This window comes from Magnolia sinica, chromosome 17, assembly GCF_029962835.1.
Source record: "Magnolia sinica isolate HGM2019 chromosome 17, MsV1, whole genome shotgun sequence".
In the NCBI taxonomy this organism is placed as follows: domain Eukaryota; kingdom Viridiplantae; phylum Streptophyta; class Magnoliopsida; order Magnoliales; family Magnoliaceae; genus Magnolia; species Magnolia sinica.
This window is the reverse complement of record NC_080589.1, coordinates 61,834,210-61,906,298: the sequence shown is the minus strand read 5'-3', so window position 1 is coordinate 61,906,298 and position 72,089 is coordinate 61,834,210. Positions and strand designations below refer to the sequence as shown.

Genomic DNA, 72,089 nt, shown 5'->3' with positions numbered 1-72,089 from the left:
GCTATATCAAGTTATCACTCATTTTGTTACAACATTTTAACACTATAAATATTACATTTAAGGAAAATTAAACTTAGAAGCTTTGTAGTGTAAGCCAATTGGACCAATGGGCATTGGTTAAGGCTTGAAGGGAACTTAGTCCAATATATCATCATTTAGTATTTTTATTTACACAAATGCTAAAGGCATTAAAAGTATTTGAACCCTTAGTAACTGTGTTAAAATTGATGGATGGAGATGAGAAGTCATCAATGTATTACATCTATTATGTGATGGAGATAGTTTAAAATAAAATGGTGGACCTTTTTAATTATAAAGAGCATGTTTACAGGCCCATTTTAGATATTATAAATAAAAGATATAACAACTAAAAGTCATTTCTATTATATTCGGTTGCTTACATCCTTAATTCGACAATATTCTTTACTTCCACCTATCGAATAAAGGCAAAAACGATGCATATGATTAACTTTCTTTATGTATTTAAAAGAATGATTTTAACTAAAGAATAATAAAACACAATTTTAGCTCTAGTGGACTTTTATGCGAAGAACTCAGGTACATTCTCTAAAGATATAGCCATCATGTATAAGATTACAAAGTTGTCAAATAAGTATGAACGTCTCAGTATGTATAAATAATTTAGAAGCAGTTTCTTATATTCTACAAAATCTAACTTATCTAAACTATTCTTTTAGTTGACTAGTGGGTTGCTTGTGGAGTAGACTGGAGCAAAAAGGATTTAACACTGATAAAGCTGACTATTAAAATTATTGGACTCATATATTATGTCAGTGGTTGCAAGTACCAGTAGAGGACGTTCTGGGTGGTAAGTTTGATAATTCACTTCTTAATGTTGAATTTAGTCTTAAATCTTAAAGAGTTAAAAGTAACGTCCAAGGTCATCGCTAATACACTTTTTTTTAAAAAATATAAATTTACATAAAAATCGTCTTGAATAAAAAAAACTTAATAACTTGGTCTTTGTCCAATACAACAACAAGTTGCGAGAGTGATTCCAGGTTAGGCGAGAAAAACTTACTTTATATGATTTTATATGCCTAAATGATTTAGATGTAGATAGTGATTGCTCATATAAACAGGAGACCCTGTCTTTGTAGGCGAGGACTTAACATGGGTCAAAGTCGAAGATGCTGCATTCAAATCGACACCTGGACAGAGTACTTTCACTCAAAGGCGGAGAAGAAGAGAGACACGCAATAATAGTCAGGTGGTGGACGAGATTGGGGAGTAGGAGGAGATGATCAAGATCAACTATTAGATGTTGATGAAGTACTAGTGTGTAGTATTGTTATGTGTGATCGCACATTTGAATATATGATCGCATATCGTACATCCAGCTAGAAATCACATGTGCGATAGTGGTATATGCGATTTTCGCAAATATGCGATCTCATATTCACACTATGCGAGAATATGTGATCGCATATGCGATTTATGCGATCGCATACATCATACAACATATGTGATCGCATATTCGCCAACAGTCAAAAATTTGATCGTTGAGATTTTATTTTTTAATTTGTATTTTTTGTCTATAAAATGGGATTATAAACACTCTTACATGCACTCAAAGTTCAAACTCTCTCTGTATCTCTATTTTATACTCTCTTACACTCTTTCTTACATAATTCCAAGCCTCAAGCTCCACTCCATCCATATTTCTTTTAAGTTTGACATTTCAATCAAGTGACAACTACAACTACAAGGATTCAAGAATCAGGAGACAACTAAGCTCCATCCATTGAACTCTCTTTCTAATTTTTTAAAGTTATAGGGATCATAATCATATTTAAACCACTCTCTCTTTCTATTTCTTTTTTAAAATTTCTTTACATTTAAGAGACTCGAGAGACTTAACTTACATTACAATTTGCAAGTTTAATTTATTATAGTTTGAGTTTCTTCCAAGTTCTAAGTTATAACAATTTTTTTAGTTTATTACTTTATTACTTATAAGTTACAAGTTACAACACAACTTACAAGTTACAACAAGTCTACAATATTCTAGACTTAAGACTCTCAAGTCTCTACTACAAGACTTAAACTTGTGTTGTGTTTGTGTACTTGTGTAATTTGTTTAATTGATTTGTGTAACTCTCTCTTTCTTTCTCTCTATCTCTCTCTCCCCTAAGTGCAACTCCCTCTCTTTTTTCCTTCTTTTTATTTCTCCTATAAGTGTGCAAGTCTCTCTCTCTCTCTCTCTCTCTCTCTCTCTCTCTCTCTCTCTTTTAATCCCCCTCTCGTTCTATTTTTCTTTTCTCCCTTTCGTCTCTTCTATGAGAGTCCAAGACTACAACAAGTCTACGAGTACTAGTGTAAGTGTGTAAGTGTTACTCTCTCTCTCTCTCTCTCTCTCTCTCTCTCTCTGTCTCTCTCTCCCATCTCTTTAGTCTCTTTACTCTTTAGTCTTTACTTTACTTTAGTTTTTAGTTTACTTTTTAATTACTTTATAGTACTAACAAGTAACAACTTACAATCAATATACACACCACTAACATAATGCCTTCTTCCCAATCTTCATCTTTGAAACCTAAGTTGAGTGACCCAGGTTAGAAGTATGGTTACCATCATAATGTTTCGGATAAGACTCACATAGTATATGAGTTATGTGGGTATGTGGGTTCCAGTGTCATTGCGCGACACAAGCAATACCTTGCACATTTACTATGGTCAAATGCAAAAGTATGCAACAAAATTACTCCATAAATCCGAATGGAGATCATGAAGTATATAAATAAACATTCGAGAAAGAGATGTGATAGTGTCCTACATCACGAGCAATATATGGAACAAGACGTGTAATGCCCACCTAAGGACATAATATTGTCCGCTTTACCCAAAGGGCTCACGGCTTTGTTATTGGGGTTGCCTCCAAAACGCGTTATATCCTTAAGGTGAGAACTCCACATATAGACAGGACTTCGAACGACTACCCAAGCGACGTGGGACAAGTTTCGCCCACAGCATCAGCTATAGTAGCTCGCCCAGGCACCCAACCCCGCCCACATCATGCCCGCCCACATTGTAACGGTGATCGAGGGGTCACAAGACGCATATGAAGATATAAATGTAGTTAATGTAGATGAAGCTAGTTCCACTCCCCCTACTTCGACAGGCCGATCTAGACCATAACTATAACCAACAGTCTCGAAAAGAGCCTGAGGATATGAGCCCATGGATAGATGGTGTAGACCACACCCTGATGATGTGGTTGACCAATGGGGTCGAAGCAAAGGGTCGGCTCAAACAACTTTAGAAAATCGGTATAAATAAAAAGATATGAAAACCACTATTCAATATAATGTGAAGTAGTTTTACCAAACAAATATTGCTTTCACATCGTTAAATCGAGAAACTTCAAAGTAATTGTTGAGGGTATAGGTCAATTTGGACCTGGGCTTAAACCTCTTTTATATCATGAAATGAGGGAGATATCCCTGAAAACCGAAATTGATTATACATGATCCTTTATAATTGAATATACGTGACCGGACTCAATGATAACTGCAAATACAATCCAAAGGTCGCGGGTCACCGGAATTTGACCGGTAGGACCGCGGGACCAAAATAAATGAAATGCATACTCACACACACATGCACATATGTGAACTTGGGTCGAATCTCACAAGAAATAAGTGAGAAATTCGTTATATAAGTAATTATAGACAACGCAGCCTCGTATGTAATAGTCGGTTGTCTTCTTATGGAGAAGATGCATCGTTTATTTTGGACCCCATGTGCACCTCCTTGTGTTGATCTTATGTTAGAAGATATGTGTGTGTGTATGTGATTACAAGGGGCAAGGGCTAGAAGAATCACTATCTTTATGTATAAACATGTCTTTCTTCTCAATTGAATGAGAAAACACGCTGGAGGTAACTTGCTACGTCTAATAGTCACCATTTCACTACAACCTTTTTAACACTACAAAGATTATATGCAAAAAAATTAGAACTTAAAAGCTTTGTGGTGTCGGCCAATTTTACAAGTGGGCCTTGGTCAAAGAATGATGAAGGGAAACATGTTCAACAAATAATTATGTTGTAAAGTTTTTGGACACAAGTGGTAAAGGCGTTAAAAGCATCCGAGAGTTGGACTCGTGCTCGACCCCGGATTTTCAGGGCGTTACACTGCAATGAGTTACATATATGATGGATAAAGATGATGAAAAATAAGATCATGAACCATTTTAACTATAGAGGCCGATATTACAAGCCAATCATAGATATTATAGATAGAAGATGGGGGCAGTCAAATGTCATCTCCATTATATTCGACTGCTTACATCTTTAATCATCTACGCCCTTAGTTAGACCTAGATTAGCCGTTCATAGTACACACCCAACTGACCAGGACCTCAAGACCTTGAAACCTATATCATATCGACCGCCCCATCGCTGCAATCGGGGAGGTACCACCCGTTCGTCGGTATGATAATCTATTAGTGAGATACACCGTGAAGAATAATAAGTGTATCATGTGCGCATGGTACCATGTATTTCATTCCACACATGTGCACAACACATGTCATGCACACATGTACATGCCACACATGGGTGAGAGAATCTCTACCCATGTGTGTGATGTCACATACCCATACCTCTTCTCTCTCATGTGCATGAAAAGTCAACCTTTCTCCATGCCATACACTATGCATGACATCACCACACCATGCCATCCCATGCTCCTTTAATCCACCATTAATTACAAAGCATGAATTAAGTACCATAATCCTAGCCTAAGCTAATATTAATCACATTAGCTTAACTTAACCAAAATTTTATCCATTTCTTTATAAATACCCCTCTATCCCTTAGCATTTCACCATTTTTTTTCTATAAGAGAAAGAGAGAGGAGTGATCTTGGTGGGCCATCAACTCCATCAATTCCATACCTTTCATCCATCTCAACCATCAATTCCATCACTTCCATTCATCTCAACCATCAATTCCATCCCTTCCATCCATCTCAACCATCCATCTAATTCATCAAGGTGAGTATACCCACCCTATTCATTCTTATTTTGTTTTTGTTGTGTTTTTGTTTGGTGGAGATGATGTTGATGATGATGTGATTAATGGTGTGGATGATGAAGAAAGTCTGATTGATGGTGAAGATAATTGCAATAATGATGATGATGCTATTAATGGTGGGGATGCATAGGAGAAAACATATAAAATTAATTTATTATAGAGTTCATGTGGGACCCATTGATAGTGGGCCCCACCAAAATGTTTGTATGGCATCCAAATCATCCATCCATTGGCCCATTGGGCTGGCCAAACTCACACACACCTACACGTATAAAAAAAGAAGAAGAGAGAGACGCTGCCAGCAATTTGATTTAAAGAGGTAGGGGTTGTGGGTCCCCAACGGGCCCCACACATGATGTATGTATTTAATCCACGTTGTCCATTTAATTTCTCAGCTCATTTTAGCCATGGAGCTGAAAAATGAAGACAATCCAAATCTTAGGTGGCCCACACCATCTAAACTAATGTGCAGACATGGCTAAAGCATATAAAAGCACTTGCTGGGCCCCACCTGAAATTTGGATGCATCTGAAACTTGGATTGAACGCTCCACCACGTGGGACACACACAACATATGGACTGGATCGTCCTGTTGTGGGCCCCATATATGAGAAACAAAAAAAAACAAACAACAAAAAAAAAGCACTCTGACGCTGCTGCAGCGTCTCTGTTTACGCTGGAAAGAGGTGGGCCCCACCACAGGCCCTACCTTGATGTATGTCAAACATCAGCACCGTGCATTTGATGGGTCCCCTCTTAAAAATGGGTCAAGCCAAAAACCAACCGTACAAAGAACTTAAGTGGCCCACACCATCTAAAATAATGTGCAGTCATGGCTAAAACATATAAAAGCACTTGCTGGGCTCCACCCGAAATTTTGATGTATCTGAAACTTGGAATGACCTGTTAAATTAGTGGGACATACGCAATAGACGGACTGGATCGTCCTGTTATGGGCCCCAAATATGAAAACCAAAAAAAAAGATAATAAAATAAAATAAAATAAATTGCAAAATAGCCTGACGCTGTTGTTAGCAAGCAGCGTCTTGCTGACTGGAAGAAAATGGGCCCCACCACAGGCCCTACCTTGATGTATGACGAACATCGGATCATGCATTTGATGGGTCCCCTTTAAAAATGGGTCACCCTCAAAATTCAGCCGTACACGGAACTCATGTGGCCCACACCATCAAAAAAAATGAAAATAAAAATAAATTCATGAAGCTGAATAAATCAGCAATTTTCATGGGTCTGATCATGTGGTATATGTTATATCTAAACCATTCATCCATTTGGTGAGCTTGTCTTAAGGTTTGAGAAGAAAAATAAGATAGATCTAACTATCAAGTGGGCCACACTACAAAAGCAACAAGGATTAAATATCTACCAATGGAACCCTTTTGGGTAAGAAGTTTTGGACCAATATGAAATTTGTATTTCCCCTTAATTCAGGTCTTGGTGACCTTATGAACATATCGAATGGAAAATAAACATTATGGAGGGCCCTATGAATGATTTAACGGTGAAATCATTATCCTCACTGCTAATTGAGGTGAGGTCCAGATAATCTTTGGTTATGATTCATTTTTAGATAATTTTCTAAAATGATCTCTAAAAGTAAATGAAAGGTGTAGGTATAATAAATACATCACTTTAGGACCCATGTAACTTTGATCTCCTTGAACCATTCGTACAATTCGAAACTCGAGCATGTAAAATCACTTGTTAGGTCCACTTGAAATATGGATATATCTAAAACTTGGTCTGACCCCTCAACCAAGTGGGACACACATAATGGATGGGCCGGATTTATGAACCACATCTCTGTAGACCCGATTATGAATATTTAATGGAGGGTAAACCTCTCAACTTGTGTGTGGTATGGCCCACTTTGATGCAGGTGTTATGCCACTTAATCTACCATGGCTATGACATGATATATATTTAAGATCCTCATCGTTTATCTATTTTATTAACCCTTTTGACGGTATGTTACCATGAAGTGGGCCCATCCAATGATTAGACAGCCGGACATTATGAAATAATATAAATTGAACTCTCATCGCTAAAAAATTTATTATGGGTCATCCTGATGATGTATTACATATTCAACCCATCTAGCCCATGTACCGGGTCCCCTTTAGAGCATTGTCCCAAAGATCAGTCAATCCAACCTGAATTGGACCATATAATACAAGGTTGCGAGAATAAGGACCTAACTATTGAATCCAACCTAAGGCCACCATGGGGTATCTATTTAATCCATGCGGACCATCCACTTCCTCATATCATTTTAGAATTTGTGCTAAAATCAAAGTAGACCTAAGTCTTAAGTGAGTCACATATGACTTAACCTCATGGGAAAGCCTCATGAGCTCCACCATATAGAACTCATTGTAAATTCTATTTATTTGTGGGTCCAAGAATGTTAAGGCCCATTTTAAGTGAATGCTATATGGGCCCATCAGTGGTAGCCTTGTTTGGGCCAACCATTGGGCCTCTTCGACAAGGGTTGGTAATCTCCATGTGTTGAACATATGACGAACTAGTATTATAATTTTTAAAGTAATGATGAATAATCCCTTTAATGGGCTGGTTGTGGACAGCCCTTGATCACTTGGCACTTTGGTTAGAGTATGGTCCTAAGTAATAGGATCATGTGACTTGTGTCTAAACCCTTAAACATGTTTAATTATAATAAATATGTAGACTCTAGTGGTGTGAGGGTGTGATATACCTGTTTGGTCCATTAATCATGTAGGTATTTGATGTATATATAGCCGCCTAATCATAGGCAATAGTGGAGTATATGTAGTATACGTAGTCATCTAATTGTATGAATGTGAAATACGTACAAGGCCACCTAACCGTATGAAATCAAGTGGCATTGATGGCCATTCAATGACGTAGGTTTGTGCTTATCGATATAGATACCGCCACTTGAATCACATATAACTAAGTTGTACACTAACTGAATGTGATGTAGAGTTATATTACCCAAGCTAATGCTATTAAGGTCCTGGATTCTATACGCTGTGATCGCTAAACCGTAAATGGTACGATGAAACGTGGCTCTTGGCCCTTAACTATGCAGCACCAAATATGAGTCATTAACTATGTAACGTGTGAAGTGGTTGTAGTATAAGACTTATCATAATTGGTGTAGCCATGTATTCATGGCCTACGAGCAAGGCCCATTGAGATATATTTTTGGCCCATATGATGAGGCTCATTGTGATGTATTTGAGGCCCATGTGTAGGGCCCACCTATTGTGTATTTGAAGCCCATGGGTTGTGAAGCCTGATGTGGTGTATTCTTGGCCCATGTGTCGAGGCCCATAGCGATGTGTAAGGCCCATATGATACGGCCCAATGTGATGTATATGCGGCCCACGAGTGAGGCCCAATGCGATGAATGTGCGGCCCTTGCGAGAGACCCAAAGCGATGTATATGAGGACCAATGTGATGTGTGATTTCGTCATGATGTATGTATTGATGTTTATGTGGGTCACTCCTTGGGAGTAATGTTGGTTAAATGTCCACATTGACGGGCAATGATGGTTGAATGTCCATATTGTGACCTTCCTTTAGGCCTTGTTAGGCCCATTCTCACCGATTCCAATTGACGATGCCGATTACGAGTACATGATAGCATAACATCATGATACATGCCCATACGCATCATCTGCATGTTCGTTATGAGATGTGGTTGATCATTGCATATGTCATTGGGCAGATTATTATGAGACTCCCTGATAGGCGGAGGTTATCTCACATGAGTGCACGGTATGCGCAGGATTGATGCATGACTGGATTGTATGACTCATGCATCTTGCATTGTGTGCCCTAGCGACATCAGGGCTGTAGCCTCCACAGGCATATCGTGGATGGCTAGATGGGATACCGAAAATATTTGGTTCTAGCATACGGGCGCCATAGATGTCCCTGGGTGAAAATCCCTAAACCTCCGAGGCCAGGAGACGCCCCAACGTCGAGACCGAGTGGATACATGAGCGCCCGAGTGCCGAATACCAGGAGGCCGCGTCTCCCACTGTGTCGTGGTCGGTTGGGAGGGGGTGTGGCCTTACCCGCCCGAGGGTAGGGGGCATTACTAGGCTGAGTTTGACCAGCTCGTAAATGTGTCCGCTATCGACGTGCCGGATAGGTATTGGCAGACTATTGGTCAGGCGGATAGTGAGGTTTCTTACGCTCACTTGGACTGTGCTGCTGGGAGAGAGACAGTGCCATTTGAAGTGTACTAAACCCCGGTGATGATCCCAGAGATGAACTGTACTGATATGTGGACTTATTGAGCAGGAGTTGCATACTCATTCATTCATTCATTCACTATTCACACGGGCGGGTGGTGCACAACTATTTATTGTGTGTACCTTCGCAATGGCCAAGATTTCAGTTGGGGCGCGCGACTAACCTGAGATCAGGAGTTTACCACATTGAGTCTGACTATCCAAATTAGGTATGAGACTATTTTGGATAGAAGTCCCTTGTGATAGACCCCATAGTCTGCGATACTACGTACTACCATCCCGACCTCACTCCAGCATAGTCATTTCATTCGCACCACATATTGCATTGCATCCTCGACATCTGATATTTGGCTCTTTATAACTCCTCATTTACATGCTGATTTATATTGCGTACTCTGATATTGTATGACTCATGGACTTGTCAGTATTTCCGATATTGTATAATTATGGCATGACAATATGATGATGATGATGTGATTACGGATGCATGTAATATGGTTATGGCTGTGGTATGATTTCCTTATAGCATATTTATCTTGCCTGCATGTAGGACACACTGCACACACGTGTGTACTCACTAGGCTTTTTGCCTAAGCCTCCTATTTCCCATTTTTTTCAGGGTTGGAGTAGCTTGGAAGACTTAGCTTTCTTGATGCATTGCATCTATTCTTCGATTTGGGCAATGTTGACGTTACGTATCTTTTGTAAAGCATTATACTTATAACCATCGGGACTTATGATGGAGAGTGTTGCTTGGTAGTTTGATCATGGATCTTCATGCTCAGGTATTACTATGTATATAAAAAAAAATTCAGTCAAAAATCTTCCTTGTGGTGCGCCGAACTCGGGACTTGGTGTATGGAAGTCGAGTGCCGAATTCAGGGCATCACGGAAGCTGTCCGTCCTCGGATTTGGGGCGTGACAACGCAGTCAAATGTCATCTTCATTATATTCGACTGCTTACATCCTTAATCCAACCCGTTTATTTACTTCTAATGATCCAGTTGAAGCACTTATTATGCATATGGTTGGATTTATTAATGTGTTGCAAATAATGATTCCATATATAGAAGATCAGGACATGATCTCAACTTTATTGGACTTCTATAAAGAGAGTGATGTGATATTCTCAAGGGATATCATCAAGCGTTAGATAATGAAATTACCCAGTGAGTACTATGAATGTCAGTCTTACAAATAGATTTTTTAACAATGTAATCTACAAAGTAACTCTAACTTAAACTGTTTTTCTCAGCTAACTGGTGGGCTGCCTATGGAGTGGACCTGAATAGGAAGGATCCAGCTATAAAGAAGCTGGTTATGAGGATTCTTGGACTCATATGTTTTGCCAGTGGTTGTGAGCGCAATTGGAGCATGTTCAAGGTGGTAAGTTTAATAATTGTAAGCTTTAATTTTTTAGTATAAGGCGTAAGCTAAATTAATTACCTAAATAGCTAATGCCAAATGCGTTTTCTTTCATACAGATTCATACCAAGAAAAGGAATCGCTTTGAGTAAAAAAGCTCAATGACTTGATTTTCGTCCAATACAATAAAAAATTGTGAGAATTATTCCAAACTAGGAAAGAAAAGCCTGGTTTCTTTGACCATATCTGCTTAGATGAGTTGGATGCCGATAACGAGTGACTCGTAGAGACGGAGGACCCGGTATTTGCTGGAGAGGACCTGGCATAGACATAAGTTGAAGATGTCACCGACATCTGGATAAGGTACCACTCGAAGGCGAAGGATAGGGGAGCCAGGGGGCGAGTAATAGCCGTCAACTCGTTGAAGAGATTGAAGAGAGGAAGGAGGAGATAATAATGATCAAGCTGAAGATATACAATTGGATATTAATGAGGTATTAGTACATACAGATGATAAAGAAACAAAAGAAGAAGAAGTATATGTGGAAGAAGGAGATGACTCGGATGATGATGGTGATGATGATGATGGTAGTGGTGATCAAATGGCACAATGGAAAATAGATAAATGTATATAGTATATGATTAGATTAATAATAAACAAATAACTTCTTCATTTTGTTTACTTACTAAGTGTGTTGATGTTGATTGTTGACTGTATTGTCAAATGTTGAATGTTGATATTTGTTAGTTATATTATAGAATGCTGATGAATGATGACTTAATATTTAATTCATTGTTTAATTGGTTTTATTTTACTTAAATATATTGCAAGGGTATATAAAAATATTTATCTATTAACTTAGGAAGTTCTCCCTATTTATTTTTATATTTTATTCATTTTTTTCTTAATTTCTCCATATTTTTCTGATTTTTATTTTTTATTTTTCAAAAAATTTATTAAAAAAATATGCGATCGCGTATGCGATTGTGCGATCGCATATGCGCATAGGCATATGTAATCGCACACGATCGCATATGCGATTCGACAACATTGCTAGTACACATAAATAATGAAGAAACGAAATAAGATGAAGTATATGTTGAAGAATGAGACAACTTTGATGACGACGATGGTGGTGATCAAACGCGAAAATGATAACTGGATAAATTTGTATAATATTAAAATTAGTATATTTATTTTTTATATTTAATTATTTTATAAGTTGTGTTTTTTTTTTTTTTTTTAAAGTTGTATTTATAGATTAAGTTCTAAGTTATAACTTGAAATATAAAAGTTTTATTTATCAATACAAATTTTATATTTGAAATTCTTAATTAAATAGTTTATAACTTGTATTTGCATATTAAGTAACTTATTGATTATTTTATTAAATAGATTGTTAATATATATGTAACATTCTTTCCAACCAGAACAGTGTCCTGAGGCATCTACATAGGATTTGCCGCAGGACTGTTCGCTTAAATCGCTCTTGTGTGGGGTACCACCAACAAATTAACCTTGGTTAGCCCATTAGGGTGGACCAGTCTGGTTGTGATCGGACTGATTGCGGGTCGTCAAGCCAGATAACCTGTTTGTGCTTGGCGACAGCCTGTGCGGGCCGTGCAACGACCAAGGAAGGTCAGAAAAATATAAAATCTGGGAAAGCCACAAACTCACTGGGCTTGGGGTCCATCGCAGACCACGGATTCAGTAGACGCTTAGAAACTAATTACCGCGCCATCCTAATGGCACTTGCCGAGCGCAACTCGCCCTAGCCTTGACCCAAAGGCTAGAAGTTAAATCTAGCACTTTTAAATGGAATTGAGATATTAGGCTTTACATTCGCCGGATCTTTTCTACATTTACGGTAAAGGCTTAAAATATTTTTCTACGCCCGTCCACAAAATCTAGAACCCGATTATGAAATGGTAACCATTGATCATGAATTGGACCTTTGCAGTAAAATCCCGTATTCGTTTGCCTTTAAACTTTGCACGACCCTTCATCGAGCCATGAGGCTCCTATCCTATAAATTTGGTGGCTAGGGGGCATCAGAACCGCCCCAACAACCTCAATGGACCCCACAAGGCCATTTAAAGATTAGAACTGTACGATAAAACCCCGCATCCGTTTGTCTTTAAATTTTGCACAGCCCCTCATCGGGCCATGAGACACCTATACACCAAATTTGGTAGTCAAGGGGGTGACAGGGCTACCCCAAAGCTAAAAGGGGCCCCCACAGGGCCATTTGAGGGAAATTGTTGGAACATAAGGCCATTTGGCCTAAACCTAGGAAATAAAGCCCTAAAGCCCTCTCTCTCTCTCTCACTCACTTCCACAAAAATCTCAACAACAAAAGAGAGAGGAGAGAGTAAGGAGAGAAGAGAGAGAGAAAGGTGTGAGAGAAGGAGGGAGAGAATGTGGGTCATACTGAAGTTGTGGCCCTAGGAAGTTCGAGTTTTGCAACTCCTTACCTCTTCCTCAAGGAATCCTTTAACCACAACCGGAAGAACCACTCACCACCGATTGGGTAGATAAATTCCTCATCTTTTTGGAAACCCCTTATGATGAGAGAGGATTTGCATGAAATCTTAACATGCAAATGCATTACCTCAGGATTCCAGCCAATCAACCCCGAGTTCGACAATTCCAGGTCGTTTCCCAAGATCTCAATGATCCATAGGTGCGAACTATTATTCTTAGGTGTCCTAACACCAATTTTAGTATAAATTTCATGATTACGAATGTTTGGGTGAAGTATTTGAATAACCTGGAGAGAACCTAGCCAAAACCTTACATGATAGATCCTCTAAATGACATGAAATGCTTCCTTGTAGCATGTATGGTATATTAACCTTTGTTATATTTTTATGCTATGAGATATATAATTCTTAATCTCTTCGCTAACCCCACACAACATACACACACATTCATTTCGTAATATTGTTAGTATTTGCATTTATAGGAAAAAAATCTGAATTTTTATGTTTGATGTATGAGTGCATGACATTACTCGTGTTTAGATGATAAATCTTAAATCGTTGAAGTGTTATTGAATGCCATTAAATCCCTAGGTTGGTCAGGAAACTGAGGAGAGTGAAGGTGGTCCCGTTGGTAGGACTATCCTGAGGCTAAACCTGTGAATTTGGGCGAGTGCAAATGGGCGACAGTAGTTAGACTACATACATCGCTTGTACTTGATGTCGTCCGTCACGTACTCGCCTAGACTCTCACGGTTTAGTTCACTTATTGACCAACCATGTTTATTAACCATGTCTGCTCACACCTGAATGGAACCTGGAACACCCTTCGCCCACTGAAGTCCATTGATAACCACTTGAAACTGATCCACCATCTCGAGAGCCGGGCATGGTGGAATGGGACATTGTGTCCGAGCTGTCTGCCTATGCTGGGGTGACGAGCCTCCCCGTAGTGATCGTGAGCGATCCCACTTCTCAGTACTCCCTATGTGCTTGAAATCAGGGATGGAGAACCCGATGAGATTAAGGATCGCAGGGTCTTGGCCTCGTAATCAGATGAGGGGCCTTGGCCTTGCAATCAGTTAAGGGCATTGATATCGTGGGGTGTATTAGTTTCCTCAATCTGCTAGTTGAACAAAATTAATTAAAAACTCGGCTAACACGATCACGATTGCATCGCACTAGTTAGGTTGACGACTCGGCAGTTGAGGTCGCAATGAGGGAGTGTTGGTCATACGCGATCGTTAGACGGAGTCGCTCGAGGGAGTGTTGTTATGAGGTCATGCATCATATCATTTATCATGCACATGCACTGACAAGATTAGTTAGGTGTTTATGAATATTTGCCTTTCATCAAATTCATCATAAAATTGATACTTGTTGTAACTTAAGACTAATAGTATTCACTGAGTTGATCACTCACTCCCACTCTGGGACGGTGTTTTAAAAAACCAACCAGACTCTTCAGTAATTGCAGTTGACACTGAGTATGAGGAGCCTTGCGGCGCGAGCCTTAATGAGGAGGACGAAATATCCTATTTCCAGTTGATGGGCGGTTCGCCATAAATTTCGCGGGCAGACTTAAATCGCTGAGTAGGGGACTCAGCGCATCATTCTTTTGGACATATCATTTTTTATTTTTGTGGGGCAACGCCTTGTGCTACCCCTTGTTATATTTTTTGGACTTGTATAGCTATTTCCATTTCAGTAGACTAATTGTGATTGTGCTTGTGATTCATGTTTCAAGTAATTCTATACTACTCCTTAAACCGGATTAAACTAAAACAGTAAAATTGGTTATAAGTGATACCCAGGAACTTGAGAGTCAAGTGTATGCATGACCCTCAATTTTTAGGGTGTTATAATATCTGATTGTTTTTATCTCAAATGAATCTGCAATATATAAAATATGTTATCTAATCACTTAATTTTTTTTCCTAATTTTTAAAAAACTCTCTTATTTTTCATTTTCCTAAGTAAATATACAGTCGCATATGCATTTGTATGATTGCATATATGCACAACCATATGTGATCTAACAGCATTGATAATCACCATACTTTTTTTAATGACATTATGGTAAACATTTCAAATATAAACAATGACATCATTATATTTCTACGATGATTTGATATTGATATAAAATTATCATCATTATGATTATACATTAAAAAACCCAACACAAGAATCACTGCTCAAATGCGGATGTCGCCAAAATACACATGAAATTACTTGTAATCATTGCACAGCTCATTTACATTTACTGTTATAATTTGTGAAACAAACAGGTCATTACGTCTATCGCGGACATGCTCTGACATTTCCCTCTCATACATAGCACTAACACACACACACACACACATATATATTCCATATCATTGCTTATGTATATTTTTCATATTTTCTTTAGTGATAAATCCTATGTGGCACTAGCTCCATATTCAGTCATATAATCATATCCTAGTATATAAAAAATCAAAGAATGATCTTGTTTTACTCCTTTCTTTTTAAAGAATAATTCTTTTAACAAATATCATAATTGTAGTCGAGCAATAACTGTCCTCTCAATCATGATAGCAAATGATTAATAAATCTCATCAATTTTGAATCTCATCCATAACCACATTAAGCCTTACCAACACCTTAGTTGTGATTACGGTCGAGCAATAATCCTCTAATAGCTGAGCAATATCCTCCTAAGGCTTGGATATTTTTCACCGCTTTGTTTTGTAGCAAGTATCAATTTAGTACATTAACACCAGCCGGAGCAATCGTAGAAGAGTGTGGCCGCTCCCTTGCGCTTATATCCACATACGTAATTAAAACAAGCCATGCAATTTCAAATCATGATCAAGACCTCTGAAATCGGTGTTGCTGACGCCATTATTTTCGAATAACTCAGAGATAGACTGGATGGCCAGAAGGTTTTAATGGAGGGCGTACCCGTTCCACCTGTTCCACGTGAATTTTTTTTTTTGTTAAGAGTCAAACTGGGGCGAATTGCCTGTATATTACGTGGGGCCCACTCAGAGATTCTTGCGAGAAATCCACTCAGTTCATCAGTTTCACCTGCTCATTTCAATCAAGAGTCCAAAAATAAAAGCAGATCCGAAAATCAAGTGGGGCATACCACACGAAAGTTTTTTATTAGACTATCATTTGTCTTTTCAGTTCATCCCAAGGGAAATAACCTTATGAACGGTTTGGATGGCATATAAACATCACGGTGGAACCTAGGAGGTTCCAACGGTGGTCGTTTTCAGTCCCACAATTTCGGTCGTGTGGTTATTTAAGCTTTGGATCTGTTATTTTTGAGTTCACGTACTAACGTTAGCCGGAGAAACTGATAGACAGAGTGGATTTCTCAGCGACATCTCAGTAGACCCCACCTAGCTTACTCCAACCGGAACTTCCGGTTTTCCTGTCGGCGGGTGCTAGAGACAATTCGCTTCCATCTTGAGCCGTATAAATCAAGAAGAAGAATGGTAATTGCGCACGGCTTCCTTTTCACACGTCTCTGCTGTAGGTGCCCACGTGGACACGACACAGATGAGTACAAGATACCAGCCGCTCATCTGGTGGGCCACAGCCCGAAGAATCAGGAAGATAGGAATAATCCTCACCCCTGGATCCAAACTAGCCACGTTCAGCCCAGTCCGATTTCTGGCCCAGCATCCAATCTCACACGCCTTTCACGTGCTCCAAAAAAAAGGTACAAAGTTACACGTGATTGGCTGATTCCACACCGTTCAGGCATACTGGTACACGTGCGCATGATCAGGTCTTTCATCAAGTGGGCCACGCTGTTCGCATATTTTAATTAAAATCAGGCCATTTCCTCGTCGGGTGGGCAATAGCACAAGGGAAGCGGATTTTCTGCCAAAGCCTTCGGCGAAGTTCCTGAGCTTGGGCCCGTCGTGATGTTTATACAAAATCCACACCGTCCATCTGTTTTGTGGGATCATTTTAGAACTCAAGACCAAATGTTAGCAGGATCCAAGAATTAAGCGAGTCGCACTAAGGAAAAGGTGGGTAGAGAAAATCCTACCGTTGATGTTTACATGCCATTCATCCGTTTATAACGTCATTCCTAATGGGATGAACTGAATACACAAATATTAGCCTTATTCAAAGCTTCGTGGCCCCACAAATATTTCAACCTTGGACATTCAATCTTTAAGTTTGTGGCCCACTTGAGTGTAAGATCTGGCTCATTTTTAGCCTCATGTCCTAAAATGATCTCACATAACGGATGAACAGGGTGGATTTCTCATAAATATCAAGGTGGCCCCTACTTATATTCCCAGCGTAGGAACTTCATGCTAAAGGCATCAGCAGGAAATCCGCATCCGATTGCGTCCTGCTCCCCTGGACGTATTCGGTCCAGGCAAGGAATATGTGGGCCCACTGTGATAGATGGGTTTTATCCAAGCTATTTGTCTTTTTCATTCAGATTATTTTAGATTTTAGGAGTAGGAGCCCCAAATGAGGCAGATCCAAGGCTCAGGTGGATCTCACATTAGGGATTGAACGCCCACCAATAGAATCTTCTTGGGGCAACGAAGTTGTGTTTTCCCTTCATCCATGTCCATGTGACCTCATGAACAGATTGAATGTCAAATAAAGATAACGGTGGGCCCTAATAAGGTTTCAACGGTGGCTGTTATTATAATCACTGCTGCTTTTTGTGGTGTGGTCTACTTAATTTGGATCCGTTTCATTTTTGGGGTTATCCCTTATCTTGATCTGAAAAAAATGGATGGACGGAGGGGATAAATCCCATACATAATGGTGGGCCCCATGGATCCATGTCTGGACCGATTTCTGTCAAGGCTAGGTAGGACGCAATCCGCTTCCTAAAAACAGATGGAGATGGACGGCGTGTTTCAGCCAGTCGGTTTGCTTCCTACAGTGATGTGTCCCGGATAACACCATGGTGCGTCTTTTCCTGACCATGGCCCACTTCTATGTATTTTTTTTTATTTTTTATTATGTATCCGCGCCGTTCATCAGTTTTTTCAGCTCATTTTAGAACATGGATCAAAAAATGAAGCAAATCAAAATCTCAAGTGGACCACACAATAGGGATTGAATGTGACCCATTAAAAACTTATTGGATGACACAAAAGTTTTGGATAAAGAGGATATTTGCATTTACCCTTCATCCAGGTCTGTGTGACCTTATCAACGGGTTGGATGGCAAATAAACGTTACGGTGGGGCTTAGGACGCTTTTAATGGTAGGCATTTAATGACCGTTGTTTCCTGTGGGGTGGTCCAATTGAGATTTGGATCTTCTTCATTCTTGTGACCGTCGACTAAAATGGTCTGAGAAAACTAATGAACGGCATGAATATACAACGCATATATATAAAGGTGGGCCCCACGGACAGGGAAACACCCACTACGGTGGTACCGAGCAACACCTAATCCGTTCTCCAATTTTCTCGAACCAAGCATGGCTTCCAACCGGACGGAAACCTCAGATTTCCATACGTGTTCACTTGCACGCGCGACTCGTACTGGGCTCGATACACGCGGCAATTATATGATAGGAGTTATTTGATACTCCGGCGAGCGAGATGCTTGATACGCAGGCGCTCAGAAATCGTACACGTGGTATACATAAACTTTAACTCAATCTCTTAGTTATGTGACCCACTGTAGTCTGTAAGCGAGCATCGTCTCCAAATCAGAATGTTTGAATATATATGTGTGCTGAATCTGGTCCGCTGGATTGTTTTCATCTCAACCGTCTAATGAATATCCCCTAATCGAGTATTTGCATGTTCAGGTAGTTGTAAATTTTATTATAAAATCCATCTAAAGGAAGACTCACAATTTGTACGGTCTATTTTGATTCATTCATAAACAGCATGTAATAGACCTTAGTGCCTGCGTATCAACCTCACCGTCTCGCAGAGTATCAAAGGTCTTAAAAGTTCCTAAATCCCACAGCAAGAGGAACTAAAAACCCAAACCCAAACGCTTTTTTTTTTTGTTTTTTTAAAATAAAAAAAGGAGACGAGACGAGACGAGACGAGAAGAGAAGCAACACAAGGATAGCTCCACGCAATCGAATCCCCTTCGTTTTTTCTCTTCAATCCCCCAAAACCCGAGTTCTGCATCAAAACCCCATTCTTCACCTTTCTTCATACGACCCATCCCTTTTTTTTCTTTCCGCCTTTTTACAACGAAATTTCAGTTGGGTACCTGTAAAAATCCTCTCCTCGATGGTTTTCGACCGTCTGGTGGCTTAATTTCACCCCAGATTTTGCGGATTCCTGGTAATTTGGTCTTTTTAAGAGAATTCAGTCGATTTTGTTTCAGATACTTTCGTTTCATAGAGATTTCCAGCTGTTCTTAGCTGGGTGATTTTATTTTATTTTTTCTCTTTTAGTTGAGATGGTTTTTTATTTTTTATATTTTAAATTTTCTGTTCTGGGCATTGGTTGATGGGTTTTGGTTGAGGGGAATGATTAGGAGCTGGGGCGGCAACTTCACTACTGCACATGTGTTGTTTGTCTGAAATCTCAACCCCACCGATGGTGGGACCCTCTCTGGGTTGGTTGTATCCCGGCGTTGGATTTCTTAGACTGTTTGAATAACAGTTAGTGGATATTTATTTGTTGGATTTTGAATTTTTTTTCCTACTTTTCTGCGTTTACCGTCCATTCTATGTCTGCCAAATGGCTATGGGACTTGCAGTGGATGAATTGGTCATGACCCTTGAATTGGATTGGTTGGACAATCCTGACATCTGATTGGTGATGAATTGTTTGTTGAATTTGGGACGTATACTACTTCTATCTACTGCTTGTTAGATGTCCACCAATTTGCCAGTTAGGATCATATGCTTAAGTGTAGCTTTTGGGTTGTAATCCATCTGCAGTGGGTCCCACTATTTGGGCCGTTTGGATTTGAGGTACATGTTGTGTGTACAACAGGGGAGGAGCCCTTGCCCTCCAGTTATGGTGTAATGACCAGCACCATATCAGCTCCTTATGGTTGATGTTGTATCTGGTCCTTTGCATTATTCATAAATTAGAGACCGAAGTGTCCTTCTCTCAGTCTATGTACTGTTCTAAAATCATAGCAAAGAGTTTTTCAGGACATACATAGGTGTACAAAAATACTTATTGCATGCATACACATTCATACATACACCATTTGTGTGCATATGTATGCTTGAATTGTGCATAGGTGGATATATTTGATTGATTTTAGCCACTCAAACTATAAGTGAATATAGCTTGCTGTGCCAACTCATTGACTATAATGCACCTATGTAATGGACTATTAGATAGTACTTGATTGTAATCAACCTATGTAATAGTCTATTACATAGCGTCTATGGGAGTTTTGTGCTTTCATTGCCAGTCAAGCCTGGATAAAGGAAGATGGCTGTGTCAGGTCGGCAGCCGACGTCAAAACTTTTGCCATAATTTTCAATGCAACGGTGACCAAGAACTGCACCAGTTAGGAGTGAGTCGGTACAAGTTGAAGGCTCTAAAAGGGCAAGGGGAAGGCCCAAAAGGTTGTAGGTGAAGGTAGTAAGAAAAGACTGGATGACCTATGGTCTAACTGAATTTTGGCCCTTGATAGAGTGGAATGGTGGAAAAGGATTCATGTGGCTGACTCTAGTTGGTTGGGTTAAGGATTAGATGATGTGATGATGAGTTTGTAGTGCCACCTTTCAATATGTCGTGGTTCCTTAATACTCCATGCGGATATAGAGAATGGAAATGCAATATCGTAAGTGTAAGAAAACCACCGCACTTGCACTCTGATTTGTTGACTTGACATGGGTAGCAGGACTGACACACCCATGCATGACTTATAGTTCATGCAAAATATATAGAATGGAGATACAATGTTGTGAGTCTAAGAAAAAGGTGCCCACTTGTACTTTGATTTGGTGACATGGGTAGTGGGATCCACACATCTATGTATGGTGCCTTTTTTTACTTTTGCTGAAGGCCAGCTTGATCGATCAAAGTGTGTGCACGATGATTTTCCCTACACGCACGTGTAACACTAGCAGGGCTTTTGAATAGATGATGATGATCATCATAACCTTCTCCCAGCTATTTGGGTTGGAGCACGAAGAAATATACAAGAAAGATGCAATGCTTGGCCTGAACTGACGTAGTCAATCTAGGAATAGATTTTTTCAATTGTTTGCTATCTAAACTTATATGTAACTCTAGTAGTTTTGGACATTTTTGTCTTGTAATTAGTCCTAGTAACTTTGTTATTAGAGAGTAAAACTGTCATTAAAATGTAGTTGCTTGCTAAGGGACAATTTAGATTTTACTGCCCAAGGCACCATGAACGATCTAGATTGAACCTGCTTTCTTTCACTTCTTTCAGTGAGTGTAGCCCTTACTTCTCTTCTCTACGTAGCCTGCACGTAATGTCTAATTGGGGAGATTGTGTGTGTCTATGACAAATGCTTTATGGAGCCCACTCTGATAACCGTGTGACATTCACTCCGTCCATCTGTTATGCTTGCTCATTTTAGGGCGTTATCCCAAAATTAGGTGGATTGGGGACTCAAGCGGGTTACAACAAGGGAAACAATAAGGATAGATCCCCAACATTCCCTTATCTCTCTCCTCTCTCTGTGGAGCACTCACCTGCATGCAGCCCCCACCTTTCCCACAGCTTCTTTCTCATTTTTCTCTCCCCTCCGAAACATCTCTCTCCCTTTTCTCTCTCTATCCTGATGCAAATCCAAATACTACATGGAAAATGTATACCCTTAAAAAGAAGAGCCTATATTCAAAAGACTAACTGTTGATCTTACAGTTACAATTTTCAATGTCAGTTTTACTACTTTGACATTGTTGATCAGTCAAACAGTATTTCAAGGTCCTGTCAAGACCAGTCAAACAGTCCAGTCAATGTTGGTGTTTGAGCGGTCAAAGTTGTTAGTAATTAGTCCAATAGTTTACAAAAGGAAAGTTTCCATTGGACAACTATCATAGCCATGTCTTAGAAGTTAAGTTTTCTACAACTTGCATCACAAGCTATTCATTCCTTTAAATACCAGCCATTTGGTTTAGTTTCATGAATAATTTTTAATAATTCAAACATCACATATTTTCCTTTGTTTTGATGCGTCTCCAAGACTTAAAAGAAGGTGCAACCAGTTCCTAAAATTTTAGTGTTGATTACCCTTCTAGCATCATATCCCCTCCTTGCTCCTCGTGTGCCACATGTGCCATATCTCTCTTTAATAACAAGAATATGAGATCTAGCGACAGGGAATGGATTTGACCATTTAGAACACAATTCCATGAATTGGGGCCAATTTTCAATTCTAAAGCAATAGATTTTCAACAGTCCAAATAGATTTCTAGCAATCATAAACACCATATCACAAACAAAACTTCAGATGTGATGCATTATGTTGTCGAATTGCATATGCGATCATATGCAATCGCATATGCCTATGCACATATGCGATCGAACAATCGCATATGTGACCACATTTTTTTTAAAATTAAAAAAACCGAAAAATATGAAAAAATTCAAAAAAATTGCAAAAAATTATAAGAAATTAAGGGTAACTTTCCTAAGTTAATAGATAACTAATTTTACATATTTAAAATATATTTGAGAGAAATAAAATCAATTGAACAATGAATTAAATATCAAGTGCTTCAATCTTGATCTTCCAACTTCCAAGAGAGGGAATGTAGGAGAGAGAGAGAGAGAGAGAGAGAGAGAGAGAGAGAGAGAGAGAGAGAGAGAGAGAGAGAGAGAGAGAGAGAGAGAGAGAGAGAGAGAGAGAGAGAGAGAGAGAGAGAGAGAGAGAGAGAGAGAGAGAGAGAGCACTTGGAATAAGAGAAGAAGAGAGAGAGTTTTGGAGTGAGAATATTGCAAATGGGAGAGGTTTGGAAGCCTTTTTATAGACAAAAAGTTATTTTTTTACAAAAATAAAAATAAAAATGTGCCAACAGTTGGCCAATATGTGATCATATATACTGTATGCGATCGCACATGTGCCAGATCGCACATGCGATCTGCATATGGATATGCGCATATGTAGTTGCACATGACAACAAGGGATGCATAATAGGAGAGATCTTCAACATGTTGTAAAACTAGGGCTCAAACAGACCCCAAAAACTCCCAAAACAAGTTCATGTATTATCTTCATTGGAAGCACAACATCACTATAAAACTGGTCTCTCATACGGCTGTGAACAACCTTTTTGCGCAACTTTGTAAAACCCTAAAGCTACTCTACTCGTGGCCCTTGTTTACATTTAATCAATGGTACTCTAATCTTTGCTGTTAGTGCATTATAGGTACTGATTTATTGCATTATTTCTTAAAAAGCTAGTACATTAAAAGTTATAATTTTTGAGTCCAAGGTGTATTAGGCGCGGGGACACTTTTGTACACAAATAAGTAGTAATTTAAATAAATAATAATTAAATAAAATATTGAAGATATTAAAGGTGAAATTAGAAAGAATATTCACATAGTTCTAGTAGAAACAAATTACTAGTAGTTTAGACTAATAAATAATTGGTTAATGAAACATCGAAAATCACATATAATCAGACAAAGGAGTAGAAGTTTTTATGAACATCAGCCATTTTGTCGAAGTATTCGAACCCCAACAAAAAGAACAAAGCTTGTACTTTTTGTTATAGGTCACCCATAATGGAAAACAAACAAGGATATATAAAGAGAGTGGAAGTCCTCATAGGTAGTTTCTTTAGGAACAAAAGAATGGAGTGTTAAACGGCCATGGTGTTAATCTGGAGGGCCTATGAAAAGCTACAATGAGAAGAAGAAAAAAGGAGAAGAAAGATGGAAGAAAGAAACAATGTGAGAGAGAGAGAGAGAGAGAGAGAGAGAGAGAGAGAGAGAGAGTTGCTTAGGGTGTATTGGAACCCTAGCTCTCTACTCTTATTTGTAATAGTAAAAACGTGAATTGGCCTTATTGCATGGACTTGTTAATGGGCCCTACGATCCTTATTACATGGACTTGGGCCCAATGGGCTTTATTCAACTATCAACCTTTGAACACTCCTCAAGTTGGAGTATCCTAATGAGGCCCATCTAGGAACGAGGGCTAACATAATCAAACCTAAGAAATAAAGAAATTCTTCTCTAACACCCCTTCTCAAACTCAATGTGCTCTGAAAAGAGGAATTCCAGTTTGGACAAGCACATAAAAGTTTTTTTTTTTTTTTTTAAATTTTTTTTAAATTTTTTAATTTTTTAAAGCAGAAAAGAAAGTAGCATGGCCACAGAGATGAGCAGTGTTGGGTATGAAGAGAGGCGACCGGGTGGATGAGAAGTGGAGGCGATGAGATGACCAATTACTTTAGGCGAACACACACTTTTGCAACTTTAGTGATATGAGCCACCGGAACAACCATCCGGTACAAACGAGTTTGGATTAACATTCGGTACAAACGAGTCTGGATTAACTATCTAGTACAAACTAGTCTGGATGAACTATCTGGTAGTACAAACGAGTCTGGATGAACTATTTGGTACAAACGAGTTTGGATTAACCATCCGGTACAAACGAGTACGGATTAACTATCAAGCTCAGCCAAGGCTGGCCCAATTGCCCAACCGTGTTCAAAGATTTTAGGCCCATTTAGTATCTTTTGTTTGATGTTTGATTGTTGAAACATAATTCATAAAGCCAGTCCCAAATAGCTGATATAACACTAAGATGATGGTGATTTGATTTCTTTAGCTATTCTTTTGCTAAGATGGTGATTGTTATTTGATTTTTTATTTATTTTTAATGGCAACATAAATTTCATTAGAACCACTCAAAAGAGTAAAAAACACAATATGAAAGAGACCGCTTGGAACATATGAAGAGAGGGGGCATCCCAAGTAGTACCAAGCAATCAAATACAAAGATTCCAATGCCCTTGAAATTTTCCCTCTCACAGCCCTTCAATTGGGGCAAACCCAATGCCCATTCAATTACCTGCTCTTTAACCCTAAGGAAGGCCACATGCGCTAAGTGCCGATTCAAATATATTGTTAAAAACCCTGTTATTACATTCTCTCCAAAGAGATCAAACCACCATTGCAAGGATAGACACCATAGAACTTTTTACTGCAAGCGACCCATGGTTTTAAGAGTAATTTGAGTCAAGTGCAAATTGGATGAGTTCGCTTGGGTTTGGCGCTACCTGACCCAGTGTGATACCATGAGACGCCCCTCCTGAGTCACCCATGACTTGGGTTAGTTGGGCCGATACATCTCCCCGACTTGGGCGAGTTGCAACTCGACTCATGACTAAATGAGTCGATCCAATTCTCTGAGCCGAAAAGCCATCTAGCAACTCCATTCCACAGATAGCTGAAGGTGCCAATAGAGCTCGGGGCCACCCATTTCATTTCGAATAGCATGAGAACATCATTCCAAATTGCCCAGCTAAATGCTGGGTTCATATTATTTCTTTTGTGTTTCCCCATTAATTTGTTTCATTTAGTTCCCTCTGTTTTTTTTTTTTTTTGAAAATTTTAAATGTCCTCCTATTTCTTTCAATTCTATTTTCATCTATACATACCCATTTACAAGGATTTTTTTGTTATTTATGCAGGATAATAACTGAATCAAGCTGATGAGATGTGCATGGTGTCACATGCTTTAAGGAGCTGAGTTAACAACCATTGAGATCTTCATTTGCAACTTTGCGATATTGATCTTCTCTTTCTACAAAGCCTGTCACTAACCATAATCATGGAAAGGTATCAACAATGTTGGATCTAACATGAGATATGAAATAATTACTCCTTTATGACATGATAAATATATGTTGCCTCTAATTTCCTGGGTCTTATGTGAGATATAGGAGAATTACTCCTTAGCACATGGACATTGCCTCTAAGACTGGTAACTGGGAGAAAATGACCGTGATTGTAATGATGAACTATCAATGATTCAGCTAACCAAATACCCAATGTATGCATTTTGTAAATCTGCTACATGATGTGAGAAAGTTTACGATTTCTATTAAAGCAATCATAAAAATAAAATGTGTTCTGTTAATTAGCATTATCAAGATAATGATGTCATCCAATTGGGTGTTCTTGAATTCTTGGACTTTTTAAAGGACATCTATAAATTTTTTATTTTGTTTTTTGGTCTTTCCAGTCTCCAACTTAAGCAAGAGATACCTATGCTTAGTTTTCTTTTCATTTTTTAAATGTAATCTAGCGATATTAATCATTCGTTATAAATCTAAAAGTTAAAAATGCAGCCTTTCAAGCATCAACACATGTAGAATGTATCCTATGAGGAAGAGTTGAGCTTATGTCATGTCGGCATTATAGCTTCCAGTCTCTGTTATTAGACTAGTTTTAATTGTAAACTTAATCTTGTTTTTGGTTTTAAAAAGAGGATAATCTTGTTTTTTGGTGCTAATTAGTCCATAGATCTAGAATAATTTGTTGAGTTACAATATCATTATCTTTAGACCGAAGCCCAAATATATGGAATGACATGGAGATTCTTTTGTTGCATTGAATTGATAGTCGTTTTGGGGATTTCTTATGGCGGTATCCAATCTCCTTGCTCAAATTGTAGATTTGGCGTTATTCCGGACTTTGGATTTTTAGATTTTTTTTTGAAAGACAAAATTTATTGCGAAGCTTGCAAAGCATCAAAGAATAGGACCCACACACCACAAACATGACTAAGAGGGCCCAAACAGTTTATTGGCCAAATCGGCTTTTACAAACACCACCCAAGTGGCCATCAACCCTTTAACATGTCTAACAACCTCATTGACCCCCAAGCTTTCATTAAAAAAAAAAAAACATCTATCAAATTTAGAGCCCCAAATGGCTAGAAAATAGCCATGAGAATTATCGTCCATGCTCCTTTGCTAGCTTTCCCGATGTCTCCCCCGTGCCATGCCCTTAATAGGTCTTCAACAATTCCCGACATAACCCCGTCAACGTGAAGCAAGCTGAAGAAATGCGACCAAACTTTTGTAGCAATGGGGTAATGAAGAAAAAGGTGATCGATTGATTCCGCATTCTCCATGCACATCAAACAAATATTGGGGAAAATAAGAGCTCTCCTCTGAAGGTTATCCACGGTCAGGATCCGCTTGCGGCCTGCCAACCAAACAAACACAACCACCCTTGGAAGAGCACCATAGAACCAATGGTGGAAAGGGTGAGGCGGAGAAGATATGTTGGGACGATCGTGAATATTCTTCAAAGGGTAGTGAACTGAGAACTTATTAGAAAAGTGGCCCTTCCAAATCATTGAATCCTCACTATTCAGATTAGGGAGAAAGCACTTGAGGCAATCTAAGAGATTTGCGAACTCCCTAAACTCCTCATCTACAACACTTGAGGTAATCTAAGAGATTTGCGAACTCCCTAAACTCCTCATCTACCATATTCCTCTGACAATGGGGGCTCCACACCACTGAGCCACCTATCACAAAATAACAATTTGCCACAAAAATAAAGCTGTTGGGAGCAAGGCAAGCCACCCTAGGGAACAGATTCTGCAAGGCACAACCTCCACACCACATGTCCACCCAAAAACGAATGTGACGGCCATTGCCCATAGTGAAAGCAATCAACCTACGACCTGGGAGATCCAAAGTCAAAATCGCTTTCCAAATGTGGGAAGCTCTTTAAAGCTAAGATCTCTTCACAAACCAGCCTCCCTCTTCAACCCTGTACTTCTTAGCTATGATATCCCTCCCTAGCCTCCCTTCTTTTGAGCCAAATATCCACGTCCATTTCCCAAAAAGAGCTAGATTCATATCTTCCATAGGGTTGATCCCTACTCCCCCTTCTGCAATCGGTTTGCACACCTTCGTCCACTTCAGCAAATGAAATTTCCTAGAATCAGAATTACCTTTCCAAAAGAAATCTCTTCTCGGCCTTTCAAGTCTATTCACTACCTTAGGACATTTGAATAAGGACATGATTTATACGTGTATGTTAGAGAAGGCTGTCTTGAGGAGGGTCAATCGACCTCCAAGGGATAGAAATCGACACTTCTAAGATGCAAGCTTTCTCTCAACCCTATCCCATAGATGTTTTGCAGGCTTCCCAATGCATAAGGGGAGACCAAGATACGTCTTAGAAAAGGACCCGGGTCTACAACCAAGGGTGGTTGCAAGACAACGCAGCTGAACATTACTCACATGCACCCCCAACATCGTAGACTTGGCGGCATTGATCTTTAACGCCGACACCGCTTTGAAACAAACAATTAATTTCAGCAAGTTATCCACTGAAGACTCCTTTACATCACAAAATAACAATGTGTGATCGACGTACTGGAGGTGATCGACAATGGCGACGGAAGGGGGCGATCAACTTTGGAAAGGAAGGCAATTTCGGTTCTGATAGTCCTGGCGATACTCAACAAGTAGTTCTCAGGTTGTAGACCTCGCAAGGTAGGGGCGTGGCTGGATATGAAGTTGTGGAAGGCAACAAGGGGTCATGGATGCAAGTTCCTAGCGAGAACCGAAAGTTAGAGATGAATGGAGGTCGGAAGAAGTTCCTATTTGACTTTTCGACGCTCTATGTCACCGGATTCCCAGAAGGATGGTTGCCGATTAACTTCGAAAGGGTGTTCGGTAGGGTGGTACTAGTCATGGAGGTTGTAATGCCTCAGGATTGAATCACTTTGGATTACAAGGGGTTTGCCTTTGTCTATATGAGCTTTGAAGAGGAGCTAGCCAGAGCGGTTCAAACTCTTCACGGAGAGAGATTCAACGGACTGTAATTAATGGTGCAAAGAGCTCGTTACGGACTTGAACTAAAAACAAGGAGATTTCGAAACTGAGAGGAAACATTGGGTTCAAAACCCCTACAAGTGTACACGCAGTGAGGGAAGAGGTAGCTACAGTTCTAGATCCGAAAAGTCAAAGGGGTAAGAAGTCACCCACATATGAGGACGTGGTAACCGGAAACGGGGAGGCGCAACAACCTAAAGAATGCTCTATCAACTTGCTCTAAAGTGGAAGAATTGAGGTTGGAAGATGCGTTTCAACGGAGGGCAATGCAAAGGAAAGGGTGGTTCGGCTTAAGCCAGAGGTGGATTAGAGGCTTAGAGATCTTTGCAATATTCAGCGGTGGCGATGACCAAGGAAGGGGCAACCTTACCTCAAAACAAACAATGGCTTCTCGAATGCTATGGTCTGTGCTCAAAGGATTACTCTCTAAACCCTATAGAAGACAATAAGGTTTGGAGTTTTTTTGTTTCAGGACGGGGACATCAACAGTTTGATTATAGTTAGAGCTATCCACAAGGATGGGCCGGTTATCCTCATCCAAAGGTGGGAGGAGTACTTTGTTTTCGGGAAGGAGGATTTGTGGTTCTTGATTTGAGGGATCCCCTTGGAATTTTGGTTTGTTGAGTTTTTTGTGGCTGTTGCATCTTGTCTAGGGGACTTCGTTGAAGTTGATCTTGCGATGAAAGCTACTGAGGAATGAGGAATCGCTAGGGTTTGCGTTAAGAGAAAGAAATCAATGGGAGATTCTGTCGCGATCTTGGTGGTGATTGGGGAGAAACACTTGGAACTGAAGGTCCAACGGTAGGACTTTGGGAGCAAAACGATTTGTTGGGGGGAGCTGTGGAGAAGAAGAGAGACTAGAGCTTGCTTGGGCGTTTATGATGGGCGAGGCTATGTGGAAGATGGCGCCTAATTTAGGTGCTCCTTTGGACCATAGAACGTTGAGGTTGTGTTGTGTTGACCATTGGTTGGCGGAGACCGGGTAAGAGCCGATTGAAGGAAGGACATGTGGCGGGGATTATGAAGCGGGAGCACGGAGAGAGTTGAGTGCAACGCCGGACCTAGTTCCTTGTAGAGGTTTGGAATCCGAAGTTAATCAAAGCAAGGGTCATTCTTTTGAGGCTAATGTTTCAAATTCGGCTTGGGTTTTGGTTTAGAAGACGTGTTAGGTTATTGTCAATGGAGATGCGTCATCGGAGGCTCCTAGGCAGTAGATTCTATCGAACCGTGACGATGAGTCGGATGAGGCTTCAGATGACGGCACATGGCAGGGTGATGACTTCATCTCTAGTGTAGACGGGTATGGGTCGGAGGCTTGTGCGATCGACGAGGGTCTCTTGTTAGCTGTGGCTTTATCCTCGGCAAGTGTAGATCTTATGTGAGTCTATCTCACACGTGAGAGGCTTAAACTCCTTTTATCCTCCTAAATCATTTAACCATCCCTTTTGTTTCTTCTCGAGAGATCGTTCGGGCTCTAAAAGAAGATTTCTAGCGGACCTTGGGGGTATCGTAGTTCATTCATGGAGATCACTGCTGCCGAGGACATACACTGCCAAGGCTATTTGTCTCCATCCGGTCTTATCCCTAGTCCTAGGTTTAGGTTTCTTCCCTGCGCAGCCACCTCTTCTACCGATGGAGATGTGCCTCTACTGGAGGCCACGATTGCGTCGAAAGATCCTGGGGAGGGATAGATGGCTATCAACATGATCTAGGATGGAGGAGAGCTTTTGGAAAAGGCTATGGTGGTGACACCCCTTTGTGTAGAGAAGATAGCAGGGGTTTTGACTTTCAGGGGACCTGTTCTCGATGGGTCGAGGAATGATCACTAGTCGATTGTAGAGGGCAGTGGAGGAATCATTGAGGAATAATTTCTTTGGGCTAAGGATTTTCTAGAAAGGATTTTGCGGGCTTATCTTTTGACAGGGACGAGGACGTATATGAATTCTATCAATTTTTTTAGGCAAGGGGAGCTCAGCGACAACATAATTGTTTGGTTTTGAAAATTAAGAAATCTCCCGAAGGTATGCATGAGCTGTTGAGTCTTGAATGTTCGATCAATTATGATGTGGTGGCTGGCAACGATAGCGGTAAGAGGGTAAGGTCGGGAAAAATTGGTATTCAATGATTGTGCTGTCTTAGAATGTTAGATGATTGTGCTATAAGTTTAAACGGGCATGGGTTAGGAAAGTGTGTAGGAAGGCTAAGGTAGACATCATTGCTTTTCAAGAAACCAAATTGTAAGTTGTTTATAAAGGCTTGATTGACTCCATGTGGAGTGCTAAATCGAAAGAGTGGGAATCAATTGATGCAATATTGCAAGCAAGTTGGGAGAAATTGGAGAAATTTCGAATTTCCCCAAAAATTTCCCAAATCTGACCACCTACACTCAAAATTCGAAATTAGTGTGTATGTGATGATCATTTCATCAAATACTCTTAAATACTTTGAAATTAGTCTCAATTGACAACTAGTTGAAGGAAAATTTCAAAAAAAAAAAACATAGAGAACATGAAGAACCAATGGAAATCGAAATTAAAGCTCCAACTCCATGATTTTTCATGCAAATAATGAAGAACTAATGGATTTTAACACTGATTTAATATAATTTCAACAAAAAAAAGGGATTGGAAATTGAACATGCTCACTAGATCGAACATGTGGGATATATTGACACTACTTGTGCATTTTGTATCACACAGGTGGGATACACGATATATCGTGGGATATATTGGTCGATATCGTCGATATTTAAAACATTGCTTGCAGCATGCTTCAAGAAGGGGAAACGAATGGTTTGTTTTGTGGATTCAAAACTTCTGCGGACGGGTATCACATTAGATTTTTAGAATTACTACCATTATCAGCAATTAAATGCTACCCCATGTAGATCCCAAGTGTTAGACATTGACATACTGCTTTGTGAGTTTCCATAAACCTATGTAACAAGGATATGACTCCTCTCTATCGTGCCATGTTTGTGTGTCTGAGACATTAATGACTTAAAAAAGGAAAAAAGAAAAGAAAAATAATGTATGGCTCAATTTTAAAAAAATGTATTTTCTATTTTTAAGTATTATTATCTTTCATTTTTGGGTACCTTTTTAGACATGAATAATGATCTGTTACTGTTATTTGTTTGCTGCATCTTTTCATGCATAAATCAGATCATCATCATCATTACCTTATCGTAGTTATTTGAGCTTGTTTTTATGCCTCTTATTTCACCAATAACTTCAGTCAACAAGTCTTTGTAGATACATGCCCTTTTAAGCCTTCCTCCCATATAATTTTCTGACCTTCCACACTACCAATTCTTCCTTTCTTGTGTGCACGGCTGAACTCTCTCAATCTACTCTCCATCATTTTATATCTTGTTGGGACTACTCCCAGGCTTCTTTGGATGACCTCATTCTTAATTCTATCATTTGTAGTCTTCCCACGCATTCATCTCAACATCCTCATCTTTGCAATTCTCGCTCTCTGCTTATATTGCTAGTAAAGTTGCATTCTAGATACTCATGTTTTTTTTTTTTTTTGGAATGATATTTCTTCTACTAATGAAACTTCCAGATTCTAAGACCTTCCTTCAACCCTCCAATTTAGCATTAACCCCCTCAGGTCTCATTGACCACCACTAGGCAATTGACAAACAACATTTATCAAGGGACCTCATCTTGGATAGTGGCAGATTGGCTTTTAGATATAAAATTACAATATTACTATTAAAAACAGATTTAATTACTCTAGTATTTCTACTAACATGTTAGCAAATCTAACTTTTAGAAGTCAATGTGTCTGAGACCTCATCCATGTCTAACACTAACAGATATGTCCATGTCCAAGTTACATATCTCTATAATTTCAAGGGTTGTTTAATGCAAAATTCCTCAGGAATTAGAATTTTACCCAATAATGCCTGAGGAATCGAAATTTTCAAGTGGTGCTTTTTGAGGGGAGCAGTTACTAAAATGCCCTTGTTTATTTTTTCTTTAAAAAGTGATAAAATTGAGAATTATGGGGCTCATGTGGTATGTGTATGTCATCCAACCCGTCCAATGTAGGAATTCCACAGCGATGATCATGTGAACCAAACATCTGCCTGATCAAATCATTAGATATTGCTGGGGTATATATGAATGCTTTTGGGTGGTGTATATTGTTTTTTTGGTGTTGCCCACCTTAGATTTTTGGTTGTTCTTATTATCATGGTAGGGTGTGTTTATTGGGTGGGTTAGATTCTGTACACATACCATGTGGGCCCCACAATTCTTGACTACACTTTTTTAAAGAAGAAAATTAATGAGGGCATTTTGGTAATTGTTCCTCTCAAAAAGTCTCTCGCTCATTGGATGAGCTGGTAGAGAGTGTGTAGTGTGTGAGTGATCTAGGGTTCAATCCTTGGTACTGTTACCTTTCAAAAAAAAAAAAAAAAAATCCTCTCAAAAAGCACCATCATGTAATTTCCATTTGTCATGGCATTATTTGGTTAAATCCGACTTCCTGCAAAATTTGCAGTAAAAATTCCTAAATTCAAATGTAAAAGTTTTGTTCATTTATATCGTGACTTCGAGTTTATTGTGATGAGCCCTATTGGCTATGCTCTTTGTTGCTTTCTAGTAATTTGATGAAATGGTTCATGCTAGGACTGCATGTGTTTAATGAGGTGTTCTGTGTGCATCATGCATGCACTTCTGTTATCTTGAACCAGTCATTCATGGTATAATATATTGTTGTACTCTCTCTTCCAGCTCACTGTCTTAAACATTCAAACAATCAGTTTGGGGATGGACTGGTTACTTTTGCATGGTCTGAGATTTTACAAATGATGTCCAGTGGCCAAAAAGGTGTAAATGTCCCCAACATATTCAAATGGAGATGGCGTGGCGAATCATCACTAACCACTGGATTGCTTAATAATGTGCCTCCTGAGATTGAACTGTCTGGTTATCACCAGCTGCCGAGTTCTGGAAGTGAGAGTCCTTCCGGGCTGCTTAATGGTGAAAGCTTGAAAGTTGAACCTATCGCCGATCTAGATCTATTCTTCGAAAAGCTGTATAATTACCACTGTGAAAATGGGCTCTGGTGCATTATCATCAAGTGGATAGTTGAGCTTCTCAGTCTTGGATTTGCAATTTGTTTTTCTGGGTTTATCCTATTATTTGTTGATTGGCATGGCCTGCTCAATGCGAAGTGTGGAATGGATGCAGTTGAGTCGGGAATTAAACCCTGTGATCTGGTCAAGGAGGCTCTTCATATGCACCCATTAGTTCCTTTCACATTTCCTAAAGCAATTATTGTTGGGTATCTGGGAATATTTTCTATCTATTGGATCTTTTGCTTCTTGAGGTTTTTTGCACAGTTGAAAGACACATTGGAGGTTCGTCGTTTCTATTATAACAGGTAAAGCTGAAAACTGTTACCTAATTGTAAAGAGGAATCATGGGGTTGTGACCCTCAATGAATGTCTATTTGCTGAAGTGCATGATTCCTTTTGCTTGTGGAACCCATGGTTCAGTATGGAATACCATTGATTTTTGGGCTCTACTCTGGATGGGATGCCCCAAAACTTTCCCTGGTTGGGAGATCCTGACCCTATTATCTTTTCTCTATTTTCAGCTGAATGTGGACCATTGATTTATTTATTTTTCTCTTACCTATCTTTTTGTACTGTTTAAAGGCATCTTTATGGCAGTGGTTGGGTGCGGATCAGATTGGGGTCAGCCCGATCCATTTGCTAAATGGGCCCAAACTTGACTAGTGATCAATTACATGTGGCCTGACTGACCCACTTAAAAGTCATCAACCCCAATCCTGACCCAATCCTACCCCTTTAATTGTAATTGGTTTGGGGCCGACCCAACCCAACGCAACCCAACCCAGGTTTAAGAATCGAATATAGGGATAAAGGTAGGGGCGGCAATGCGTTGGGTTTGGTTGGGCAGGGATAGCCCGAGACTGACTTGTTTGCTAAACGGGCGAAGAATTCTATCTTGAACCTGACCCATGACCATGATCATGACCCAATACCCTGCGGTCAAGTCCCCACTTAAAAATGGTCAAGCCCAAGCCCGACCTGACCTGACCTACTTAATTGGAATTGGGTTGGGCTCTATCGACCCGACCCATCCCATCATGTTCTGACTCACGGTTAACAATGGGATATCAGGCGAGGGGTATACCTAGACCAGCTCAATTAGTGGATACATGCATATATAAAATATATCATCCATATTTTACTTGAATGAATCAGTGGGGTGGGTCATTTGACCCAACCCATTGATAACTTATATGGGCAGACCGGGTTGATTAGGCATCAACCTGAGTGGGTCACATTTCTAGCCCAAGCTTGACCCTCTATCCATCTAGTTTGTCCTGAAGCTGCCTTGAAAGTGGGTCGAGCCAAATAACCTGGCCGACCTTGGTCCACCCAACCCATTGCTATCCCTAGCTAAAGACATGCCTAGCCTAGTCCAACTAATCAACTCATGCATACATACATCAGTGCATATACTAATCGTCTGTCATTCTATTTTGGGTTTTAGGTCAGGTCGGGTCAACCCGAGTCCGACCCTTTTGCTCAAGTGGGTCACATTTACTAGCCCAAGCTCGACAAAATACCCATTTAGCTTGGCCAAAACCTACCTTAGAAGTGGGTTGGGCTCAATGATTCAAATATCAATAGTATTCGATGATATCATTGATATTGCATGTGGCCGATGCAATATATAGGACTTATTATATTCCCCTATATCGCAAAAAATGTCACAATGTGTCGCTGATATATCGTGGTGAATCAATACATTGTGACATTTTTCCAAAAACCTGTTATAAAGTTTTTCCGTATTGTCGATACATGCAATACATCATGATTGAGTGCAATATGCATTGGCGATACATTGCAATACCGGAAATTCAAAAAAAAAAGAAAAAGATGAAAAGCAAAAGAACCCACAAAAAATCCGTTCTCTCAAATTTGTTTGGGATTGTTTGGGGGAATATGTTTTCATACTTGTATTATATGATTTATGAATTATATGAACCCGTTTTGGATATAATTGCATCACTAATGTCAGACAACAGATAGTTTAGGACCCTATACAAAGGAAGCTTGTTGTGCATGTTTTTTCCAATCTTTTGAGTACTCTGTGTGCAATTATGTCTTTTCAACGTATCTTGAAGTTTTATTGAAAAATTCTATATTTTGCCAAGGTTTCCTTCAAGCAGCGATACATTCCCCGACACATGCGATATTTACCATGTGATACTGATATGTTTCCATATCCCAAGGGTGCGATACATGCATCGATACCGATGTTTAAATCACTTGTTGGACTAGTTGACTTGCAGGCTGACCCAACCTACTGCCACCCCTTCTTCCAACCCGGGAAACTTTTGGGGCATTCCCCATATACAGTGTGGGGCATTCTGCGTAAACTAATCTTGACTGCTGAACCATTGGCACATGTCCAGAATCCTATGCTTCAGCAAACTGCATGTTCTGAGGCCTAGTACTCTATAATTCCTTGATTTCAAGGGTTCTTTTGGTAGTAGGATTTACAATATCTTGTGGTAGGAACATCCACTGCAAATGCAATTATTGTAACTTTTCCTTCATTTCTTTTGTCTTTTGGCAGTCAAACTCCAGTGTCAAAAGGTTTTACTACTTGTGGGGTTTTCTTTTTTCTCTCTTTCTCACGGGGACTCTTTTGAACGTTAAAAGACAAATGAAATGTAGGGAAAAGGTGTATTGATTACACCTTTGATGTTTCTTCCATCATATATTTTTTGACTACTACAGAACAGAACATAAGTTGGGTTTGAGATAATCCTGATGCAGTATTAGCAATGCATTTCCTCGGCTTGTTTTGTGCAGTCTCAATATTACAGACTGTGAAGTTCAAAACACACCATGGGCAGAAATTTTAGAAAAGGTTGTTCATATACAAAGCTCACAACAGTTATGTGTCGTGAAGGATCTCTCTGCACATGATATGGTAATGCGTATAATGAGAAAAGAGAACTACTTGATTGGGATGCTCAACAAAGGTGTGCTTGCTTTGCCGATCCCTCAGTGGCTCCCTGGAGCTGGTCCTGTCGTCAACTCTAGGGCAAATGGAAGGAAACAACGTCTGTATTTAACAAAGACTCTTGAATGGACCTTAAATTGGTGCATACTGCAGAGCATGTTTGACAGGTAATCTTGCACATTTTGACATGAATGAACTTGTGGTGTTTTTGGAACAATTCTTAAGGCCTGTTTTGAGTTTTCTGCTTCCACTAAGATTGCAGCTTTGTTGGTGCCCCCTTGTAAGTGAGATGATTTCTAGTCAGAGTAGAACTTATCATGCTCATGATCCTAGGTAGTCACAAAGGTGGAAAGCCTTCATTTGGTGGATGCCAAAAGGCCAACTTTTTTATTTCTTTATTTCATTGTTTTTTGTTGTTGTTGTTGTTGTTTAGCTTACAAACTGGAAACTGCATATATCCAATGGACCGCATCCCAGTGGTACTGAGGTACCACCCTAACTTGATGGTGGTATTGGCCAGATGTGTGGCCTGGTGATGTGTTCTCGGAATCCCAACCCATCCGTCTGATGTGTCACCTGAATAACCCACAGCCCCCTGAAATCTGCCTATCAAAAAATCAGGCCGGTCATAGCACATGGACACGTTGAGAGGGAACACCGATTGTTGATTAGAGTGGGTGGCCTACCGTGTTGTATATATAGAATCCGGTCTGTTCAGACCCTTCATCTAGGCCAGATGAAGGGTCAGTCCAAAAATCAGGCTGTTTTACAAACTTACGTATACCCCCTGCGAAATTTAAGGGTTGGTATACCCTCCCAGTATGTTTCCTCTTTGCACTTCAGTTTTGGATCAGGATGGGTATTGGGCCTTAGTGTTTTTTTGGGTGACACATTGATATGGGATACATGATTTAATGCTAGGATGCAATGTGGAGATTATGAAAGAGTCCATAAAGTAATTCAATTCACAAAAGATGCCAACCCACTACGTAATTAAGAGTAAACAATAAAAAAATAAAATTTGATTTTACCTAAATAACATGCCCTCATGCTGAGAAATCACATAAATTAATTAAAACCAGGCCCGGTGGAAGGATAGAACTTCCAATTTAGCATAGGCACGTGCTACACTCAAGGGACTAACTCTTTAAGTTTTATGATTAGGGTTAGGAAGTGGAAAATTAGGGTTCATGGGAATTGGGAATTTTGGAATCAATTTATTTTATTTTATTTTTTTTAAGAATTTGAGGAAAAGATGAAATTAGGGTTAAACTGGGTGAATTGGTTATAAAGGGATTGATGGATTTAGGTATTGGTAGAGGGGAATTAAGGTTTTGGATGAAGGGAAGTTAGGGATTTTTGGTTAATTAAGGAAATTGGAGATTTAGGGTTTGGGAATTTGGGGAAATTTTGGAATTAGAGAATCTAGGGTTAGGGTTTATAGGTAAAGTTAGGGATGATGAATCAAAGGGTTTTGATGAGGGGAGCAAGGGGAAATCAAGGGATTGAGGGGTTATTCATACGGTCAGCCTAGGGGCTTGCACATGTGGTCGTACGATCACACATGTGGGTCGTTGGCTAGGGTTTTGGGGTCCTCGATGGTTGTTTTCAGTTAAGGTTGAAGTTAGATGATAAAAAGTTGAAGCAAAAGATGATTTAGATGGTTTTGGATAGGAAGGGAAGAAGAGAGATGAAGTTGTTGAGAAAATGCATCTTTTTGGATAGAAAAGAAGAGAGAAGGAAGATGGATAGAAGCCGCACACATCCGTTGGATGGGAATGGAATCACACCACACCCAAGCTCTAAATCACATGGAGTATTCTTCAAATCACATGAAGAAGAAAAAATATAAAGCTTTTATTTTGAAAATAATAGCATTAGGGCTTCCCCCCCCCCCCCTTACTCTTTCATAGTATCAGAAAAGACATTTTACCAAAATGTGCTCTCAGGTAAGATTTTTAACATAAAAAAGCTTAATAAATTAAAAATTGTTCCTAACTCCTAATCTCAATACAAATATAAGCTATACCAAAAATAATAAAACATGTAAACAATCTAAACAATTAAACTATTTTTTGGCCCATGGGGGTCCATGCTCAAGATGTCCGATGATAATGATCCAACAATCCGATCATCATGTCCACCCGATCCAACAGTCTGATGTGTCCATCAAACTCCTATATGCAGCCAACGAGCATCTTCCCAGTGTGGGGTATTCAAAGATGCACGGATATGCATGTGGGGTCTTCAATGTGACTAAGTATGTGAATTGGGCCAAGTGGGCCCCATGTAATCGTCGTCTAGCCATAAGGAGGCTCGCTAAGCCCTCCTCCTCCGGTATGGTGCTCGAATGTCCTCATCACACAGCTAATGGATGGTTGGATGGTGTGAATACATTATGTGTGCCACACATCTAGCCGCTAATGCCATAAGGTTTGGGTGGTATCGATACCAATGGAGTGTGTTCTATATGGTGATTCGGGTAACAGAAAATAGGCCCCTAATTTTTACCCTTAGCTTGTTGATTCTTTTGTTGAATACAATAGGGAATGTTCTGTTATGACTCAAGAGTACAAGTAACGCTGTTATCAGGTGAATGGTTAGGCGAAAAACCATGACAATGCATGTAAAGGCCCACACTGTTAATTGCTCTCTACTTATTTAAAACCATGATTTGTTTGCTAGTTGCTTATCTAGGTTCCACAACCATAAATGGGGCATAGGAATTGAAATCATAAAAGAAAGATCATACCACCACCACGACCACCACCACCACCTTAGTTTGTAGCTTCTTGAAAATAGTTCTTGAAGGAATGACTAGAATAAACACTGAATAAATATGTGTTTTAAGTATATTAATGCAGGGGCATTTTCACACTGGGCTCGAGTGGGGCACACTCGGGGTGGGTGGGGCCCATGGGGGAGGTCTCATGTTTGAGACTCCTCACCGGGGGTGATTAATGCGCATTTCACACCGGGCTCGAGTGGGGTAGCCCATGGGATGCGGGGACACACTCAGGGTGGGCGGCCCGTATGAGGCAGTACCCATGTGATTTGAGGCCCACGAGGGGGGTTCGGCCGAGGTCCTAACCCATGAGATGTGGGGCCTGGGCTATGAGATAAAGGGATTAATTCGCCATACTCTAACAGTTCAAGCTTTTAGAGCAAGTGGTTAATTGTCCCACATCATATATCCTTTTATGTCATAGTTCAACCAAAGCACCATTTGAAGAGGATTGAGTCCTTTTATCCTGGAGAATAATTTAGTGGATCTTTTTACAGAAATTTATCACGAGAAATGCAGATTGTTAGGAAAGCATCCTCCAAACCTTGTATATCTTCTTTTGAGCTAGTCGTTTGGAAGGTCTAGTATGAGAAAAACTTTGATATTTTGGCAAAGTGTGATGTATGATATGCAGGCATTTAGAAATTGCACACCTTGCATAAAATTAGTCAAATTAAATTGTCCAAATTATGATACCTGGTGTAGTTGTATCATGAACCAAAAATTAAGCTTATTTTATTATCTGACTATAGGATTGATAGACATCTATTGGATGGTTTAAAATGAGAAATATTCAAAGGTCCTATTTATAGAAAAAAAGTGTCCACGAATCAGAGGTTAGAATTGTTCAACCAATTTGATTTTGGGGCTTTGACTTGGCGTTAGTGGGCTGCTCAATCTAGTCAGTTTCATTTGAGTTTATATATGCCACGTGTACAATGTCTGAGTGCCTGTGTATCAAGTATCATTCGCAGCTTGAGTATCATATAACTCCTCGTCTAGTAATGCTGTTTCTTCCTCTATAGAACCTGTTCATGGTCAGACACAAGCACCTAGAATAATATTCCAAACAACATCCATAACTAGATTTTGGTTAAACTCATAGCATGGAGAAGTACGGAGATTTCTGTTAAGCACACTGGAAACAAATCAATCAAATCATATGAAATCAACACATAACAAGAGTTATTCTCACAACACCGACTTCCTTGACGCAGCGTGCAAAACAGGGTCATTTCTGTCTTCGACACTGGTGATGATAGACCCTATTTATAGTAATTCTTTCGAAGATCCGAGGCGTTTAATGTATTTGTAGGACTAATTTAAGCCATGAGCCAAAATCTGGAATGAATCCAAATTTTAGGTGGATCGCAATGTTAATCAACGTAATGCCTTTTCCTCCAATCTTGACCCATGATTGAATTCTAATTGTAAATCCATGCCGTCCATTGGATTGACATTGAAAAACCGGTTGGACATGCTCAATTCTAGATCAAATTCGTGGTGGCTCACAGGGTTTTAAACCTACCGTCCGTTCTGTGTTTTGAACGGTTGAAAAACCAATAACTTGATTTCTTCAAATTATTTCAGCTAGGCATGGATTCTGGCTGTCCCTGGGAATGGATGAACGGTTTGAATTTTCCGTTTGGACAATGGATGGGGCCTACAACCTGCTGTTGTAGAAACTTCTGCATTCGGAGGGACTTCATCAGTAACCCATCATCATTGAAGAAGAGGCTTATGGCTGTTGGGATTGGAATGCTTCTCATTTCTCCGTTTCTTGTTATTTTTATGCTGGTATATCTCTTCTTGAGGCATGCTGAACACTTCTATAAACATCCAAGTCCAAGCTCCTGATTACACCCTACATAAAAAAAGCACGATTACAATACAACGTTAAGCATTAGCATGTACATAAAATCAGGTACTAATCGGGGTCTAATATGCAATATTCGACCCTCATCAGTGTACAATGTCTGAGTGCCTGTGTATCAAGTATCATTTTCTTGCAAGATTCCTGCTGCTTTTTTTTTTTTTTTTTCTTTTGATTCTATAGACAATATTGCTTTTGTGTTTTTTCGTGATGATCACTCTCAGAGCACTGTGTTGTCTCTAAAATGTCTGAGGGCTAAATAAATGGGTTATTTGTAGTTCCTGCTGTGTTGATATGTGCATTCTCCGTTTCTTGTTATTTTTATGCTGGTATATCTCTTCTTGAGGCATGCTGAACACTTCTATAAACATCCAAGCATAGCATGGTCTCGACGGTGGTCTAACTTATCTATGTGGCTTTTTCGAGAATTCAATGAGGTATTATTCATTTTCATTTGATGTTTGGAGCTTCATTGATATTTATGCATCATGTCTTTCTCTGAAAAATTATAAATCCAAGATGATGCTGTCCATTCAGGTCACCTTGCCACTTACTATTAAATGTTGGAGAAATACTTTGATACTCTGGCAGTGTGTGATGGATGATACACAGGCAGTTAGAGATTTCTGGAAAATTGCATGCATGACATACAATTAATTCAAACAAACTGTCTAAATTATGGGCACGAGTTTGGACATATCATGAACAAAATATTACTATTATCAGGGTATCTGACTCTTAGATTGTTCGACATTTATTGGATGGTTAAAAATAAATAAATCCAATGGTCTTATTTCAAACAACCAAGTTTCCATGAATCAGAGGTCAGAATGTTCAACCAGTCTAATTTTTAGACTGTAACTTAGCTACAGTGTATTCAAGAGTCTAGTTGTTTTGATTTGAGTTAGTTTATGCCATGTGTACCATTTTTACATGCCTGCGCATCAAGCATCACACACATCTGGGGTATCAAAGCACTCCCCTAAATGTTAATAACACCATTTGTATTTGCCTCTATAGTTGCCATTTTGCCATTTTTGAAGATATGCCATGCGCCCCAAATGTAGGTTATCTTGTCATGCTCATTACTTTGACAGAGTTATTGTATATCACTTGGACTGAAAGTTTTCACAGCACATTTTGGGCTTTCAATTTGTACAGGTATTATCCATTTTTCAGTGATCCAAACTGTTGATATTATAGGCTCCGCTTTGAATGGCCCATGTACTAGAAATCCACTAGATGGAGGAAAAAAAAAAACAAGAAATAAAATCATCACCCTCCAATAGGCAGTCAACATATGTATGGCTATGAAAGAAAATACAGCATGGTTCACATTCAACCAAAAGGGTCCAAACATGCTATTGCTAGGATCTTCAAATCTAGGGGAATTTTGTTGCATGGATCATCCAGACATCCTCAGATGTTTCACAGTTTGGATTTGCAAACCATGGGCTGCACTTCAACCCAAATATAAAATCTCTCATCCTGAGAATTGTATATACTTGCATAGATGTCGCTGGTCAGTGTGTCTTATTCATTGTCTGGGGTTTTGTATCTGACGACTTGCAGAACTGAAGCAATTGGAAGCTTTCTTGGGCAACACCATGCAAAACTCTTGTTGCTTGTTGTTAAACATCCCATGTCCTGGTGTTCTTGGTGGCTGCTATTGTGATAATCTTCCACCATAAGAGTTGTGGTTCATCTCGTTCTTAGTAATTCCTGCATTTGAATCATTAAGAAAAAAGTAATTCCTACATTTGGAACTTAGTTTCACGATCCTTCTAACCAAGTGCTGCTCCTGCTTCAAATCGCGTGTCAGAGTCATGCTCACACTTCCTGGCTGTTTATTTATTTGAACAGTGATAAATATTATTACGTGACCAAAGGCCAAAAGAATTACAAAAACGAAGAAAGCAAAAAAGAAAACAAATAGATTATAAATCGGTCCAACATTCACGAAATTGATCCTCCCTGATTGCCTTTAGTTCGCTAGCCCATTCCTGGATTAGTTCTTTTACCAATGTTCCCAATTGCTCCGGTGTTCTATTCTGATTCCTGAAAATATGATTATTCCTTTCCATCCATAGAGTCCAAATCCCAGCCAATTGACATAGCTGCCATATGTTCTTTCCTACCTCTCCTTTTCCCTCGCTTGGCCAAGATCGATAAAGAGCTTTGACAGAGCCGGACACGACTCATTGAATAACAAAACTGCTAATAGAGGTATACATGAGTCAACTCGAGTCGAGCTTGTGCCAAGCTCGACTCGGCTCGGCCACTAGCTGACCCCAGCTTGAACTCATCTCGGCTCGGTCCTCGAGCCTGACTGGTCAGCTCGGCTCAGTTCGATCAGCAGCTCGGGCCAGTTTGAGTCGAGTTCGAGCCAAGATCAAGCCGAGTTCGCTTGTGCAGCATTTTCACAAACACATGGGCTGCACATTCAAATTCTCACTGTATGTAAAACAGCAGCAACGGTTTTACATGTATTTCATCAAACACCTTGTAGGCAACGTCAAAATCAAGAAAAAAAGGGTATTTCTTTCATATACATACCTTCCTTGCACTAGCCGAGTCATTTCAGCAAACACTCGCTGAGCAACATCCATATCAAAATAACCGAGTCACCGATCTAATTCGATCCGAGTCGGTTTGAGTTGAGGTTCGATCCAAGTCGAGTCGAGCTCGGGCAAGCTCGAACTTGGCTTGAAATTTTTTCAAGCTCCAAAAACCAGCTTGACTCGGTCCACATCCAATTTCGAGCCGAGGCGAGTCGAGCTTTTTCGAGTCGAATCGAGCGAGCTGACCGAGCTAACTTGACTCGTGTACAACCCTAACTGCTAAAGATAGCCACCCATAGCCACTGTTCGAAATATTGGTATTGCATTACGTATCACATCATTGGGATACATATACGTATCGACTATCGCACAACATATATCATTTGTATGAGGTGATTTATCATAATTATTGGAAAACGTGGGGAAACATTGGTAAAATGGTTGAAATTTTCAATGAAACTTCAAGGATTGTTAAAAAAGACCATAATACACACTTTTAAATCATAACATCTCCAAAAAGAAGTGCACATAATAGGTTTCCTTCGTATAGGATCTTAAGCTATGCACTGTCTGACTGAACTAATGCAACTATATTCAAATTGAATGCATAAAATTTAGAGTGTATGTGATGATCATTTCATCAAACACTCATAACTACTTCATAACTAGTCTCAATTGACAGCTGGTTAAAGGAAAAATTCGAAAAAAAAATAATATTTTAATCATTTTTAATTAAAAAATGATTTTTATTTTCTGAAAATTAATAATGACTTAACAAATCAGTAGATCGACCCTCATACATGCTTGATTTTATGTTTGGGGTGCAACATTGCAAGCAATTTGGGAGAAATTTGGAAAATTTCCCAAATTTCCATAAATCAGACCTTCTACACTTAAATTTCGAAATCAAAGTGTATGTGATGATCATTTCATCAAATACTCCTAAATACTTCGAAATTAGTCTTAATTTATAGCTGGTTGAAGGAAAATTTTGAAAAAAAAAATGGAGAACATGAAGAACCAATGGATATCGAAATCAAAGCTCCGACTCCACAAACATGAAGAACTAATGGATTTATAACTATTTAACACTGATTTAACATCATTTCAACAAAAAAAAAAGGGATCGAAAATTGAAAATGCTCACTGGATCGAACATGTAGGATATATCAGCACTACTTCTGCATTTAGTATTACATAGGTGGGATACAAGATATATCAGTCAATATCGTCGATATTTAAAACATTGCCTGTAGCTTTGATGCAATATCATGATGTATGAAGAGATGGTCGACCGATTCCTCCGCTCGGAAGCACATAATACATACATTTGGAATAATCATTCCCCTCTTGCAAAATTCTCAACAGTTGGTACTTTATTTCGGCCCACTAACCACGACAGCGTTGCCTCCTTTGGGGGAGCTCCATATCTCCAAAGATGGGTTGTTGATGCGGACATCAGTGGTGCACCATTTAGAGTGTACCAGAGTGGAGGAGTTGATGTGGATGGATGTTGGATCCATCGGACCCAATTTCTAACGCGCTACGAGTGCAGGAGCGGCATGACCGCACCCTAACCATAGATCCATGGGTCGGATTTCATACCCTACCACATGAGTGTTTTAGTTTTAGGCGTTTTTTTTTCCTTTCCTTATTTCAGGGACTTTATTGCACTTTCTTTACTTTTCATCTTTTTTTGCTATTTTTATTGTTTTCAGGTGCTTTAGTGCACTTTTACTTTTTCCATAGCTTATATATACGTTGTGAGAAACCCTATTTTTATTATTATTGAATGAATAGAAATTCGTCTCTTTTCTTCCTCTTTATTCAAGAGAATAGGGTTTCAGGATTGGCCCTTGGGTGTTGAAGGTTCCACCTCGATTTTAGATTTCCCTCTTTCTAAGATCTTCAAGGTGCAGGAAAAGGTAAGAATCATCCTCCTTTTCTTTTGACGACAAAATGATCTATACCTTCTTCATCTCGAACCCCTCATTCTTCACCCATTTCGTTCGTCTTTGGATATCCCTTTCTAGTTCGAACGGAAAAGATGGATTGTTAGTCAGTAGAATCAGATCCAAGCTTAATCGTGAACTGACTTTTGTTAGATTTGGGATGTCATCATATCCTGAGGTCTTCCCTTTTTACTGTTTACGTGATCTTGTGCTAAGGGGCATGATCCTGACGAAATAACCTCATCTGTTGAGATTTTCCTAATCCCTTTGATTGGAAACGGTTAGTTAATTGGTGTATTTATTTGAATATTCTTTAGGGTTAGGTCATCACATGTCCCCACATCAGCTGTATGACTGATTTCAACACTATTTGAAGCACCACTAATCTCCTGATAAAAGGATTTGACTAAACTTACCGGATTTTTTTGGAAACCATTTCAAGGAATCTCTTTGAAGCGATTGTGGCTTAACTTTCTCCAACAAACTCAACAAGGATAACAATTCATCCAACTCCGCCTCATTTAAATTCCTTTTACAGGGAGGAGCCCAAATTATAATGCAGGGGCATTTTCACACTGAGCTCGAGTGGGGTCGCCTGTGGGATGCAGGGGCACACTCGGGGTGGGCGAGGCCCACGGGGGAGGTCTCGCGTTTGAGACTCCTCACCAGGGGTGATTAATGCACATTTCACATCGGGCTCGAGTGGAGTAGCTTGTGGGATGCGGGGACACACTCAGGGTGTGCGAAACATGTGAGGCGGTACCCATGTAATTTGGAGCCCACGAAGGGGGTTCGGCCGAGGTCCTAACCCATGAGATGTGGGGCCTGGGCTATGAGATAAATGGATTAATTCGCCATACTCTAACAGTTCGAGCTTTTAGAGCAAGTGGTTAATTGTCCTGCATCAAATTACTTCCTCACCATGAATAGAATAACATCTAGCCACTGGTTTATTTACCTCTAACGATACCCCCGCTAAGAGTGGAAATCTCTCCTTTAAAGTTGCTAAAGATATCCCCACTTCCTATCTATTTATAGTTGCTAATATTTTTGAAATAGACACTTCCCTGTTCCCCATCTGGAATTTGTTGCCATTTTGCTTCATGCTTCGTGCAACTATAATTTGGAACCTATCTTGCCAGGTGCACTAAACTAATCCAACTCCAAAGCTCAATATATGGTGTATGACTATATAGATGTGTCCATCCAATTTATAGATGTGATGGCACTCCAATTTGATGAGGTTGCATATGTACAGATCTTTATTAAGTACCTTGGGCATGTTTATTCCCAATGGTAATGATGAGACAATTGATCCTCCTCCCGGATGAAGGAGGTTTCGTGTCAGGTAGGTGGCTAGTCATTGGACTTTTGCCAAGTAGTCATGAGAATTCCTGTTTCCATGCTTGATTGGTGCAACATGATTCTTAAAGGACATGGCCGTTAATTATGATGAAATAGATAGGGAAAAATAGATAGATATGGAAGATTGCTCAAATAAACTAGTTGGATCGATAATTTATGGTCCAACTAGCACATTAGTGTCATTTGTCATGTGTGTATGACATCTAACCCATGGAAAATCCAGGCCTACTATGAAGATCTAGTTAAAAAATCATGTGGGTCCACTCATCAGGCAAAAAAAAATTGGATATCCACCATCTGATGCATAATATTCATGTAGCCCACCTGTGAGCAGATTGACCTGGTATTTGTAATGGGTGATCTTCATGCTGGAGCAAACCTCATGGAAGGTTTGGATGTCGTGCACACAGGGAGGGGCACTGAATGCTAATGCACTAGCTGGGCCATAATAACTTAGCAGCCTAACTAGTTTTATTCGAATTTTCCTGATATTTATGTGAGCCCCTTCCATGGCCAGTTCCAGATCCGGGCAAAAGGGGAAGGGTTGATATTCATTGGGTACTCGATTGTAAAACTTATGTCAATCCTACCCTTTAAACGTGGACCCCAAATGCACAAGCGACCTGGCTTTTTCGATTCATGGCAGTCAACTCTGCTGATACAGAAAATATTGAACACAAAGGTTGGGTACCAGTTGCCAGTCATGTAGGCGTCTCGCATCTTGACCTGTGAAACCAAATAGTGAATCTAACGTTATTCTCCAACAGTGACTTTGTATAAGTATTCTACAGGCCATGCTAAAGAGCATTAGATTTACAATCTTCAATTTGAGAATCTATGGCTCAAAAGAGCATTTATGCGTCAAACACACGCCCTTCTTTGGCTATGCATGATCTCTAGAAGTTCCTCTATGTGCATTGATATATGGACATTTAGCCTCATATTCTTCCCTGTGTATTTCAGGTTGACTATTTGTTCAGACACCGGATCAACAGCAGCATAGTGCATGCTGATGATTATCTAAAGCAATTCCGTTCTCCTATTGTTACATTAATTGCGAAATTCATCTCTTTTGTTTCTGGTGGCCTTGCTGCTGTTCTGCTCATCATTGCACTCCTTGAAGAATCTCTGCTAGAGGGTCATGTACTACTTCTAACTTACATCACTGGATTCTCTTTTCATAGCAACACTTAAAGAGTAGACCCGTTTGACTGTTATTTGATGATAAAATTAATTGACCGAGCACTTGCTTGGCCCAGGAAACTGTACATGTGGGGCCCACATTTTGATATGGGAGATAGCCCAAAAAATCTCCCACTGGTTCATCCTTACCATCTACTTCATTATCCATTAAATGTGGACCATTGGTTATTATTTTCCATTCTTCAAATAAAAATTATCATCTGATAGGGGCAAGGGTTGAAAAATGGCGTTGGTCTACCATATTGGCCACCACCGAAACTGGTTTATATCTCGGGCTGTTTTGGCCCTGTGTCGGGCCAATACAGCTAGACTATGGACGAAACCGGTTTGTATCAAGTGATGTGCACTGTCTTATAAACCGGTTTTGGTCAATAAACCTTGGACGGGAGATATCAGGGCATGACCTATCCCATGATAGGGCCAACTTGATCCATGAAGAAGCAGGAGCCTGTATCATTTATGGGTTGGACAAAATAAAAGAAAAAAAAGAAGGAAAAAAACGAAAAGAAAGAAGACGCCATTTCTTTATATTGAGATTGATAATTCCTCTTCTTTGGGAACTTTTTGTAATATGCAGATATTTGGTCACAGCTTGCTTTGGTATGGTGCTGTTTTTGGAGGTGTGACGACCATCAGTAGGGCTGCTGTGATTGATGAGATTCAGGTCCCTGATCCAGAAGGGGCAATGTCTCTTGTTGTTCAGCACACGCATTATATGCCAAAGAGATGGCGTGGTAAAGAAAACAATGATATGGTCCGGACAGAGTTTGAAACCTTATTTCAGGTAAAACCAATTTGGCCGCCATGGTTTGTTTTTAATGCCAAGCTCAGCTTAGTGGTCTGGTTGATTATGAGGTATTTCTGTTCTTTCTATTGCATTTTTCTTAGAAATAATGGTAAGTTGATCACGATTCTCTGTTGCTCAATGAACCACTCTTTGTTAATTGCCCCCCACCCCTGTACTTGTGGCTGTAAAGTTGTTGAATCTGGACTGTCCCTCTGTTGTTGCATATGGTGGATGGCCCACCATATAAAATCGACACCAAACATGTAATCCTACATCTCCAATTTGTGGCATTCAAATGGATGGCAGAGGTTAAAAGGATGGCATCCAAATTTGAAAGGAAAGGGTCTGTTAATTGTAATAAGGCTATGATTCTTCAATCTCTGTGTGTGCATGCAGGCAGGTGTCTGTGTGTGCATGCGAACCACCACAGAATTGCTGACCAGATCCATCTATCCATAACTCTAGGTTCACCTATGGCACAATCACATGCTGTGGAGTACAAATGAACCAAGACTGTTTTCATTGCATGATGACCCTGACTGCCCTTCTGCATCTTTTACTTGCAATGGGCATTGTTCTTATTTTTTCAGAACTTAGAATCTCTCTGTATTCCAGATATTAGTGATCTCCATGGTTGTAAACAAGGACAGCAGCCTCATTTATACTCTCTTCGAGCATTCATGTTTTCAGTGACTTTGCAGCCTCCTGCCTTCAATAGGTTTCGGAGATCATGCACTGAGATTTTTTTTTTTTTTTGGTAATCTTTGGAATTTGCACTGCAAATCTAGTCCTATCCTCTAATCTAGAGTATCTATCTGGTTGTCCAAATCACCTTGATGCAACTTTCTTATCCCTTTGGGTTGTTTGGATTGGTAGAAGTAAAAAAGTTGCTGAGGAAAAGGAAAACGTCACATCTAAGGAAAACTGTGGAAAAGGAAAAGGTTCCCTTCTCTTTAGGCCTGAGAAAAGGAAATGGCCTTTTATTGAGGGAATCTAAGGGCGTATATGGTTTTTCAATTACAACTGTAAATGGCTGGACATAGGTAATGATTACTTCAAAGGTTCGACTGACACAGGCATCACCCAACTGACTTCAAAGGTGTTTAGGATATGTGACCATACTTGTGATTCCACATAGCAGTCATTGTACATTTCCATAGTTGCATATGAAACTATGAGCTTGTTGTCTCACAAATATGACATATTCACCTGCTACCCAACAAGACTTCTAATGCTGGAATCCAAGGGAAAAATAGTGCTAATAGAACTAACATTTTTTTCCCACTCTTCTTTCCATTTCTAGGTGCAATCCAAACATGCCCTAATATTTTGTACTAGACAGTGATGTAAGTTGCTTTGAAAGTTTGAGTCATTTGATGCTAATGATGCTCTTTACTCAACACTGCAGTACACTGGCATGATGTTGCTTGAGGAGATGGCATCAATTTTTCTCACCCCATACCTGCTTCTATTCATTGTGCCGAAGGTCTGATTCTAGGCTGCTATCTAATTGCCTCCATTTTTTCATCGCACAATCTAATTAAGATGTTAATAAATAAATAACTTCAAGTAAAAATATAACGTTATACTATTGAAGAAGGAAGGAAAAACTCTTTCATCTACACCAAGGACTTCTTGATTTTAGCAACTTTTTACACAGATTGACTCAGGCTGCTTTTTACGACTCAGTGGATCGGCTGAGTCAATGCAAAAGTCGGCAGAGTTATAAAAAACTCAGACTAGTTTTGTGTAGGAATGATCCACAGTGTGAATCAGCCAGGTTTTTGGCTTATCTAAGTCAGCTCAGCTGAGTTCCTAGTTGACTCACTGAGTTTCCAAACAATGATTTTCTTTTATCACTTTGCAGCGTGTTGATGACGTTTTGCAGTTCATTTCGGATTTCACAGTGGATGTCGAAGGTGTCGGCAATGTTTGCAGGTTATGTTCAGTACTTCAAACTTCTAGTTGAGTTGACATCAGGACGGTGAGTTTTGACATTTTTGGTCCTTTTTTTTTCCCCTTAATGCAGCTTAAGCATCTTTGATTTTCAAAGCCATGGGAATAGCAAATATGGTTCACCATATAATGCTGCACGCAACAGGAGGAGCTCTCAAGGGAAAATGGAGAAATCGTTCTTAAGGTATTTTCAAAGGTTCTGTTTTATATACGACCCAAGTAACTAACCAGTGAGATCTATAATACAGATGGAGGGGAGGGTGGTAGACTCTCAGGAGTTTCAACTCCCGGTCAAGGGTTTGAGTACCCATAGGCAGTGAAATTCCACTAGCGTGAGTGTGTGGGGTGTGTGTGCGTGTGTAAAAAATAAAATAAAATAAAATAAAATAAATAATAATACAGATGGAGGGGAGGGTGGCTAGGGCCATCCGTGTGAGGAGATTATGAAGCTGTGAACTGCATGTGGGCCAACTTGTTGATGTCATCTACTCTGACCATTTTGCACTCCATTCCACGTTCACTAATGTGCCGAAAAATCAGGCCAATCCATGAATATAGTGGGCCACATGAGCATGGGAGGAATCCCCTCTCAACTATTCCTACTCGTGTGGCCCACCAAAGTCATGGATTGGCCTGATTTTTGGGCCCATGGCTAAATGTGGGATGACATTCAAGATGGTCAGAGTAGATGTCATCAACACATCGTGGTGGGGCCACAACATCGTTTGCAGCAGAATTACTGTGAAAACGTTTGTGCTTAAGCATTTTCCTATACAACAATAACAACAACAACAACAGCAACAACATATTCTTGCCAACAACAACAACAACAATAACAACATTTTCTTGCCAACAACAACGACAACAATATATTCTTGTCAACAACAACAACATATTATTCTTGCCCCAATTATTTGGGTTTGGCTTTAGGAATCTTGTTCTGCTAGTCAATTCTAAGGCCCTATCCAATTTATCTGCCACAAATCCATCACCGTTTCCCTCATGTTTCCCCCGCATTTCCAGTTATCGGCGATATTATCGACAATAACGATATTGTTTCTTTATCCCCAGCCAGTGAAACTTGTAGCAATACTGACAACTCGAACACTAGTTGTAGGATCCTTCTAACTAGGTTCTGATCCTTCTTTGAATCCCCGGTTCAGACTCATGCTTCCTACCTATTTATACTTGTTTACATTTTGAAAGAGAGTCAAGACACTTCCCAAGCTCCTGCACTTGAATTCGTTGCTGCTTTGCTTCATGCTTTGTTTAACTGTACTCTTACCTGACAAATTTCTCGTATTCCAGTAGTGGTACGGACTTTCCTAATATGTACTTGCTCCCTTCACCCACACATCCCATCTGATGTGAGAAGCCTAGTGAACTTTCCAGTTTCCACTACAACTGGGCGTGTGGTTGCAGCACTTTTCTTTTGATGAAGAACCTAGCACACTTTTCACCGCAACTGGATTTACAAATTATTGGATACCTGCAATTGTCTATCACTAGCCACCTGACCATCTGAATGGCCTGCAATTGGATGGCTGTGGTCAACTGCCATGGGATACATTGGGGCATGGCCTGTCTCACGATGGGTCCCAAAAGGCAGGCCCCGCCTGTATCCTTGTTGGGTCATACCCAAAAGCCTGTTTTCTTCATTGGAGCATCCATAATACCGTACTTTATATTGGCTTATTTTTCTAGATTAAAAGAAAAAAAAAAAAAACCATTTTCATATTGACATGCCTGAGTGAGATTTCAGACATTGATCATACCTCTGCCCATTTTTTCTCTGTCCATTTACCAGCTTCCAGAGCAGCTACCTGAGCTGGGAACCAAATCCTCAGGGAAAGCAATTCCTATCCAGTCTTTGGAATTTCAGAGAGCAGCAAATGCATTTCCAAGAATCCCAACAAGTATATTCACCCAGACCAACATGGCTTCCAACTCCAAATCCGAGGGCCGAAGGTGAAATACACCGCTTCACGTCAAGGGATGTGCTTTATAATAGGGTGGGCAATCCTCGGATGGCTCACCAGCTGGGTGCCCTGTGGTCAATAGACGGCGATCGAAAGAATCCCCCTTATTTGCTCGATTGGTATTACACGACCCACCAAGCTCGCGCGGCCAATGATTCTCCACCCTCTGAAGTGGGCTATGACCTGACTGGAGACTACTGTATTCAAATTGATGGTTCGGAGATCAAGCCAAGGTTCGAAGAGAACTGGGGCTTCCAGGTTGAGGATCGGCTGCGGAGTCATATGGAAGCATCCACATCAAACCCCATCTTCCGGGAGAGCGTGTTTCAGCATCGTGATTTGGGTAATCCAGGACACCCCTCTGAGAGCCGCTGGTGGGCCCGCAGTGGCCCCAAGCCAACTGATCCCCACAGCAGTTTCATCGATCCTCCTAGTTTCGGGTACCATGATTCAAACCAGCCTTACGACCACTTCTCAGATAGAAGTGCAGAGGAGCAAGAGGGAGGTGTGGACTGGAGGAGCCATTCCATGCGCACAGAGGAGCAAGACGGAGGTGTGGACAGGAGGAGCCATTCCATGCTTTGTAGAACGATGTACACAAACGACTGTGAAAATGATGGACTGTTCAATCTACCGTTCAATGATATCTACAGTGGGCCGCCGCCGAAGGGCCTTCATATAAGAACGGAGTCTGCAAGCAACGATCGGTAGCAGTAGCGGTTTATATTCCTTTGGATCCATGTGTGGCCATTTCCATTCGCCTTTGGAATACATTGCTCCAGGAATGCATGTGGGATTCCAAGGTGGCCCACCTTGGCTGTAAATTTCAGTGGGGCCCATTTACAGGCAGGTAGGTTAGCATTCTTTTGTACAGAAATTTACATAGAATTAAAAGGATTATTGTTTTTAATGGGAATTATACAGCTATTGATGTCCATAGCCTAAGGGTGCAGTGAAGATGTTCCCAACTGTAACACAATGATTATTCATCACAAGTTTATTCTTCCACCCTTGTGTAACTATGTTTGGTGGGTCCGACATGCCGCTGAGCGGCTCACTGAGTTGACTCGGTGAGTTTCTCTCTGGTGGGTACATGTAGATGATCTGGCGCGAAATTCAGGATGGTCTGCTCACTAGGTGGGCCACATTGTTAGAGAAGGGAGAGGCTTGGAAACTTTGGAATTTTTTTTTAAATTATTTTTTTAATCTGGCATTTTTTTAATGAAATGTCGTCCGCCTAATAGGTGGACTGCATTTGGGTGTAGCAAAGCTCTTAGTAGGATTTATTGTGTGTGGGTTTAATGTTTGATGATCTAAACCGTTGATATGATTGGAAAATCACAACCGTTTGATTAGGCCTTTTGTCTGGTGATTTAGAACCGTTGCTGTGTTCTCTCTCAGGCTTATTGGAGGCGACAATGCCAAAGGCAGGAAGCTGTTATTCTTTTTTTCCTTTTTCGGGTAAAAAGGATGGTAAACATCCAAATGACTGTTGTCTACAGCTGTATACGAGTCGAGTTAGCTTGGTCAGCTTGCTCAACTCGACTCGGAAAAGCTCAACTTGCCTCGGCTCGAAATTGGATTTGAACCGAGTCGAGCTGGTTTTTGGAGCTTGAAAAAGTTTCAAGTCAAGTTCGAGCTTGCCTAAGCTCAACTCGACTCGGATCAAACCTCAACTTGAATAGACTCGGATCGAATTGGCTTGGTGACCTGGTTATTTTGATATTGATGCATCATCAAGTGTTAGATGAAATGACTCAATGAAGTGTTGTTTTGCGTGCATACATCCTCCTTGGAATGGATATGAAACAAATCACAATGTTTTGGGTACATGCATTATTATCTTGATTTTGATGCTGTTCGCGAGTGTTTGATGAACTACCCGTGAAGTGTTGTTACTGTTTTGCATTATGTGAGAAATTGAAGATGCATTCTATATTTTTTAGAAAATGTCGCACGAGATGCTTACTGAATTGAGCCAAGCCGAGCTGGCCAGCCAGGCTTGAGGACCGAGCTGAGTCGAGTTCAAGCTGGGGTTAGCAACTGGCCGAACTGAGCTGAGTTGTGCCAAGCTCGACATGGTTCGACTCGTGTAGAGCGCTAGACTGTACCATGGTTTTCTGACTCGTACTGAACCGAGATGGACTCAACTGAGTCTGAGTCAACCCGGACCACTCGATACAGTCTATGAACTGTACGTGCTTCTTGGGTTGGATAACTTGGACCATTGATTTTATCTCGGAGTGGTCAGATTTCATAGATGTTGGATTTGGGGGAATGTTTGAATGATCTAAACCCTTTATATGATTGTGATTTAACTGTTTTCATTGTACCATCTACTTAGATGGAATTCCAATCTTAAAGATTCTTGAGGCAATTACATCAATTGCTTATCTGGACAGATCAATGGTCTGGATCACAGAAAATGATCCTTGATCCAACCATCACCAATCATCATCTAAGTTTCAAAGGAGAGTAGTTTATATGATCATAGTTTTAAGACCCGGACGAGTTATGAGTCCTGTGCAACGAATCTGAGTTGACTCTGATCCAGTCAGACGGAACTGGGTTCCTATTAAATGAGTCACCTGGACGAGTTGCCCCTGAGTCGGCCGAACCAGGTTGATACGCTGGTAAGGAGGCGTTTGGATAACATGGAAATTGTAATTCAATGTTTTTCAAATTTGATATCTTACATAAATTCATTTTAGATTTTGGATGCTTAATTAGAAAAGTTTACGAATGAGGCCATTCAAAATTCAATAACAGGACGTCAGTGGCCTAACTGAACTTGGGCCAGGGCATGTTCATATGGGCCTATCCTTGGTGGGATGATCATGGCCTTCCTATTGGTAGCTTGAAAATAGATGGTATACACCAGTATAATGTTCAAAGATTGGTGGACTAGGATCTTACAGACGACTAGATTTTTCCATCTGCGTAGTTTCTTAGTGGACCAATGGTGTGGATTAATGAATTATGAACGTATAATCTAAAATTGCTTTTTGAACAGGGAGATAAAATGACTTGGTAGAGCCATCACTGGGGGTGTACACAGAGTCGAGTCGAGCTGGCCTCAGCTCGACTTGGCTTGGCCACTAGTTGACCCCAGCTTCAACGCGGCTTGGCTCGGTTCTTGAGCTTGATTGGCCAGCTCGGCTTGGTTCAGTTAGCAGCTCGGGCCAGTTGGAGCTGAGCTCGAGTCAAAATTGAGCCTTTACGGCATTTTCACAAATGCATGCAGTGTACTTTTAATTTCTCACTGTATATAAAATAACAGTAGTTGATTACAAGTATTTTATCAAACACCTTACAGGCAACTTCAAAATCAAGGAAAAAAGATATTTGTTTCATATACATACCTTCCTTGCCACTAGCTCGCACTTCGTTGAGTCATTTCATTAAACACTTGATGAGCAACATCAATATTAAAGTAACCGAGTCACTGAACTAGTTCGATTCAAGTTGGGGTTCAATCCGAGTCGAGTCATTCTCGGGCAAGCTCAAACTCGGTTCAAATTTTTTTGAGCTAGAAAAATCAGCTCTACTTGGCTCGAACTCAGCTTCGAACTGAGTCGAATCAAGCTTTTTCGAGTCGAGTCGAGCGAGCTAACCAAGCTAAATCGGTTCATGTAAACCCCTAGGCATCACTCCATAGGACATGAGGCAGATGAACGTGAAAATCAACCCCTTGTATCAAGGGCCCTAGCATGGATGGTATACATCTCAGTATTTAATGCAAGAGATAAAATGAAGATTTCTTTGGCTGCTTTGGCAGCCTAACAAGATTAAAGATTAAGAATGAATGAGAATCTATAAAATCATGAGTAATCAAAGGATAAGCATAACTGGCTACTGTTAGAACACACATGTCGCGCATATCTCAAGCTTGTGGCAAAGCCAACTAGGCCAACGTATAGTCTCATTGAGTAATAAGTTTGGCGTATGCACCATAATGTCTTGTATGGCTTATATGGTAAAAAAAAATACTCGAGGAGTAGAGTAAAGACTATGCCAAGTTGTCCTAACATTATGCGGCATTATTAACATTTGTGCAGAAAAGTAGGCTATCACCGTACTTGGCAGCTCAAAAGAAACTTTTGTCCATGTAACATGGGAATGCCATGAGCGCAACTTGTTGATGCAGTTTTCCAGTAGACCCTCCTTAGACCCTTGAACACCTGCACACAAGAGATAAAAGAATAAAAGAGACCCTGACTAATACAGGGGACCTTTCGATGCCTGAGTCAGGGACTTGGGTCTTTGTAGGAGACGATCTTAAGGAAAAGAGTCACCAGTCGTATTTTAGGCTATGAATGTGAATGTGTATATATCTTTCACCTTCTAGGAGTTCCCCTATTTATACGAGAGGGAAGATCACACGAACGAGGAATCTTCTCTATTTAGAGAGAAGATCACACCGTCAGAGATTTTCCCCGTTTAAGACTTTTGATACGTCCGAGATATTCCTTAGATCACGGATGTCGGAGATCTACGAGATTCTAGTCTTATCCTCCAAGATCTTCGGACTGTTTGTTTTGGATAAGGTTACTCGTCAATAGGAAAGCGGTAGGAAAGGTCGGATGGTAGAAGCAGATGACGGATCAGAAGCATATGATATCGAGCTATCAATAGATCAATATTCTCCTGACATTGATGTTGATCCGTCAGCTTGTGATGTCCTTGTAATCGTCGTATTCCAATGGCTACGGAGCTCGTTGAAGACTAGGCCAACCTATGGCCATGTTGACCTATAGCCGACCTATGGGCGTGCCAACCTATAGCCGACCTATGGTTGCGCCGACATATCTTATGATCAGCTTGTTGTCGTGCCGGTAGTCACCTTCTTAGCCTATTGGTCTGTGCTGGTTGTTGGCTGGACATTTCTTTATGAGTTATTCTATTTTTCCCCTAACACAACTAATGGTCAGTCCATGGCAAATGACTAATATATTTGGCGTTGTTTAATAAGCTTAAAGCTGCGACAATCTTTGTCACTTAGGGGCGTTTGGAGTATAAGTTACTTGTGATAAGTAGTTTATCTTAACTTCTGCTTATTAAGCTTGGTTTCTGCTTATAAAGCCAAAGTAATTAAATATCTTTAAGTAAAAAAGTTACTTACAATTAATCTTAAACCAAGCTTACTTATCTGAAATAAGTTTCTTATCTACAGTTGTAAGCAGGAAAAATAACTTATCTGGTCGCATCCAAAAGGAGCCCTTAACAGTGCCTGATACCTTTATTTTGTGCAAGTGGGGCCATGTTTGGTTAGTGGGTCGTTATGGAACACAATCCACTAGTATATTTATTTTAAAATCTTCTGCATTTGAAGATTCCAGTCATCAAACCATCAGCCTTTTTCCAGACCGTTGCTTTATTTATTTTTATTTTTATTTTCTCAACCGTCTCTATTTATGAACCATTGATCGAACATGTAGGACACTAATGTTAAATGTGTTTTAGCAAACCCAATTTAAAGCCTGATTCATTGATCAATGGTCCAGATGAGTAGAACATGGGTCCCATTTGTACATAAAAAGGCCCCGTCCAATATGATCATAAGATCACATGGACATCAATGAAGGAAAATGAGAATGTCATGTCCAAGTCCGGAACTTCTGCCTACCCTTGAGAGATTTTCAACTGTAAGCATTCTTTTCCCACTTTCTCCGTAAGCGGATTGCGTACTGAGTATGCTCTGCGGGATCCACTGTGATTTATGTATTTTATCAAATCCGTCCATCCATTTTACCACATAATTTTAGGGCTTAAACCCAAAAATGAAGCATATCGAAAACTCAAATGGTCCACAAAACAGGAAGCAGTGAATTAATTTATACCCTTGAAAAATTCTTAGGAGCCACAGAAGTTTTGGATCAAGCTGATACTTGCCTTTTCCGTTCATCCATGCTAGTGTGATATCATGAACAGGTTGGATGACAAATATACATCACTGTGGGGCCTAGCAAGGTTTCAACGGTGGAAATCATTATTCCCACTGTTTCCTTTGGTGTGGTCCACTTATACTTCCATTTTGGGATCAACCCTAAAATTACCTGGAAAAACAGATGGACGGCTTGGGTAAACTACATACATTTACAGTGGGCCCAACATAGTTTACTCCGCATGATAAGAGCCTACTAAGTATAACTCAATATGCAATCCGATTTCACTTTCTCCTGTGGTGTAGTCCACTTGAACTTTGGATATGCTTCAATTTTGGATTCATCACATCAAAAGGAACTGGAAAATACATGGACCACGTGGATAAAACGCAGGTGGGCCAAGTTCTCCGGAAATGCCCGTGACAAATCCAACTCGTCCATCAGTTTTGTAACACCTAAATATGATAGGACGCCAAAAATCAGTCAGATTCAAAACTCAAGTGGACCACACCACACGAAACAGCGGGGATAGAACGTCCACCGTTGGAAACTTTGTGGACGCCACAGAAGTTTTATATGGGATGATATTTGTGCTTTACAGTTCATCTGAGTTGTAATAACCCTATGAACGGTTTGGATAGCTCATAGCTGGTCGACTCCAGGAATGTTTCAACGGTGGATGTTTCCGTTCCCACTGTTTCGTGTGGTGTGGTCCACAGTAGCTTGGGTCTGTCTGACTTTTAGATTTCTGTCCTATCGCGGTCTTTAAAAACTGATAGACGGAGTGGATTTATCAAAGGCGGAAGCGGATTGCGTAGCGAGTAACTCACTACCATTAGCGTTCTGAGTAAACTCTGTGAGGTCCACCATAATTTATGTATCTGATCCGCTCCGTTCATCTATTTTATCAGATAATTTTAGGGCCTGAGCCCAAAAATGAAGCAGATATAATGTTCAAATGGACCACACCACAGGAAACAATTGAATTGAATGTCTACCGTTGAAAAAAAATCTTGTGGGCCACAGAAGTTTTGGATCAAGATTATATTTGTGTTTTCCCTTCATCCATGTGTATATGATATTATGAACAGGTCGGATGATAAATAAACATTACTGTGGGGCCTAGAAAGGTTTCAACGGTGGAAATCATTATCCCCATTGTTTACTGTGGTATGATCCATTTGATCTTTGGATATTCTTCAATTTTGGGCTCAACCCCTTAAATTAGATGGAAAAACGGATGGGCGGTGTAGATAGATCACATACATTCAAGGTGGGCCCAACTAAATTTACTCAGTACGATAAGAGCATACTAAGTAACTCAGTATGCAATCCGATTTCATCAAAGGCCTCTCCATGGGCCCCACGCAGTTTCCGACTGCAGTAACTTCATGTGAACTTGGGAACAGGCAATCCGCATCCGACACCATTTCCCGATCATGCATAGGTACCCACGGAAACGGATTGGCTACTCCCTCTGCCACTAGCCAATGGCCGATGGTCGGTGCTATGTGGGCTCCACCATGATGTATGTGTTTCATCCATGCCGTCCATGTAGGGGTGTACACCGAGTTGAACTGAGTCAAGCTGGCCTTAGCTTGACTCGGCTCGACCACTAGCTGACCCTAGCTCGAACTCGGCTCAGCTCGGTTCAATCAGCAGCTTCGGCCAGTTCGAGCTACAATCGAGCCTCTACGGCATTTTCATAAACACATGTAACGCAATTTTAATTTCTCATTGTCTATAAAATAGCAGTAAGTATTTCATCAAACACCTTATATGCAACGTCAAAATTAAAGAAAAAAGGTATTTTTTTTCATATACATACCTTCCTTGCCACTAGCAGGCATTTCGTCAAGTCATTTCATTAAACTTATCAAAGTAATTGAATCACCGAACTAGTTCAATTTGAGTTCGATTCAAGTTGGGGTTTGATCCGAGTTGAGTCAAACTCGGGCAAGCTCGAACTTGGTTCAAAATATTTTTGAGCTCAAAAAATTAGCTCAAGTTAGCTCGAGCTCAACTTAGAACCGAGTTGAATCAAGCTTTTTCGAGCCAAGTTGAGTGAGCTAACCGAGTTAACTCGGTTCGTGTAGACCCCTACATTCATTTATTTTTCTAGATCATTTCATAGTATGAGACAAAAAATGAGGTACATGATAATCTTAACTCAGCATTGAACTAGGTTGAATCGAGTTTTTTTGAGTTGAGCTGAGCGAGCTAATTGAGCTAATTCGGTTTGTCTAGACCCCCATGTCTATCTATTTTTCTGGATCATTTTATAATATGAGAAAAAAAATGAGGTAGATGAGAATCTCAAGTGGACCACATTACAGGGACAGTGTTGAATAAACGTTGACCATTAAAAACTTTTTGGGGCCATAAATTTTTTGGATCAAGATGATCTTTATTTTTTCCCTTCTTCTGGTCTGTAGTACCTAATAAACACATTGGATGTCAAATAAACAGTACAGTGGTGGATATCCAATCACTATTGTTTACCTGTGGTGTGGTCCACCTGAGATTTATATCCCTCTCATTTTTGGGATCGAGCCTTAAAATTATATGTAAAAAAATAGATGAACGGAATCGATGAAACACATTCATCGTTACGGGGCCCACAGAGCGCCGACTACCAGCCACTGGGCTGGTGGCAGTAGTGGCAGCTAATCCATTTCCGGTACCCTACAGTTCCTTTGTACACTCAGCAAAATAAAAAATCCAAATCAAAATCCCGAAATCCGAAACCAAAATTCCAAAAACCCAAACGAAAGAAAATCTCTCATTTTCATCATCATCCGCCATGTTGATATTGAGAAGAAGAGCTTCTTTTTCTTCGTCTCTCTTCTCTCTCCTCCTTCGATCCAAAAACCCTCCTAAAACCCTATCAACAGACTTCCATTCGCAAACCCAAATTCCCATTCTACTGTCCAACAAAAACCCAATTCCCCAACATCACCTCTACACCAAAACCCTTCAAAACCCATCTCCCGATCTGACCACCTTTTCCCAAAACGCCCCTCCTAAAACCCTCTCCCTTCGCTTCCATTCGCAAATCAGAATCCCCATCAAAATCCCAAAACCCTACACCAAAACCCTTCAAAACCCATCTCACAATTTCACAACCCTTTCTCAAAATGCTCCTCCCCTGTCCTCCCGCCAGCGCAAAATCAAAGAAAAAGACGACATTGAAGAAGCTTTCGAATCGGCCACCACCACCAATGAAATCCTCTCCGCCTTCGCTGCCATGGAATCTGCCTTCGATCCCACCGACAAGAAGCTCGGCCTTGCCTGCCTCAAGGTGGGCCAACACCTCGACTCCGAAGGTACGGACCCTATGCAAGCCCTCTCCTTTGCGAACCGAGCTCTCGATATCTTAGATCGCAATACAACCAGCGTTGGTAAGGACTCCCTGCCCATCGCGATGTCCTTACATTTGTTGGGTTCTGTCAATTATGCCTTGAAACGGTTTAACGATAGCTTAGCCTACTTAAGCAAAGCAAATAGGATCTTGAATGCCATGACCGGTGACGGACCAGGTGCTCTTGGCTTCGATGTCCGGCCCGTGGACCACGCGATCCATCTCCAGCTCGCCAACACGAAAATGGCGATGGGACGGCGAGAGGAAGCTCTTGTTGATCTTAGGAAGTGTTTGGAGTTGAAAGAATTGATTTTTGAGCCGAACAGTAAGGAAATGGGGGTTGCTTATCGGGATCTGGCGGAGGCTTATGTTGCCGTTTTGAATTTCAAGGATGCGTTGCCTCTCTGTTTGAAGGCGCTGGAGATACACCGGGCGCTGTTGGGGAGTAATTCGGTTGAGGTGGCACATGACCGCCGGGTTCTTGGTGTAATATACTCTGGACTGGAGGAGCACCAGAAGGCTTTGGAAGAGAACGAGCTGTCCCAGCGGGTTTTGAAGAGTTGGGGGTTGAATTCGGATCTTTTGCATGCGGAGATCGAGGCTGCAAATATACAGATTGCGCTGGGGAAGTACGACGAGGCGATTGAGACGTTGAAGGGAGTCGTGCAGCAGACGGACAAGGAGAGTGAGATGCGGGCGTTGGTTTTCATTTCGATGGCAAAGGCCTTATGTAATCAGGAGAAATTTGCTGACTCAAAGCGGTGCTTGGAGATATCATGCGGGATCCTCAATAAGAGGGAGTCAGTGGGCCCTGCGAAGGTGGCCGAGGCATATGCGGAGATATCGATGCTGTACGAGACGATGAATGAATTCGAAATGGCAATCTCGCTGCTGAAGCGGGCAGTCTCGATACTGGAAAAGCTACCGCAGGAGCAGCATGCGGAAGGGAGTGCATCTGCACGGATTGGATGGTTGCTTTTGCTGACAGGGAAGGTCCCGCAGGCGATCCCTTACTTAGAGAGTGCGGCCGAGAGATTGACAGAGAGCTTTGGACCGAAGCATTTCGGGGTGGGGTATATCTATAACAATTTGGGTGCAGCTTACATGGAGCTGGATCGGCCGCAATCAGCGGCCCAGGTATTTGCACTTGCCAAGGACATCATGGATGTATCGCTTGGGCCCCACCACGCCGATTCAATCGAGGCGTGTCAGAACCTTGCAAATGCATATGGTGCAATGGGGAGGTTAGGATGCTTTGTCCTTCCCATGATTCCTTGGTTTTTAGCGTATCATTTGATTTTGCTGTTGGAGGTTATCTTTGCAGTAGTTTGTAGCGATGTTTTAAAAACCAGACAGGAGGTCTAATGGGTGAGTCTTGCCGTTCGGTGGTCCTAACATGTTCAAATGCCATTTTGAAGCTAACGTCCCCAGACTTTTTAAATGACACATGGAATGCCCAATCATCAATTGGGATGTCTCACTCAATAGTACCACTGGGAGCAAGCCATGGTGCAAGAATCATGCTGGTTAGATAGGATCCTAACCCTTTGGAAAGTGCGAACTGTCTCTTCTTTACAAGCCATAGATCACATGGTTAGAATCATCAAACCAAAGCGCTAGTTTGGAATCATAGGCAATACAAAGAGGGATCTATTGAATAGATGTTTCAAGAAAGATGATGATTGGACCTATTTTGATTCTCCACTAAATCATGACTATCCATTTTCCATGATATTGATAGGATGTTTTATATCATCGATTGGTGTATTTTTGCATTGTGGCTTGCATCTAGTTGTATGAATGAACAGACAGTTCAAATTGACAATAGGTCATCCCATGTGTCATTCAAAATATTTGGGAACATGGCTAGCATCCCCATGATGTTGGGAACATTAGCAAGACCAATATATGATATAAACTGTCTAAGAAACAACGTTCAAAATGGTTCAATTACCAGTTTGAATTGATTGAAACTTCTCTAAATGGTTTTTTAGTCCTTGCCTTGTGGTTATTGTATAGTACTTCTTAGTGGGTCTTTCTGTTGATTTTGATTTGTTTGCTTTGCTAATGGTTGGCCTCATACGATAACTGTTGTAGTTTCCACTATTCCCTTATAGATTGCTTTGGTTTGGATATTCTCTCATCTATTGGGTTATTCGACATTTGTGGATAAGCAAATTCCCTTTTGATGACGAAACTCTTGTTATGGAAGTTAGGTGTTAAGACTAAGTGATTTTGAAAGCCGAGAAACAAAAATATATAAAGAAATGGAGGGAAGAAAAGCAGGAGTTAAGGTTCTTAAAGGAGATGTATAATTTCAGGGATAACACATCTGTTTTGTTAATCATTGATAGCCTGATTACTTCTATATTGGAGCTTAAAACCTTTGTAAGATTGGTAGTTACCATATTTTCTTTTTCCATGTGCATGTGGTAAAGGATATTCTATATTCTTTTGAGGTGAATCTCCCCAAGCAGGCTGACATTCCTTTCGGTAGAACTTGTGGCGATGATAGAAAATTAGAGATTTATATGGATAAGGACAGCAAGAGGACTGCTGTCCTTACCCATATATGTTCTTCTAATCTCTCTCTCTCTCTCTCTCTCTCTCTCTCTCTCTCTCTGTCTCTCTATCTCTCTCTGTTTTCAAATCTGTGTAAGCTGAGGTTACTGTCTTTGCTTTGGTTTCTCTTCGCTTTCAAGTTCCTATTATTGTATCCTCTCTCTCTCTTTCTTTCACACACACGCACAAAACACATTCAACTTCCCATTGTTACACAAAAAAACACATTCAAGTTCCCATTGTTGTTTACTCTCTCTCTCTCTCTCTCTCTCTCTCACACACACACACACACACACACACACACACACACACACACACTCACACATTCAACTTCCCATTGTTGTTCTCTCTCTCTCTCTCTCAGCTTTCAAATCTGTGTAAACTCTGGTTACTGTTTTTGTTTTGGTTACTCTTCACATTCAAGCTCCTATTGTTGTTTATTTTCTATCATGCCCCCGGATACTTGCACCTGCTCAATCTGTTGTGTTGGACGCAAAACTATACTGATATTGGTACCAGATACTCTGGGATACTTGTGGGAAATGTTTTAAGAATCCAATTTTATTAGATAAAATTTTGACAAATTTCTCACATGCTTTTCATAATATATGTGCATAAAATGTACTATAAAAACTGTAAAAAGACTTTTTTTTTAACGGTGCACTCGCTAGTGTTATTGGTACCACCGTAAGCTATGGTTGTATGAGGAAGATCTAGGGCTGACATGATTTGTTCACAACAACCTGTCCATCAGATGCATCGCCCAAAAATATGCCAAGGGCTTTAAAAAACAAGCTGATCCAAAACTCAGGTCAGCCACAATGCAGGGAATAAGTTGGGAGAGGACGCCACCCTTGATTTGTGTGTGGGGCCTATCGTGTTGTATATATTGAATTGAAGCTGTTCAGACCCTTCATCTGGCTAAGATGAAGGTTTGTACAAAAAATCAGGTGGTTTTGCAATACAGGTGGGCCCCATTGAAAATCAAGGGTGGGCGAGCGTCTCCAACAATCCATATGCTATCGTATACCTGAGTTTTGGGCCCTGGGGGGTTATTGAGGTGATGGATCTGATGGACGGGTTGGATGCAATATATATGTCACATGGGTTCTGCATCTAACTGGTAGCACCATAACTCACCTCTTTTTTAAAATATTAGTAATGCTAGCAAGATTAAAAAACGGTTCCTTGTTTATTAGTGACAAAAGTGAATTGAATGTGTCAATTATTTAACCACAACTAAATTTGAAGATCATATTACAATGGGATACTGTTGTTTAGTATCCTTGCCCATATTAGTATTCTTTTCTAGGTATTGCAGTTGTCTAGAGAATTGATCTAATGGCCCCACCATGGGTGGGAGTTATCATAAAAAACCTTTCTAGATTGGAAGACCTTAGCCATCTGTTCTTTTCCTTCTTACCAGATGGTTGTTGCATTTTTTAAATATTAACCATCTATTCGCAGGCCACTAGAAGTTACTAGAATGTTTGAAACCGGAAGATGTTTGGGGCATTTGTCATCCATTTTGGAGCCTGTTGTATCAACAATCTGGATTGCTGATCCAATGGCCCCACATATTTGGACCTGGGCTGCCCACAAATTTATTTGCGTACACTACAAGGGGCCGTTTGGTTTGAAGGTAAACTAGGGGAATGCAAGGAAAAGCAAAAATGTGACGTAAGTGGGAAGTTAACTGACATGAACACTAAGGGAAGCAAACCCTTTGCACCTGCTTTTTTTTTTTTTTTTTTCTTAAAGCATCCTCCTGGAAAATGCTTTTCCTTTGCATTTGAAATAGTTTGGATTGCAATTACACAAAGGGAAAGCAAATGCTTTTTCTTTCCCTCCATTTGACTTTCTGAAAAGAGGTGGTATTCTATTGTTGAGGAGGGGAAAGCAAATGCAAACACTTTGTTACGGCATCCACAGCTTCCTAAATATGTGCAAATGTCTTGTCAATGCCAATTGGTTGTGTTCCCCAGTTTGCATTCTATCTAAACAAGCCCCAAGGCACATGGGTACTACACCCCAGTGGTATGATACCACTTTGATACAGGACAGCTAACCACTTGCTCTAAAAGCTCGAACTGATAGAGCGTGATGAATTAATCTTTTTATCTCACGGCCTAGGCCCCACTTCCCATGGGTAAGGTCCTTGGTTGAACCCCCCTCGTGGGTCCCACATCACATGGGTCTCACCTCACGCGAGTCACCCGCCTCACATGGGCTGCCCACCCCGAGTGTGCCCCCACATTCCACAGGCTACCCCACTTGTGCCCAGTGTGAAAATGCCCCTGTATTAACTAGCAAAATATTGAGGCTAAATTTAGATGGATCATTAACAAAAAATGACACCGATTTGACTATTAAACTAGCTGATCGGTGGGCTTTATATATATATAATTTACACACGCACACACACCCCACACACTCACACTCGCTGGTGGAATTTCACCACCTATGGGTACTTGAACCTTGACCGGGTGTTAAAACTCCTAAGAGTCTACCACCCGAGCAAGAGTAAGGACCCAAGCGAAAGTTGTTAAAACTAGCTGATTGGTGGGCATTCAGTGGACAGTTAAAACGAAAAATAGCTAGGGTCTCCAAATCAGAGGTTAGGACTGTTCGAACAATATGATTTTTGGAGTCATGACCTATCTACAGCGGTCCCACAATTTGGAAGGTTTAATTTGAGTTGATGCATGACATGCACAACTTTTGAGTGCTCGAGTATCAACCATCATGCTTTGCCCGAGTATCAATTAACTACCATGTTTTGTTTTTGGATAGTGTTGTTGTCTTTTTTCTTTTCGTTTCTAATGCATGGAGCTTCCTGATTTTCTCTTTGAACTGTGTGAGGTTAGGATTAGAATAAAATGCAACTGGACAGTCTCATAAAAAAATAATAGCTATCCTTCAAAAGGAAAAAATCCCAAGCCCTTCGTGGAATGGCCCCTTCTTTATTGGTGTACACGTGCTAGCATGGTAAATGCATGTATGATCTGGGAAGTTGATTGGGCGGGCCACGCATTGTATGTGCCCTGGCCCAGAAATCTAGCCAATCCGTTCATTGGGTGGGCTAGACATGTGCAGAGAAAATAGCAAGCTAAAAGATACTGAACAGTGTTCCACATCCAATAAAAGTGTGATCCACCTATAATTGGGTCAATTGGTTATAAGGCATGGGAATAGTTAATGCAGGCCTTGGCGATTGACAGCCTGGATCTTGCACGTGCTATGCTGCCCCATGTGAGATGAATTCTCGTATCCCGTGAACCTGTGATAGAATTATCTTGTTTGTTTTCACCATTCGTGAATGGTTGAGAGGGTTTAATACTCCGTTCATCAGAAATTGTTTTAAAATATCAGGTCCATTATAGGTGTTTCTCTGCCTACATTAACTTTGATAGTCCAGCAGAGTGTGATTGTTGATACACAGGTGCTAAGAATTCTACACATTGACCCAATTAAGCAGCAGCATATATGAAAATTGACACTGGATGGTCGGGGGAAAAAAGATAGTCCATCTGAATTCAATGAACAAATGTCCCTTGATCATATTCGTAAGTTAGGATTGTTTAATCAGTATTATTTGGAATGATAAACTATCTATACTCTTCAATTTGAGCAGATATCTGCCACTTGCACATTTTGTGAGTGTTTGCATATCAACTATTGCACTCTGCCATTGTTTTAAATAACTCCCCTACCATAAGAACAGCATAGACTCTTTCCTATTTTATTTTGTTGTTATATTGTTCCATGTGGTTAGGTTGCTAGTCATTTATATCTATCAAAAGTTTCTTGGTCATGAAACTATTATTCATACATAGGCTACTAACATCATGCACAACCAATAGTATGAAGTCCTTTGTGATTTATATTAGAACCTTTGCTAACACCCCACACACATGTGGCCACCTATGACCTAGCATGTGCGTGGGTCATCACGGTCCTGTATCTGGTGGGCCCTGTCACGTAGACCAGCTGCCCCAAAATTTGGTCATTAGACCCATCAGTTGGGTCACACATGTATGATGGCAATGGATGGTTCACAAGACAATGGCAAGTCCCCACATTCAACATACATGTGTGACCCCCGCATCATGAGTGGACCAGCTTGAGTTTTTTCTTGGACAGGTCATCCATCAACATGGTGAGGTCCACCTGATGCACGTCACACATGTGGTGTCTAGAGTTGTGGGTGGAGGCATAGTTTCTCCTATCCGAGGGACTCATGGATTTAGTATTTACTGCCTTTCTGACTCATGGATTTAATATGTATTGCCCTTCTGTACAGCTATGCCCTTGCAATGGAATTCCAGCAGCGAGTGATGGATGCTTGGGAAAGCCATGGGCCAAACGCGAAAGACGAGTTCAGGGAAGCTCATCGACTTTTTGAACAACTGAAGAAAAAGGCTCGGGGGTCATCAAGTGAGGTTCCTAGAAAGGCTTTGCCATTGCCCCACTCCAGTGAAGCCTTTTCCACCAAAGCCAGACATCCCGACGTTTAGGTCAGTCATAAGTGATTGAAATCCTCTTTTATGAATGAAAAGCTTCCATCTCTTCTTCATCAGCATTAGAATTTTGGATCTAACAGTCATCCATGCAAGAAATTTTTTGACATTGTATGCCTGTTGAGTGTAAATTGTTAGGTATATGCATCTTAGCTGAATACACCCCATTTTATGTGAGCCTGATCCTTCTTGCTTTGATCTCCTAGCAGTGTCAGCCTAGTTCTCCAACTTCCTTGATGGAAGGGGGAGGTCTAAATGCTGTTGTTGCTCATCGCACAACTCGTAGGAGACTATATATATATATATATATATATATATATATATATATATGCGCACCAGTTCACACGGAACTCGTGTGAACTTTTTTGAGAACTCATTATACGTGATGTGACTCCAAAATCTGAACGGTCCACGTGAAGCATCACCTCATGAAACCCCCCTGGCCCAATTTTTACTTTGATCCAAAACTTTGGTGGGTCATGAAAAATGAAAACAGTTTCCTCCCTTGACTATGGCCCACCAAAATTTTAGATCAGGGTGAAAATTTGTCCCTTAGGGTTTCATGGGATTCTGCATCACATGGACTGTTCGGATTAGAGGTGCGCAGGTGAGCATGACTCTCTCTCTCTCTCTCTCTCTCTCTCTCTCTCTCTCTCTATATATATATATATATATATATATATATAGGGAAAAGGTTCTATGCGGTCGAGCTCATGGGAACTCTCCATGAGGTCGAGCTATGTGGGCCCCACTGTGATGCGTGTCGAACATCTACCCCCTCAGTCAGATGCACCATTCCATGGTGGGCCTAGGGCTTAAAAATCAAGTCAATCCGTGACTTGTGTGGGCCACACCACATACAAAAGTTGAGAGGGGTTACCCTCCATTAAAACATTCATAATCATTTGTTGGGCCCACCGAGATGTGGTTCACAAATCCAGACAATCCATTATGTGTGCCCCGCTTGGATGAGGGGTCAGACCAAGTTTCAGGCACATTCAAATTTCAGGTGGGCCCCACCAAGTGCTTTTATATGTTTTAGGTATGTCTTCACATGATTTTAGATGGTATGGCCCACCTGAGTTCTGTATACGGCTGATTTTTGGGATATCCCATAATTTAAAAGGGACCCATCAAATGCACGGTGTTGATGTTCGACACGCATCACGGTGGGGGCCCACACAGCTCGACCTCATGGGAAGTTCCCATGAGCTCGACCGCATAGAACCTTTTCATATATATATAGAGGCATGCTCACCTACGCACGTGCGCACCTTTTCACACGTGTCATGGGCGTCTAATCCGAATGGTCCATAAGATGCGGAATCCCATGAAACCCCAAGGGAAGAATTTTCACCCTGATCTAAGATTCTAGTGGGCCATAGCAAAGAGAAATGCAAATCAAGGGAAGAAACTGTTTTCATTTTTCATGGCCTACCAAAGTTTTGGTTCAAAGTAAAAATTGGTACCAGGGGGTTTCATGAGGTTCTGCTTCACGTGGACCGTTCAGATTTTCGAGACTCATCATGTAGGATGAGTTCTCAAAAAAGTTCGTAGGACTTTCGTGCGAACTGGTTTGCAGCTGAGCATTCCGCTACACACACACACACGGGGGACTACCATGATGTATGCGTGTTTTATCCACATTTTCTATCCATTTTCACCGATCATTTTAGGGCATGAGACCAAAACTGAAGTATATCCAAAGCTCAAGTGCACTACACCATAGGAAGCAACAAGAATTGAATGCTTACTATTGAAAAATTCTTGGGGGGCCACAAGTTTTGAATCAAGCTGATATTGTGTTTTCAATTCATCCAGGTCTTTGTGACCTTATTAATAGGTTGGATGACAAATAAACATCACTGTAAGCTCTAGGAAGGTCTCAATGTTGGATGTCGTTATGCTCACTGATTTCTGTGGTGTGGTCCACTTCAGCTTTGGATATGATTACATTGTGGGCCCATGCCCTAAAATGATCTGAAAAAAATGGATGTACAACGTGGATAAAACACGTACATCAAGGTGGGCCCCAAATTCTTCACGACGACATAAAGGGTGGTGCGTGCCTCACTGCAAATCAGCTACTTATCTATCAAGTTACGTAAAAGCCATTTATGTAAGAGGTGGTCCATCTTGGGTGGGCCCCACTTTCATGTATTTCAAAAATCCACTTTGACCATTAGGTAGTGATTTAATTTTAGCCCTATGGCTGAAAAAAACAGCCCCAACTGTAATTCAGGTGGACCATAAGATTGGAAATAGTGTACAGGGCAACATTTACCCTCCAAATTATTTCCCTTGGTATGGCCCACCTGGATCATGGATGGAC

At 40.4% G+C, this 72,089-nt stretch overlaps 2 protein-coding genes across 3 annotated transcripts in view; both read left to right on the top strand.

The window, feature by feature from the left end:
- The first annotated feature begins 19,179 nt into the window (after positions 1-19,179).
- On the top strand, positions 19,180-54,437 carry LOC131230302 (autophagy-related protein 9-like). The gene is made up of 12 exons (XM_058226157.1): positions 19,180-19,458; positions 25,771-25,918; positions 33,690-34,341; positions 36,815-37,135; positions 41,436-41,567; positions 41,973-42,063; positions 48,468-48,647; positions 49,285-49,491; positions 50,903-50,980; positions 51,362-51,432; positions 51,524-51,634; positions 53,258-54,437. Exons 3-12 carry the CDS (start codon positions 33,764-33,766, stop codon positions 54,138-54,140), a joined length of 2,652 nt encoding a protein of 883 aa, XP_058082140.1. The 5' UTR covers positions 19,180-19,458; positions 25,771-25,918; positions 33,690-33,763; the 3' UTR covers positions 54,141-54,437.
- A 7,572-nt stretch (positions 54,438-62,009) lies between these two features.
- LOC131230407 (protein KINESIN LIGHT CHAIN-RELATED 1) overlaps positions 62,010-72,089 on the top strand; it is an 11,729-nt gene continuing 1,649 nt past the window's right edge. Inside the window, exons 1-3 of one of the 2 annotated variants that reach the window (XM_058226315.1) lie at positions 62,011-62,715; positions 62,854-63,919; positions 69,541-69,915. In XM_058226315.1, coding sequence (XP_058082298.1) covers positions 62,118-62,715; positions 62,854-63,919; positions 69,541-69,754 — 1,878 coding nt within the window. In that variant the 5' untranslated portion in view covers positions 62,011-62,117 and the 3' untranslated portion in view covers positions 69,755-69,915. Of the gene's footprint in view, positions 63,920-69,540; positions 69,916-72,089 lie in introns of those variants that run through there. The other variant, XM_058226314.1, reaches the window with a different exon arrangement.

What these genes read in the sequence shown, in the direction of transcription:
- LOC131230302 (XM_058226157.1), top strand. Translation starts at nt 33,764, where the DNA reads ATGATGTCCAGTGGCCAAAAAGGTGTAAATGTCCCCAACATATTCAAA. An exon ending in TTTTTCGAGAATTCAATGAG is followed by an intron (nt 42,064 to 48,467) that starts GTATTATTCATT and finishes TGTGTATTTCAG; the next exon opens with GTTGACTATTTGTTCAGACA. An exon ending in AGTTTGAAACCTTATTTCAG is followed by an intron (nt 49,492 to 50,902) that starts GTAAAACCAATT and finishes TCAACACTGCAG; the next exon opens with TACACTGGCATGATGTTGCT.